Genomic DNA, 72,089 nt, shown 5'->3' on the forward strand with positions numbered 1-72,089 from the left:
TTTCCTCTAAACCTCTGCTGCAGTCTCTCCCTGTGAATCCCAGACTCTCCTTCCACTGCATTGGATCCTCTGTCCCCTCAGCCGCTGCTTCAGTTGATCCGCTTTCCCAAACCATATGCTCCTGACGCTTCTGTCCCGTAATCTCCCCGGTCCTCGCTCATTTTCTCTTCCTTTTGGAGCCCAAATCTGCATTTAACCCGTGGGATTCCAGCTCGGTAAAACACCTTCTCCGTTCCCCACCGGAACTGTGCCTTCACTCGGCCCTTCCAGTGGATCTTGTGCTCACTTTATTCACTTTCTCTATCAGTTTCCCAATTCATTATTGATAATTGTGCTTAAAAACATTGCTCTGCCTGAAAGCATTGTCCATGTCAGTAAATCACTTTCCACCGTTTGATGCAGCAACAAAGCTGGAAATTTCACCCCAGATCCTGTCAAACTGCTGCTTTGGCTCCAGGTCTGATCAGTAATTTCTCTGCTTCCGTTTCTCTCTCTTACAGTTAACTTGGTGGCGATTGTGATCCTGTCCCGAGGAAAGTGCGGACTCTCCAAATGTATCACTCTTTACCTGGTGGGAATGGCAGCGGCCGATCTCCTGGTCGTTATCACTGATGTCATAATGTGGCGCATTGTCAATATTTATTTCCCAGTTTCATTCTTGACCATTACCCCCGTGTGCCGTCTCATTGACATCCTGAAATTAGCCACCACAGAGGCCTCTGTCTGGTTCACAGTGGTTTTCACCTTTGATCGATATGTGGCCATTTGTTGTCAGAAGCTGAAAACAAAATATTGCACCGAGAAAACGGCGGCTGCTGTTATCGGGGTGGTGAGTGCGCTGAGCTGTTTACTAAACATTCCCTGGTACTTTGTATTTGACCCGGAATATATAATGGACAATGTACCCCGGGGTTGTGTCTTGAAACCGACCTTTTTAACGTCACCCGAATGGGCAGCTTTTGACTTGTTTTATATTGTGTTAATGCCTTGTCTCCCATGCATTCTGATTTTGCTGTTCAATGTTCTCACGGCCAGGCATATTTTAGCGGTTAGTAGAGTCCGCAGGGGTCTCCGGGGTGGCGGCAATGGAGAGAATCACAAGGATCCAGAGTTGGAGAACCGAAGAAAATCCATTATTTTACTCTTCAGTATATCAGGATGTTTTATATTATTATGGAGTACACTCATTTTCTTTATTATCTCTCTGCAAACAAACGCCCACTCCTATACGGCCAGTGACATTGAGACAGCCGGATTCATGCTTCAGCTTCTCAGTTCCTGCACCAACACGTGTATTTATGCTGTGACCCAGACTAAATTCAGAGAGGAGCTGAAGAACGGGGTGAAATACCCACTGAAGATATTTGTTGCATTATTTAAATCATAGAAACGTCTGAAGACTTTTCATTCAAAATTAAATAAAAAGCCAATTCGAGTAGATTTACACCACGCCTGATTTTACTATCCATTGACATCAATGAGTTCACTAAAGTAACTGATATCAATACAATACTTCGAATAAATTTGTAAACACCAAACGGGAATTATACTTCACCCGACAAATGCGGTGTTGTGAAATTATACAAGATATGATTCTAACATGAGATGGGTTGCTTTTATTAGTCTGGAAATAATATGATTTAAATATTCAATGTTTAATACTGAAATGAATAAAATCGAATGCTCCTTTTCGGTTGATGATTATTTCCCATCACACACACTGCCCGGTGGGATGGACTGAGGGTGAGCTGTCAGGGTCAGACAGCGTCCTGTTCATTGGGACATTTGTTTTGGCCAGAACAGAATAATAATGGACCAGCATCCGGTCCGTTACCAACTGGTAAAATATTAATTTAATTTCAAATTCCAGTGGGGAGTTCCGGAGATCGTTTCCTCTCTGAGCTGCCGTGCAGCAATGTTTACTCACTGCAGGGAGTTTAGTGGGACATGAGGCTGGGCCTGGTTACACAGATCAAGAAGAAAACTGCCTGATACATTTCTGAGACGATCAGGGAGCGGTGATTTCTCAAGGCCGCAGCAGGCCAAGGGAAAGCTCTCCTGCTCCTCTTCCACCAACAAAATATAACTTAAAACGAAACTTCGCAGTGTTCCGGACCACTCACTGCCCATCGAAAGTGCGGCTTCTCCACCTATTTGTAACCTACATTTATTGGTGTCCCGCAAATATCATAATACTCCGATTTACATATTACACGTGTCCTGACAGGAAACAGGTCGGTGTTGCTCCGGCAGTTTTTATCAGTACCCTACCCACGATGGTGGCGGCAGGAATGCCTGTGTTAAAGGGGCGGTAAGTGAACTGACACCATGCACTAGCCTCATCCACCCCATTTCCGCCAGTCGTGGATAATTAAAATCGGCCACACCTTTCCTGACCTATGCCCTAGTATCAATCTTCGATGCCCACAAGCGGGTCCATTGTCTCAAATTGCATAAGTGGAGGGAAGTTTTCACCATCGCTGCGGGCTGAACTGGTAGAGCGAATCACCCGCCCCTTAAAGAACCTGCCCGATTTTAATTTCTGCTCCATCAGTTCACCGCCCAAGCAGTGAAGTTGAAATTACGCACTACGTCTCTGACGTCAAGGTTCGACAGGTGTGTGAAAGACATAAGACACTGTTTCCTAAACACTAACATGAATGTGGGTTAATGGATTCATGTATTTGGGTAAAAGGTGATAACCCCCCTCCACAGAGCCAGGACTCCTGTACCGTTGAATCGAAGAGGGGTTCAACCCCAACAATTCGGTAACACAGGAGGCTGTGCTCTGCTGGCAGTTCCCCGGGATGCACACCGCGAGACAGATATCAGCTGCAGCTGGAAGACCATCTACTCGGTGAAGGAGGCCCATTGGTCCGCCCGAAACCTTCTGGTCTTCCAGCTGAAGGAGCTGTCCACGACCGACTGTTGGCGTTTGTCACACTCCAAGGTCCAGGATTACTTGCAGTGGGACGCACTGAAGCAATGTGAGGTCAACGCAAAGGCCCTGTGGGGAAAGGCCACTGTGTAAGGGGATCCCACCTTCTATTGCACAACAGGTATTAGAAGATATGTACGGTGTTTTGAATTATAATAATGGAATCGTAGTGTGGAGAAAGGATATTATTAAACTCGAAAAAGTGCAGAAAAGATTTACTAGGATGCTACCGGGACTTGTTGGTTTGACTTATAGGGAGAGGTTGGATAGACTGAGACTTTTTTCCCTGGAGAGTAGGAGGTTAAGGGGTGATCTTATAGAAGTCTATAAAATAATGAGGGCCATAGATCAGGTAGATAGTCAAAATCTTTTCCCAAAGGTATGGGAGTCTTTAACGAGGGGGCATAGATTTAAGGTGAGAGGGGAGAGATACAAAAGGGTCCAGAGGGGCAATTTTTTCACTCAGAGGGTGGTGAGTGTCTGGAACGAGCTGCCAGAGGCAGTAGTAGAGGCGGGTACAATTTTGTCTTTTAAAAAGCATTTGGACAGTTACATGGGTAAGATGGGTATGGACGGATATGGGCCAAGTGCAGGCAACTGGGACTAGCTTAGTGGTATAAACTGGGCGACATGGACATGTTGGGCCGAAGGGCCTGTTTCCATGTTGTAAACTTCTATGATTCTATGATTCTATGTACGATCTGTATTGTATTGTTTTGAATTGTAACTGTGATATTTGCATTGAAATGTGTGTTTGAATAAATTTTATGAAATACAGCATATTTTGAAGTGTGAAAAAAAGTTCCAGCCTCCCGTGTCTGTTATTGTTGGATAGTGAACTGTGGACACAGAACCGGACAGTAAAGATGTGGGGAATTATCCAAGGAGCATCTATTGCAGACACCAGGTGAGAAATCGGGTGTGTTTTCTTTATGGTGAGAAACAAGGGACGGTAGAGGAGAAAACGGGTTTTTCTGTCCAGGTACACCAATCACTAAAAGCTGGTGAACATCTACCAAAAATAATTTTAAAGATCTCAATTTCTAGGCTGTCATATCCCAAGTACCGCTATCAGTTACTTAGCCAACTCTGTGGAATTTGGTGACACAATCAGGCCCCACTGCCTCCCTTGCTGGTCCATTCCATACATCCAACGCCCTCTGCATTTAAAAAATATATTCAATCATTCTGCTCATCCTATGCCCCAGGTAAGGAAGACTAATACTGGCGGGAGGACCCAGACCATCATCCTGATGTGAGATTGGACATTTCTGTTTTAAATTCAGCTTATTGTATTTGCAATGTTTTCCTTTTTTTTGTACATTTATATTTTGATTTCATTCTTGCAGATTTTGCATTTTTAAACCAATTCTTCAAAACCTGTGCGCAGTGAGCGCTGCCTCCAGGCCCTTTATTTGACAGCTCTCACCTCCACCACCGCCCCCTCCTCCTGGGCTGACACTTCCCATCACTTGACACGCGGCAGCATCAATCAACTTTGCGAGCTGACGTCACGGCGCGTACGTACCGCTACGTGCGGTGGGACGCCGTGCATGCGCCGCGCGGTCCTAGCGCCGCGTTCCCTTAGCAACAGGTCCGCGCCGGAAGGATAATGATGGCGGCCTCCGGCCGGCGGGCGCTGCTGTGGGCGGGGGCGAGGCCGACAGAGGGAGGGCCCGTACCGCGGAGTGGCCTGGGCTCCGGCCTTGGGAATGGCGCGGTGAGGGTGGTCCGCGCTGCAGCTCCTCCGAATCCAGGACAGAGCGGCGTTGATGGGACCTTGACACCGGGACGGAGGGACCGCGACCCCGGTACGGAGGGAACCAATCTCCAGCCGATGTAATAGCAAAAAACGCCATTTGGAACATCAAGGCAGGTAACGGGAGGGGGAGACTCTGATGGCGGAGAGTTGGGGAGACTGGAGAAGGGACTGATGGGAAGGTGGAGGGTCTGAGGGTGGGGAGATGGGGGCTTTTGAGGGAGGAGAGGTTGGGAGACGGGTGTGGAACGAATGAGCGTGAGACCGACGGTGGGACTGATGTTGGATAGGAGGGTCTGACCGGTGAGAGATGGGGAAACAGCGAGGGGAGGGTCTGAGTGCAGAGACGGGTGGAGGTACTGAGGGGGGAGATGGGGGATGGAATGATGGGGATGGGGAGGGGCTGAGGGTGGAGAGGTGGGGAAATGGGGAGGGTAGGGACTGAGGAAAAGGGGAGGACGTCTGGGGGTGACGGGGAGGTGAAGGTGTGAGGGGGAGAGGTGGGGAGTCAGGAATGGGAGGGACAGAGGGAGAGGGGTAACCGGGGGTGGGACTGATGGAGAGGAGGAGGATCCAAGTGGGGAGAAGTGGGAGACGGATTGAGTTACTTGGGGCCTCCTGCGGTCCCTGTGAATATCGACTCTGGCAGCGCCCTGTGTCCAGCTGGTGTTACAACTGAAGGATAGAATATTAAAGCCTGGTCTTCACTTGCTTCCAAGTCTTTATTCACAGAGACCAACACAACCCACCCACTGGATAAGCTCTCGTAAAATGGATACAAGCGAGTCCCCAATTGATACGCACCAGCTGAATACAATTAACACCCATTGATATAAATCACATACAATTAACAGCTGGGCTCGGGGGGAGGGGACGGTCATTCTGCCGCCTCCCAGTCAAATGGGCCGTGGGTCGGATCCCAAAAGTGACCGAAAATCAAACAGAACAGAAAGAGGCCATTCTGACCAACGCGCCTGTGCTGGCCCTGTCAAAGGGCGAGCCAATTAGTCCCACACCCTGCTCTTTCCCCACAGTCCTGCAAATTTCCCCTCTTCAAGGATTGATCCAATTCCCTTTTGAAAATTATTATTGAATCTGCTTCCATCATTCACGTCTCCTCATCTACCCACCTGGCTCTTTTCCCGATTATTTTTAATCTGTTTCCTCTGATTACCGAACCTTCTGCCACTGGGAGCAATCCCAGCATCTCCAGTCTATCCGCAAACTGATGTGCCTCATCCCTGGTACCATTCTGGTAATCCTGCTCTGCGTCCGCTCAAAGGCCATGACATCCTTCACAAAGTGCAGTGCCCAGAATTGGACTTAATACTCCAGCTGGGGCTTAACCAGTGATTTATAATGATTTAGCATAACTTCCTTGCTTTTGTACTCTGTGCCTGTATTTATAAAGCCAAGGATCCCGTGTGCTTAATTAACATCCTTAACACCGCCCTGTCATCATAAAGTCTCTCTGTTCCTGCACCCCATTGAAAATTGTACAACAAAAAAACCATAATTATTATTTTTTATTAAGTGTGTTGTGCTGGTATCTGGAAGCTGTAATTCGGTGAGTAGAAATCAGTGGGAGGATAAGTCTGCAGATTGATTTTGGGAGATGGAGAAGACGGCGATCGTGGATTCAGTCAAGGGAGGGAGGTGGTCTTTGAGACCGTCCGTGCTCTGTTGTAAGATCACTCTGAGTGCGTCTTGCTCCAGCAGTTCCCATTTGCACCTGTGAACTGACGGCGGAGTCTGCGAACTCGACTGCTGCTGTGACCCTGACTGTTCCCCCGCGGACATCAATGTCTTCTCCACCTGTCTGCCGGGCAGTGAACCGTAAGTTTCAGTTCGTCTTTTACTAAATTGGCTCCTGGTCCGGCAATGCCTCGATTTTAAAATCCTCATCTTCGTGTTCAAATCCCTGCCTGTCCTCGCCCCCTCCAAAATTCTATAACCTCCTCCAGCCCAACGACCCTCCGAGATCCCTGCGCTGCTCCAATTCTGGTCTTCGGCGCATCCCTAGTTTTGATTGCTGCACCATTGGTGACCGTGCCTTCAATTGCTTTGGCCCTAAACTCTGGAATTCCATCCCGAAACAGCCTCTCTATCCTCCTTTAAGATGCTCCTTACAACACATCTCTTTGCTCAGTTAGCTGATCTCAACCGGTGTGGAAGTGAGCCCCAGAATGTTTATTGAAAGAATAACTGAAACCTGTGAGTCAGTTACAGACTGTAATGTAATTGAGGGGCTCGGGTCGTTTATATATCGAATAGCAGATATCCAGGTGTGAGTTACAGGCTGGAATCTAATCGAGGGGTTCAGATGGTTTATATATAGAATAACGGATAACCGGGATAGAGTTACAGGCTGGAATCTAATCGAGCTGTTTGGGCGGGGGGGAGGGTGGTTTAAATAGTATAACGGATACCCGGAAGTGAGTTGCAGGATGGAATCGAATTGGACGAAGCGCAGGGCAGTTCTCTCCGGACAACTGGGTTCGAGAAGGCTCTGAACACTATCCCCTATCATGAACTCTACCCCTCTACCCACCCATTATAATCTCCTCCCACAGCCCATGAACAGTCTCCGCCTACATGGATTTAACAACCCATTTCAGCTCCTCACAGACCCCATGTACACACTCCCCTATTAGTGATTACACCCACGCATTTAATCTCCTCCCACAGCCCATGTACACTATCCTCTATCTTGGACTCTACCCACCCATTTAATCTGATTCCACACCCCATGTGCACTCTCCGCTATCATTGATTTTACCAACCCAATTAATCTCCTCCCACAGCCCGTGTACAATCTCCCCTATCATGGACTCTACCCACTCATTTAATCTCATTCCACACCCCATGTACACTCTCCGCTATCATTGATTTTACCCACCCATTTAATCTCATTCCACAGCCAATGTGCACTCGACAGTTCCTGTCTCCATATTATGAAAAATAAAGAGAGGCACTGGACAAGGTGAAAAAAAAGATTGACGGGGATTACACCAAAACTGAGAGGTGATAAGTATCAGGAAAGATTGCGCAAGCTGGGGCACTTTTTTTCTCGATAAGAGAAGACAGAGGGGAAACTTGATAGAGGTCTTTAAGATTAGGAAAGCGTTTATTAGGGTAGAATTAGAAAAAAAATGTTCCCACTTGCATGGAGACCAGAACTAGGGGCCACAAATAAAAGATAGTCACTAATAATTCCAAAAAGAAATTCAGGAGAAACTTCTTTACCCAGAGAGTGTTTAGAATGTGGAACTCACTACCATGAGGAGTTGTTGAGGTGACGAGCATAGATGGATTTAATGGGAATTTAGATAAACACATGAGGGAGAAAGAAATAGAAGGATGTGCTGATAAGGTTAGATGAAATCGGGCGGGAGGAGGCTTGTTTGGATCATAAATACCGGAATGGACCTGTTGGGCCGAATGGCCTGTTTTTGTGCTGTACTTTCGATGCAATACCCAATCATCAACGCTCCCCACCCATTTAATCTCCTCCCACATCCCATGTGCACTCTCCCTTATCATGGACTCTACCCACCATTCAATTGCCTCCCACAGACCCTGTTCACTCTACCCTATCATGGACACAACCCACCCTTTTAATCTCCTCCCTCACCCGATGTACACTGCACCCAATCAGGAACACTACCCACATTTAAATTTGTCGCACAGCCCATGTACACTCTACCTATCATGTTGTCCACCCACCCATTTAATCTCCTCCCACAGCCCATATACACTCTAACTATCTTGGATTCTACCCATCCATTTAATCCCCTCCCACAGCCCACGTACAATCCAGCTTATCATGGAATCTGCTGCACCCATTTAATCACCTCCCACAGCCCTTCTGCACTCTCCACTATGATGGACTCTACCGACCCATTTAGTATCCTCCCATGGCCACTGTACACTCCCAACTATTATGGACTCTGTCCAACCTTGTAATCTCCTTCCATAGCCCATGTAGACGCTCCCCTATCATGGCATCCACCCACCCATTTAATCTCCTCCCACACCCCACGAACACTGCTCACTGTTTTGGACTCCACCCGCCATTTATTCTTCTCCCACAGCACATGTACACACTCCCTTGTCATGGACTCTACCCACCCATTTAATCTCCTCCCACACCCCATGTGCATTCTATAGTTCTGGTCTCCATATTATCATAAGTATAGAGAGGGAATGGACAAGGTGAGGTAATGGACAAGGTGGAAAAAAGATTGACTCGGATGATATCAAAAATTAAAAAGCAGGTAAGGTAGTAATCTCAGGAATACTCCCAGTGTCACATGCCACATGGTTGTTTTCCTTGGAGCGGAAGAGGCTGAGGGGAGACTTGATAGAGGTATTATGAGGGGCCCAGATAGAGGAGACAGGAAATAGCCGTTTCCGCTAGCGGAGAGTTCAAGAACTAGAGGACATAGATTTCAGCTGATTGGCATAAGGATTAGCGGGGACATGACGAAAAACTTTATTACCAAGAGGGTGGTGGGTGTATGGAATTCGCTGCCCGAATCGGTGGTAGAGGCAAGGACCCTCAACTCTTTCAAAAAGAACATGGACCTGCACCTAAAATGCTGTAAGCTGCAGGGCTACAGACCGGGTGCTGGAAGGTGGTGTGAGAATGGGCACCTGGTTGTTCTTCGAGCCGGTGCGGACACGATTGGCTGAATGGCCCTCTTGTGTGCTGTATCTTTTCTATGGTTCTAACTGAGAGATAATACATATCAGGAAAGATTGAGCAGGCTGGGGCTCTTTTCTATGGAAAAGAGAAGACTGAGGGGTGACCTGACAGAGGTCTTCAAGATTAGGAAAGGATTTGTTGGTGTAGACGTAGAGAAGATGTTTCTGCTTGAGGGGAGACCAGAACGAGCGGACAAAATATATAGTCACCATTAAATCCAATAGCGAATTCAGGAGAAACTTCTTTACCCAGAGGTTGCTTAGAATGTGGAACTCGCTACCACAAGGAGTAATTGAGGTGACTAGTGTAAAGGCGTTGAAGGAGATAACCACATGAGAGAGGAAGGAAAAGAATGGTACGCTGATAGGGTTAGATGAAATATGGAGGGAGGAGGCTCGTGAGGAGCATAAACACCGGCATGGAACTGTTGGGCTGAATGGCCTGTTTCTGTGCTATACATTCTATTTAGTACCCTATCATGGACTCTTCCCACCCATTTAATCACCTCCCACAGCCCAGGCACACTCTCCCATACCATGGACTCTACCTACCCATTTAAACTTTTCTCACACCCCATGAACACGACACCAATCATGAAATCTACCCACATTTAACTCGTCGCACAGCCCATGTACACTCTACCATATCATGGATTCTACTGGGCATTTGCTCATCTCCCACATCCCATGTACACTCCAGCATATCACGGACACCACCCACCCATTTAATCTCCTCCCACAGCCCATGTACACTGTACACTATCATGGACTCTACCCACCCATTTAATCTCCACCGACAGCCCATGTGCACTCTCCCGTATCATGGAGCGCACCCACCCATTTAATCTCCTCCCACAACCCATGTACATACTCCCTTAACACAGAATCTATCCACGCGTTTAATCTCCTCCCACAGCCCATGTACACTCTCCCCGATCATGAACTCTACCCATAGTGTCTGTCAATTCTTTGTTATAGCAGAAGTAATTTCCAGAAATAATCTTCAGTTGCAACAAGGTCTGGTTAGTTCCCATCTGGAGAAATGCGTTCAATCTGAAACCCTCTCCCCAAACAAGCTGTTGAAGCTGGGGGTCAATTGAAAATTTCAAAATTGAAATTGATAGGATTTGCTAGTAAAGGTCATTAGGGGATATGGATCCAAGGCAGGTAAATGGAGTTAAGATAGAGATCAGCCATAATCTTATTAAATGAGGGAGCACGCCCGAGGGGCTGAATGCCCTCCTCCTTTGCTGTAAATGTTTACAACGACTTAACATCATTGGTAGTAGGTAAACAATCCCATCACTGCCCATCACCCGCGCACCCTGTTCTCTGGGACATCACCACGTGGAAACATGTTATTGCATTCTTGCGCAGCAATTCAATGGATCTAAATGAAGCCGAATGGGTATTGGTCAAACTCAATTTCATCAAGATGAGGCCCCTTTAACTGGACGGGTCACACCGTGAGATCAGAGGGTGAGGCCCCTTTAACTGGACGGGTCACATCGTGAGATCACAGGGTGAGACCCATTTAACTGGACGGGTCACCCCGTGAGATCACAGCGTGTGACCCATTTAACTGGACGGGTCACCCCGTGAGATCACAGGCCATGCCTCAAGCCCACCCTCACACTGCGCATCGCAGTGAGATCAGACATCACAAGAGGTTTGTAAACTGGGTCAATTTGAGGCAGGAGGCTGCACACCCACTTTAAGTGAAGGAAAGGGAGCCGCACTGACTGTGACTAACCGAGTGATGTATCTAGGAGTGAATACGGTCGGGTAGAAGATCTGAAGAGGTTCACTTTGTGAAGAGAGCGTGAACAATGGAAATGTCACCAGTCAGCTGACAGTCCGAAGGTTTGTTTACACCTGGAGTTCCAGCTTGTATCGTTCCCTGTGAAAGTCAGAGTGAGTAACAGTAAAATCCGCTGTAGTGAACGTGCAGATTTAAAGTCTCAAATCCTGGAAACTGAAACCAGGTCAGTACACGATGGTTGTTCTGATCAGCCTGTCCCGGACCCTCGGATTGTCTGTGGGACAGCTCAGCTGAAATGGACAATTTGAACAGTGGAGGGAGTCAGCCCGAACCGACCATTTAAACAGTGGAGGGAATCGGCCCGAACCGACCATTTCAACAGTGGAGGGTGTCAGCCCGAACCGCCCATTTAAACGGTGGAGGGAGTCAGCCCGAACCGCCCATTTAAACGGTGGAGGGAGTCAGCCCGAACCGACCATTTAAACAGAGGGAGTCAGCGCGAACCGACCATTTAAACAGGGGAGGGAGTCAGCCCGAACAGACCGGTTAAACGGAGGGAGTCAGCCTGAACCGACCATTGAAACAGGGGAGGGAGTCAGCACGAAAAGGCCGGTTAATCGGTAAAGGGAGTCAGCCCGAACCGACCGTTTAAACAGTGGAGGGAGTCAGGCCGAACCGACCGTTTAAACAGTGGAGGGAGTCAGGCCGAACCGACCGTTTAAACAGTGGAGGGAGTCAGCCTGATCCGATCATTTAAACAGTGGAGGGAGTCAGCTCGAACCGATCATTTAAACAGTGGAGGGAGTCAGCCCGAACCCACCATTTAAACAGTGGAGGGAGACAGCCCGAACCGACCATTTAAACAGTGGAGGGAGTCAGCCCGAACTGACCATTTAAACAATGGAGGGAGTCAGCCCGAATCGACCATTTAAACAGTTGCGAGTCTATCTATTTAAACAGCTGGTCGGTGTTGACCAGTGTCCCATTCAGAATGCAGTTTTGGGACTGAATGAATGGGCTGAAATAAAGGGAGAGGCTGAGGGTGGAGAGAAGAACTGAATAATCAGCTCCTCAAAGTGTCCCCCAGCCCTGAGACCAACGACATAGAAAGAAAAGGGGTGCGGTCCTGCAGTTAGAATTTCAGGAACTAGTTGGGGAGTTTAAAAAAAGAGGACATCAAAGGTAGTAATCTCTGGATTTCCCCAAGTGCTACGCACAAGTGAGTGCAGAAATAGGAAAATAAGGCATGTTTATGCGTGGCTGGAGACATGATGCATGAGGGAGGGCTTCAGATTCTTGGGGCATTGGCACTAATTCTGGAGTTCATTTTCAAGACGGATGGGTTGGACCTCAACAGAGCTGGGACCAATGTCCTCGCTGGGATGTTCACGAGTGTGGGGGAGCGTTCAAACTAATTTGGCATGGGAATGGTCACTCGGAGGCAGCACCAGAAAGGAGATGCAAGGTGCAAATAGGACTGAGAGAGACAGGTAATAATGGAATAAGAAATAGTACAGTGTTAAGTGGGATCAGACTAGGAGAGAATACAAGAAGGTCGAAGATAGGTTTAGTGCGCATGTGTGTAAACGCACGACCTGTGGTAAATAAGGTTGCTGAGGTGTCGGCAAAAATCGCCACATGGGAATTTGATGCAGTGCCGATGATGGAGAGCTGGCTCAAAAAGAGGCAGGATTGGGTACTAAATATTCCTGGATATAAGGGTGTTCAGGAAAGATAGGGAAGGGTAAAAGGAGGGCGGGGCTGAAAGTGTTGATTAAGGAGAATAGTACAGTGCTGGAGAGAGAGGGTGTCCTTGAGGGGTCAAGGACAGTATCTATTTGGTTAGAGTTGAGAAACAATAGAGGTGCCATTACACTACTGGGTACTTAAAATGGGACGGATATACAGGAGCAATATTGCAGGGAGCTGCAAGAACTATAGAGTAGTGATAAGGTGGGACTTCAACTGTTCTGATATAGACTGGGAGAGTAAAGGTGTAAAGGACAAAGAGGGAGAGTAATTTCTGAAGTGTGTTTAGGAGAACTTTCTTAATTAGTATGTTTCGTCCCAAAGAGGAATGATGCTTTGCTGGATCCGTTTCTGGGGAATGAGCTGGTCAAGTGGAGAATGTATCAGTTCGGGAACATTTGGGGATGATAGAAACATAGCAACATAGAAAATAGGAGCAAGATTAGGCCATTCGGCCCTTCGGGCCTGCTCCGCCATTCAAAATGATCATGGCTGATCGTCGAAATCCCCTGTTCCCGCTTTCTCTCCATATCTCTTGATCACTTTAGCATTAAGAAATATATCGATCTCCTTCTTGAATACATCGAATGACTTGGCCTCCATTGCTTTCTGTGGTAGAGAATTCTACAGGTTCACCACGCTCTGAGTGAAGAAATTTCTCCTCATCTCGGTTGTAAATGGCATATCCGGTATCCTGAGACTGTGACCCTTGGTTCTGGACTCCACGGCCATCGGGAACATCGTCCCTGCATCTAGCCTGTCTAGTGCTGTTAGAATTTTATATGTTTCGATGAGGTCGCCTCTCATTCTTCGAAACTCTCGTGAATATAGGCCTAGTCGACAAATCTCCCCTCATACGTCAGTCCTGCCATCCCAGGAATCAATCTGGTGAACCTTCGTTGCACTCCCTCCATGGCAAGGACATCCTTCCTCAGATAAGGAGACCAAAACTGCACACAATACTCCAGATGTGGTCTCACCAAGGCCCTGTATAACTGCAATAAGACATCCCTGTTCATGTACTCAAATCCACTTGCAATGAAGGCCAACGTACCATTCGCCTTCCTAACTGCTTGCTGCACCTGAATGCACTCTTTCAGCGACTGCTGTACAAGGACGCTTAGGTCTGGTTGCACCTTCCCTTTTCCCAATCTGTCACCATTCAGATCATAATCTGCCTTTCTGCTTTTGCAACCAAAGTGGATAACCTCACATTTATCCACGTTATACTTCATCTGCCATGTTCTTGCCCACTCGCCCAACTTGTCCAAAGCATCTTGGAGTCTCTTTGCATCCTCCCACAGCTCACACTCCATCCCAGCTTTGTTTCGCCTGCAAACTTGGAAATGTTACATTTAGTTCCCTCATCCAAATCATTGATATATATTGTGAATAGCTGGGGCCCAAGCATTGATACCTGCGGTACCCCACTAGTCACTGACTGCCACCCGGAAGAAGACCCGTTTATTCCTACTCTCTGTTTCCTGTCCGTCAACCAATTCTCAATCCATGCCAGTATATTCCCGCCAATCCCATGTGCTTTAATGTTGCACACTAACCTCTTGTGTGGGAGCTTATCAAAATCCTTCTGAAAATCCAAATACACCACATACACTGTTCTCCCCTATCTATTCTACTAGTTACATCCTAAAAAAACTCCAGTAGATCTATTAAACATGATTTCCCGTTCATAAACTCATGCTGACTTTGTCCAACCCCGTTAATGACCTCCAAGTGTTCTGTTATCATGGCTTTTGTAACAGACTCCACCATTTTACCCACTACTGACGTTAGGCTAACTGGCCTGTAATTCCCTGTTTTTTCTCTACCGCCTTTTTTAAATAGTGTGATTATATTCGCCACACTCCAATCTGTAGGAACTGTTCCAGATTCGATAGAATTTTGGAAGATGATCACCAATGCATCCACAATTTTCAGTGCCACTTCCTATAGTACTCTGGGATGTAAATTACCATGCCCAGGGCATTTGTTAGCCTTTGGCCCCGTTAATTTCCAGAGCACTATTTGTTTACTAATATTGGCTTCCTTCAGTTCCTCCCTCTCACTGGACACTTGGTTCCCTAACATTTCTGGCAGGTTATTTGTGTCCCCCTTTCTGAAGACAGAACCAAAGTATGTGTTTAATTGTTCTGTCATTTCTGTGATCCCAATTATAATTTCCCCCATTTCTGATTTCAAGGGACCCACATTTGTCTTCACTAGTCTTTTTCTCTTGACATGTTTATAGAAGCTTTTACAGTCAGTTTTTATGTTCCCTGCTAGTTTACTCTCATACTCTATTTTCCCCCTCTTAATCAATCTCTTTGTCCTCCTTTGCTGAATTCTGAACTGCTCCCAATCCTCAGGCTTGCCGCTTTTTCTGGCAAGTTTATATGTCTCCTCTTTGGATCTAATTTTTTTTGGAAGCCACGGTTGAGCCACCTTTCTTTTTTCATTTTTGCGCCAGACATGGATGAATAATTGTTGTAATTCCTGCACACGTTCTTTAAATATTGTCCACTATCATCCCTTTTAGTAAAGCTCCCCAATCTAAGATAGCCAACTCGCACCTCATACTTTCGTAATTTCCTCTATTTACATTCAGGACCCTAGTTTCGGTTGCAACTACTTCACTCTCCATCTTAATGAGGAATTCTGTAATGTTATGGTCGCTCTTCCCTAAGGGACCCCGCACAACATGATTGTTAGTTAATCCTTTCTCATTCAACAATACACAGTCGAGGATCGCCTGTTCTCCATGTAGTTCCTCAACGTATTGGTCTAGAAAACCATCACGTACACACTCCAGGAATTCCTCCCCCACAGTATTAATGCTAATTTGGTTTGACCAATCTATATGTAGATTAATGTCACCCATGATTATAGTTGTATCCTTCTTGCATGTGTCTCTAATTTCCTGTTTAATGTCCTCCTCTACATCTCCACTACTGTTTGGGGGCCTATAGACAACCCCCACCAAAGTTTTTTGCCCCTTGGTGTTTTTTCGCTCCACCCATACAGATTCGACATCGTGATTTTCCAAGCCAATATCCTTCCTCCATATTGCATTGATTTCCTCCTTTACTAACAACGCAACCCCACCCCCTTTCCCTTTTTGCCTGTCCTTCCGAAATATTGAATACCCCTGGATGTTCAGTTCCCATCCTTGGTCACCCTGCAGCAATGTCTCTGTAATCACAACTATGTCATAACCGTTAATTTCTATCTGAGCTTTTAATTCATCTCCCTTATTGTGAATGCTCCGCGCAGTAACACACAATGCCTTTCGACTTGTCTTTTTAAGATTACTAGTCATTTTAGTTTTATTTTGCACTATGGCCCCATTTGTTTATCGCCCTTGTTTTCTCTGCCTTCCACTATTGTTTCTTCCCTTTCTGCCTTTTGTTTCTATCCTTGTTTCCCACTCCTCTGTCTCCCTGCTCAGGTTCCCATCCCCTGGCCATTCTACTTTAAACCTTCCCCAACAACACGAGCAAACAACCCCGCGAGGACATCGGTCCCGGTACAGTTCGGGTGTAAACCGTCCCACTTTTACAAGTCCCACCTTCCGCAGAACCGGTCCCAATGTCCCAGGAATCTAAGTCCCTCCCTCCTACACCATCACTGCAGCCACACATTGATCTGGTCTATTCTCCTGTTCTTATACTCACTAGCACGTGGCACTGGTAGTAATCCTGAGATCACTAACTTTGAGGTCCTGCTTTTTAATTCATCTCCTAACTCCTTAAATTCACCTTGCAGGATTTCATCCTTTTTTTTGCCTATGTCGTTGGTACCGATATGGACCACGACTACTGGCTGTTCACCCTCCCCCTCCAGAATGCCCTGCCGCTGCTCCGTGACATCCTTGACCTTAGCAGCAGGGAGGCAACATACCATACTGGAGTCACGTTTGCGGCCGCAGAAACGCCTATTTGTTCCCCTTACACTTGAACCCCTATCACTATTATCCTATCGCTTTTCTTCCTCCCCTCCCGTGCAGCAGAGCCACCCGTGGTGCCAAGAACTTGGCTCTTTCTGCTTTCACCTGAGAAGCCATCTCCCCCAGCAGTATCCAAAGCGATATATCTGTTTGAGAGGGAGACGGCCCAAGGGGACTCCTGCACTACCTGCCTAGTCCTTGTACTCTTCCTGGCGGTCACCCATTTATTTTCTTCCTGCATATTCTTTACCTGCGGTGTGACCACCTCACTGAACGTGCTATCCACGATAATCTCAGCATCGCGGATGCTCCAAAGTGAATCCACCTGCAGCTCCAGCTCAAAAATACGGTTAGTCAGAACCACCCTCTCTCACTGTCTCTCATTCTCTCCGTCTCTCTCTATCATCCTTTCTCAGTCTCTCTCATTCTATTTACTTATGACGAGGTATATCGAAGCAAAATTGTGAAGCTCTGGAGAAAAACTGAATTGAATTTGATATTTTAATTCCATATTCATTTGTGGCGCAGTTCAGCTCAATTCAACATCATTGTTTGTACAAGGGACACGTATCACATGACTGTGTGTTTTTGTGTGTGTCTCAGTTTCACTGGTCCCATAATGTAACCAATCCCCCTCGAAGCCAGTCTTCCCCTTCCTCTGTGCCTCATGTGTCTCAGTGTCTCCTGGTCCAATAACATAACCCAGTCACCCCCTTCACAGCCTGTCTCCCCTTCCACCTCTGCCTTATGTGTCTCATGCTCTCCTCGTCCAATAAGGTAACCCAGGGACCACACTCCACTGACAGTCTTAATCACCCTCCCCCTTTGCCAGTGTGTCTTCGGCTATCCTGGTCCAATATCATAACCCAGGGACCACCCGCACAGTCTGTCTCACCCTCCCCTCTTGCCACGTGCGTCTCAGGCTCTCCTGGTCCAATAACGTAATCCAGGGACCACCCTCGCAATCTGTCTCCCCAGTCCCCCCCCCCCTCTTTGCCCGGTGTGTCTCCTGGACCCATGATTAAAACCCTGTCAGCTCTCACTCTGCCTGTATATCTCAGACCTTCTGTCTCTCCATTTATATAGAGTTCACCCATTCTGATCCGTTACTGTGATTGCCAGTTTTGTCCATTTCCTATCGGTGCAGGGCGGCCATTTAGTTGAAGTCCAGCGGAGCTCTTTAGTGCCGCCTTTTTGAGTAAAAATTCATGCGTCACATGCAGAGCGAGCCCTGCCTCAATAGGTCAGATTATCAATATAATATATCAGAATCAGATTTAAGATAATTTCCGGGCTCGGTGCTGCTAATATAAAATTTACTTACCGTCCAATGTAAAGTGTAGGGGATAGAAAATGAAATGGGGTTTAGCTCTAGTGCTTGAAACCCTTCAGCTCTTTCTATAATTTAACTAATTTAACAATTAGAATCAGTGGGTATTTCACCGCGTTCTTCAGCTCCACTCTGAATTTAGTCTGGGTCAAGACATAAATACACGTGTTTGTGCAGGAACTGAGAAGTTGCAGCATTCCTGATGTGCGTTCTGTGATATAAAGAGGGTCAGTGGGGGAGAAGCAATAATCATTACTGTTTTTAATTCGCTGATAAATGTAAAATACAACCTGTGTCACCCATAACAATATAAAACTGCCCGATATACTGAAGAGTAAAATGATGGACATTTTTCGCTTCTCCATCTCTGGATCCTTGTGATTCTCTCCATTGCTTCTGCCCCGAAGTCCCCTGCGGACTCGGCTGGAAACTAAAATATGTCTGACCGTCAAACCATTGAACAGCAAAATCAGACAGAACGGGACACAAGGGGTTAAAATGCGGTGAAACAACTCAAATGCGACCCATGCGGGAGAAGTATTGAAGCTCGGTTTATACACAGAAAACCAGGGAACATTATCAATTATAAATAGAGGTTCAATTGCAAAGCACCAGGGGAGACTCTCTAAACAGCCCAGCACACTTACTGTTCGCAGAACCACAGCCGCCGTTTTCTCGGTGCAATATTTTGTTTTCAGCTTCTCACAACAAATGGTCAAAAAACGATCAAAGCTGAAAGCGACGGTGAACCAGACAGAGGCCGTTGTGGTTGCAAAAATCAGGAATACAACGAGACAACACACGGGAGTAATTTTGAGGAATGAAAGTGGGAAATAAATCCCATGAATCTGCCTCAATATCACATCAGTGATAACGACCAGGAGATCGGCCACTGCCATTCCCACCAGGTAGCGAGTGATACATTTGGAGAGACCGCACTTTCCTCGGGACAGGATCACAATCGCCACCAAGTTAACTATAGGAGAGAGAAAAAGAAGCAGAGAAATTACTGATCAGACCTGGAGTCAAAGCAACAGTTTGAGAGGATCTCGGGTGTAATTTCCAGCCTAGATGCTGCATCGAAGGGTGGAAAGTGATTCACTGACCTGGGCAGTGCTTTCGGACAGAGAGATGTTTTTAAACACAATCATAAATAATTAATTGGGAAATTGATACACGTGAATAAAGTGAGCACCGGATCCTTTGGAAGATCTAAGTGAGGGCGCGGTGCCGGTGAGGAGGGAGAAGGGGTTTTACCCAGCGGGAATCCAGCGGATTAAAGCCGGATTTGGGCTCCAGGTGGACGTGGAAAGAGAGCGAACGGTGGGAAGGTGAGGGGATAGCGGGATGTGCAGCTGGTTTGTTGCTCTGGTTTAGGAGAGCAGACAGGGGCTGGCACTACACGGGGAAGGGCAGCTGGAGACGGAGCAAGTGAGTGAGATTGGGAGGGAGACAAGGAAAAGGACATGTAGGAGCTGGAGGGGAGTAAGGAGCACCTGGTTTGGGAAAGCCGATATACTGAAGCAACGGGTGAGGAGGAAGCTGATTCAATGCAGCAGGAGGAGGGGTCTGGATCCATCGGGAGAGAGTGCAGCAGAGTGTTAGAGGAAATCTAATCTATCGGTCCCACTAACACAATACAATCAATAAATTCAAGCAATGATTTCTATGGTAATTGTTGTCAGAGAACAGCTCATTGGTATCAAATATTTTCAATTTATTTACTTTATCATTCAATTAAAATTAAATTAAAATGCATTAATTAAATCAGCCTTGTTCTTTATTGATTTAAGCTGACACACAGCTTTAAGAATACAATATCCTAATAATTCATAACGGTCAAGAAATGACTGAGTCTATACTATAAATACTTTTAAATCATGTTTATTTATTCAGTCAGTAAATAAGTAAAATCAACATTTAATAAACAGACTGAGGACCTGATAGCGATAAACATACCCGGCGAGAAAACTCTCACAATCTGACAACATCCTAATATCAACTTCAAGTCACATTTCCTCTGAATATTTGCACTGGAAGTTTCAGCAGTTGATTCCGATGAATTGTTCATCCCAGTGCTGCTTTCTCTCTGTGTCTCCCTCTTTGTGTCCGTATCTCTCTCTATCTCTGTCTCTCTCTCCCAGTGTCTCTCTCTCTCCAGCTCTCTCTGTCTCTCTGTGTGTCTCTCTGTCATTCTCCCTTCCATTCTTGCATTCCTTTTCTCCCTCCCTCTCGTTTTCCTATTCAGTCTCTTTCTCTTTCGTTCATCTCTGTCTCTCTGCACTCCCTACTCTCTTTCACAGTGCCCCTTTTCACATCCGATTCAATCCTAACATCCTGCGCCTGCTTTCACTTCTCCTGCCCCATGTTCCAACGATCATATTCTTAGTGTCAGTTTGTTAAATGGTGAAGCCTCTCTGAACAGTTTAATGTTTCTACAGATCATCCTAGTCTCCACCTGTTCACCTGCACTGTTCACTTCATCTACAATGCATGGAATAAACAGAATCGAATGCCTCTTCCAGACACCTCACAATAATTGAAATTCCTTCTCCTGTAATTATAAAGCACAGCATTAGATGGCGGCATAGTTCAATTAACAAAACGCCAACATCACCGCTGCTGCTGAAAATCTACAGATAAATAGGAGGGCTCATGATTCCAACAGATAAAGTGCAAACTGATACAACATAACCTCAAAACATTGCATTTTACAGTGAATTCACCCACAGTGAAGCAGAGAAAGAGATGTGGAGTAATCAGCAGCAAACACAGTTCAGGAGACAGACATCTGATTCGGCGTCAGATGCACAAATAATGGCATAATATTTCGTAACAGTGACAACCAATAAATACATTGAAATCCCAGTTAAACTAAACCATGTTATCAGCCAGGGAGGACATTGCGCTCCCTCCTTGTAACACTGAGACCGTGAGCTGCCTCATTGTCAATCACTGGAAACACATTGATGAAAAAAAATATTCCAGGACAGGTTCGTTCCACAACATGAAACTTTTAACAACTCCTGATGGTCTGATACCAGCTCTTAGCCCAGATCCCTGATTCCCATACGTTCAGTACAGAGAATAATCCAGTAACAATACCAGGGTTGGATATAAAAAGGACATTACAGATATAATGCAATTGCTGCAAGACCGAACGTATAGAAGTTAAGGCTATGCCATAATTCAACAGTACATTCAGTACACAGAATAACCCAGCAGCACTGCCAGGGTTGCATCACAAAGATGATAGCGGATATCATGCAGCTGCTACAAGACTGAAAGAGCCGAGACAGGACATTCAATCAACTGATAGAACAGAACAGGCAGCTGTGTAAAACCTGATGGGCGAAATAAAATACCAACAACAGTAGCACAGCTACCATCGATTTACACCATTAACAGCTGAGATAATGGATTACCAGAAATTCCAACGGCTGCAAGAACAGGATAATAAATTTCTTCTATCTGGTAGATTACTGGATATTCCATTTCTGTGAGAAGCGCTGACTGCTGTTGGCCTGGAAACCACAGCTCCAGCAGGCACTGAGAGCTCATTCATTTCAACGAGCCCTAATTTATACAGGGGCTGAGTCTCCACTGACACGGTTATATCCCTGATCATTGCTATTGGTTACAATCATTGAACAAACACATTACATCAGCAGCTTTGACTCCTTTGTAAAGAATGACGTGGATATATCAGAAACATCTCAAAGTCCAGGACATTATCTTAATTAGACTTCTCTCAGGAATAAAGTTATAAACTTTGCTCATACAGGACTGATCAAACAATAATAAGCGTCTTCATTTACAGTTTTCATCTAATTGTATTAACCATGTTCACTCCTGCTGATTCCTTTATAATTTATAGCGATTTCTCCGCAGTGCACACTGAATGCACGGACACAAACAAATCCTCGTCTCGCTTTCTGCAGTATTCCAGTTAAAATATGAATTTTGAGTCTCTTACAGAAGGACAGTTAAAGGGCAGGTTCAGGATTGTTGCTGAGAAATGGGGTGATATCAGGGGTCGGACACTGAATGAGCTTCATTGCCATTCCTCTCTCCGTTATTTTACTGCAGATGGTTCCCGTTTATTTTACATTTGATTCATGGCTCCAGTAAAATTAGCCCTGTGTAACTGAGCTGAGCTCGTGATCCGACTTGACCTCCGTCATAAAGATCCCGTGCTTCCCTCACCCGCCTTCATTCCTTCCTCAGCCTATTGGCATTGAAACCCTCGTCTATGCCTCTGTCCCCTCCAGCCACAATTGCTGCAGTTCACTCCATCCTCCACCTTTCGACCCGCACCAGGTCCTGCTCGGCCTCACTGACCCTCAGTGACTCCCACTTCCCCATCATCTTACATTTAAAATTCTCAATCTTGGGTTTAATTCCCACCAAGGCCCACCCCTTCCCCCCATCCCGCCGCCACGCACATAAAATTATAGAATCATATTAAACAGAAGGAGACCATTCCACCCATCGTGCCTGTACTGGCTCTTTAAAATAACTATCCAATTAGCCTCAATACCCAGCTCTTGCCCGATTGCCCTGCAGATTTAACATACAACGACTGCAAACCCACCGATGACCTCCTCATTCATCTGACCTTTTGGTGGGACTACCCTCAATATGTCCCACACTCTTATCTGATCATAGCCCGGATAAACGTCTCTTCCCACCCTATCACCGTTATCTCTGATGTCTCAAAAAGTTCAATCCTTGGCTCCCTTCTCTTCCTCATCTACATGTTGTGCTTTGGTGATGTTGTCCACAGACATGGACCAGCGTTAGATGTACGCTGACAAAACCACGGCCTCTCTTGACCCTTGCAATGTCTTTGTGTTGTCAGACTCATAACCTAGAAACATAGAAAATAGGAACGGAGTAGATCATTCGGCCCTTCGAGCCTGCTACGCCGTTCAATATAATCATGGCTGATCCTCTAACTCAATACCATATTCCCGGTCACTCCCCATACCCCTCGATGCCTTTCGTATCTAGAAATCTATCTAGCTCATATATTCAGTGATTTCGCCTCCACAGACTTCCATAGTAGAGAATTCCACAGGTTCACCACTCTCTGAGTGCAGAAATTTCTCCCCATCTCAGTCCTAAATATCTACCCCGTAGCCGGAGATTGTGAATCCTCGTTCGGGACCTTCCAGCCAGGGGAAACTTCCTCCCTGCATCCAGTCTGTCTCGCCCTGTCAGAATGTTATATGTTTCAATGAGATCCCCTCTCACTCTTCTAAACTCGAGTGAATACAGGCCGAGTCGACCCAATCTCTCCTTCCTTCCCAGGGATCAGTCTGGTGAACCTTTGCTGCACTCCCTCCATGGCAACTATATCCTTTCCGAGGTAAGGAGACCAAAAATGCACACAATGCTCCAGGTGTGGTCTCACCGAGGCCCTGTATAACTGCACTAAGACATCCTTGCTCCTGTACTCACATCCTCTTGCAATGAAGGCCAACATACCATTTGCCCTCCGAACTGCATGCCACACCTGTATGTTTGCTTGCAGTTACTGGTGTACAAGGTCACCCAGGTCCCTTTGTACATCATCATTCCCCAATCTATCACCATTTAATTAATACTCCGCCTTTCTGTTTTTCCTTCCGAAGTGGATAACTTCAAATTTATCCACATTATACTGCATCTGCATGCATTTGCCCACTCACTCAACTTGTCTAAATCGCCTTGAAGCCTCTTTGCATTCTCCTCACAACCACGATCCCACCTAGCTTTGAGTCTTCAGCAACCCTGGAAATATTACATTTGCTTCCCTCATCCAAATCATTAATATATATTGTGAATAGCTGCTGCCCAAGCACCGATCCCTGCGGTACCCCCCTATTCACTGCCTGCCACCCCCAATGAGATCCACTTATTAGTACTCTCTGTTTCCTGTCTGTTAAACAATATTCAATCCATGCCAGTATATTACCACCAATCCCATGTGCTTTAATTTTGCACACTAACCGCTCATGTGGGGCTTCAACCAAAGGCTTTCTGAAAATCCAAATAAACCATTTCCATTGTTTCTCCCTTATCTATTCCACCAGTTACAGCCACGAACAAACTCCAGTCGGTTTGTCAGACATGATTTCCATTTCATAAATCTATGTTTACTTTGTCTAATCCCTTTGATATTTACTTAACGTCCTGTTATCACATGTTTTATAATAGACTCCAGCACTTTCCCTGCTACTGATGTGAGGTTAACTGGTCTGTAGTTCCCTGTTTACTCTCTCCCTTCTTTTTTTAAATAGTGGGGTTACATTTGCCGCACTCAAATCTGCAGGAACTGGTCCACATTCTTTGAATTTTGGAAGATGGCAACGAATGCATCCACGCTTTCCATGGCTAACTCTTCTGGTAGTCTGGGATGCAGATTATCAGATCCTGGGGATTTATCGGCTTTCAGTCCCATTAATTTCTCCAGCACTATTTTTTTAAGATTACTAATTTCCTTTAATTTCTCCTTCTCACTGGACCATTGGTTCCCTAGCATTTCTGGGAAGTTATTTGTGTCCTCTTCCATCAAGACAGAACCAAAGTATTTGTTTAATTGCTCTGCCATTTCCCTGTTCCCCATTATAAATTCTCCCGTTCCTGACTGTAAAGTACCGACATTTGTCTTCACTAATCTTTTTCTTTTTACATACTTTTAAATTTCACTTTTATGTTCCTTGCAAGTTTACTCTCATATTCTATTTCCCCCCATTAATCAATCTCTTTGTCCTTTTTTGCTAAATTCTAAACTGCTCCCAATCCTCAGGCTTGCCACTTTTTCTGGCAACTTTATATGACTCCTGTTTGGATTTAATACTGTCCTTAATTTCTTTTGCTAGCTATGGTTGGGCCGCATTTAGAGTGTTTTTGTGTCAGAAAGGAACGTATAATTGTTGCAATTCATGCATTCGTTCCTTAAGTGTTAGTCATTGCCAATCCGCCATCATGCCTTTAAATAAAGCTTCCCAATCTATCATAGCAACTCACAAGTCATACATTCGTAGTTTCCTTTGTTCAGATTTAGGACCCTAGTTTCGGAATGGACGACTTCACTTTCCATCTTAATGATGAATTCTATCATGTTATGGTCACTCTTCCCTAAAGGACCCCGCACAACAAGATTATTAATTAACCCCTTCTTATTGCATAATACCAAATCTAGTACAGCCTATTCCCTGGATAACCTGTCTTAGATTAGCCACAATTTCTTGCAATTAAAAATTGGGAAGTCATGATCTTTGGTCCCACAATCTCTACACCCTTGCCGCTGATTGCTTCCTGGGCTTTTATCTGAGGCTAATCCAGGCTGTTCGTAACTTCGACATCATATTCAACAACGAGCTGAGCTTCTGACTCCCTATCCTCTCCATTGCTAAGACCGTCTACTCCCGTGTCCGTAATAATAGCCGTCCCATCCTTCCGTTCCTCCTTGCCCTGCCATCTGCTAATGACACCCTCAGACATGCCTTTGTAACAGCTCTGGTAAACACACACGGGCCGTACAGTACCAGACTGGAGTCAGTCGTTCCCTTTTACCTAATGTATACCGTACATGTACAGGAGTTGACACTGAGACACACATGGACTATACATTTTCAGACGCGAGAATCATTCTCATTTACTTTCTGTGTACTGTACGTCTACAGGAGCTGACAGTGAGATACACGAGGCGGACAGTACCAGACGGGAGTGAATCATTCCCTTTCACCCATTGTATACTGTACATGTGCAGGAGCAGCCACCGAGGCACACAGGGGCCGTACAGTACCAGACAGGAGTGAATCGTTCCCTTTTACAAGCTTTGTGCTGTACATGTAGAGGAGCTGACACTGGGGCACGCATGAGTCCTACCGTAAAGGAAGAACTGAATCGTTCTCATTTACTTTTACATAGAATCACATAAAATATACAGCACAGAAACAGGCCATTCCGCCCAACAGGTCCATACCGGTGTTTATGCTCCACATGAAATACCTCCCTCCTCACTTCATCTATCCCGATCAACATATCCTTCCATCCCTTTCTCCCTGATGTGTTTATCCAGCTTCCCATTGAATGCATCTATGCTAGTCGACTCAATTGTTCCTTGTGGTAGTGAATTCCACATTCTAACCACTTTCTGGTTAAAAAAGTTTTTCTTGAATTCCATATTGGATTTATAAGTGATTATCTTATATTTATGGCCCCGAGCGCTGATCTCCCCGGCAAGTGGAAATATTTTATCGAAGTCTACCCGATCAAAACCTTTCATCATCTTAAAGACCTATATTAGTTCACCCCTCAGTTTTCTCTTCTCGAGAGAAAAGAGCCTCAGCCAGCTCAATCCTTCCAGATAAATGTACATGGCCATACAGTACCAGGCGGGAGTGAATCGTTCCTTTTGCACGCTGTGTAAACTATATGTGCACTGGAAATAACATTGGGACACACATGAGCGGTTCAGTACCAGACGGGAGTGAATTTTTCCCTTTTACAAGTTTCATACTGTACATGTACAGGAGCTGATACTGAGACACACTGGCCAGACGGGAGTGAATTGCTCCCATTTTACCCACCCTGTGCTGTGCATATACAGGAGCTGGCAGTGAAACACACACGGGCCGCACATCACCAGACAGGAGTGAATCGTTCCCTTGTATCCGCTGTGTGCTGGACATATATAAGAGCCGACACTCAGTCATCGTTTGTCTCCCTCGCTCTCACTCTCTCTCTCTTTCTCCCAGTCCCTATCGCTGGCTCCTGTCGCTGCTCCCATATCTCAACTTGTCTCTCTCCCTCTCTCAATTGTTTTTTCGTTCTCTCTGTTAAATCTCCTAATAATTCTTGATTGAACGTACCCTGAACTATTTCAGTCTCATTATTTAAAATAAAAACAAAACATTCCAGCATTTTGGAACTCCCTGTTAACTATACAGAGACAGGAGATAGGTATGTTCAATGGAGATTGAAGATTTGTTCAATTCAATAGGGTGAGAATTAGATCGTGTCCCTCGCATCTAAACATTCCAGCATTTTGGAACTCCCTGTTAACTATACAGAGACAGGAGATAGGATTGTTCAATGGAGATTGAAGATTTGTTCAATTCAATAGGGTGAGAATTAGATCGTGTCCCTCACATCTACACAGGATTGAAGCTGTTTACAGTAAACATCCTGAGATGATGAAATGGTTAAACAATGTCAGAGAAACTTCAAACTGACAAAATACATAAAAGAACAGGAGTGGAAGGAAGGTGTCAGCACTATTCCAGTTCTACATCTATTGTGCCTTTGGAGCAGATTCTGTTTAACTTTAGTTATTTAAATGTCGTCGCCGGGCAATGTGGGATGCGCCGGGGTCCCTGGGATGCTTGGGCCACAGGAGGAGGCGAGATGGGCTGCGAGGGGAACCCGTATGCTTGGGCTCCATGGGGGAGTGAGCGACATGCTGCGAGGGAACCACGGGTGCTTGGGCATCAAGGGGAGGAGAGATAGGCTTTGAGGGTTCCCTGGGGTGCTTGTGCCACAGTGGGAGGTGGAGACAGGCTCTGAGAGGCCTCTTGGGTGCTTGGGCCAGAGGGGGAGGGAGAAATAGGCTGAGAGAGGACCCCGGGGTGTTTGGGGCCACACGGGGTGGGGAAACAGGCTGCGAGGGGACAACGGGCGCTTGGGCCACAAGGGGAGAGGAGACAGGCTGCGACGGTTCCCTGGGGTGTTTGGGCCAGATGGGGAAAGGAAGACAGGCTGTGAGGTGAGCCAGGTTTGATGGGCCACAGTGAAAATGGGAGACAGGCTGAGAAATGACCCCGGGGTGCTTTGGCCACAAGGGGAGGGGAGACAATCTGTGAGAGGACACCGGGTGCTTGGGCCACAGGGGGAGGGGAGACAGGCTGCGAGAGGCCCTTGGGTTACATTATGCGCTCAGTGACACTGAGACACACACACACGTTGATAATCAGCCACACATGCCCCTTGTACGTGCTGACCCATTTGTGACACTTTTATTCTATCAAATCAAACATTCCTAAATATGACAGCGAGTCACTGCGTATCATTCTCTTTTAATGCACGGTGTACTGTACATGTATAGGAGCTGACACTGAGACACACACGGGTCTTACAGTATCAGACAGGAGTGAATCGTTCCCTTCTATCAACGGTGCACTGTAGATATACAGGAGCTTACACTGACACACTCAGGCCGTACAGCACCAGATAGGAGTGAATCGTTTCCTTTTATCCACTGTGTACTGGACATGTGCAGGAGCTGAAACTGACACACACGGGCCGTACAGTATCAGACAGGAGTGATTTGTTTTTATTTTGCTGTGCGATTACTGGGTCACTGTGGGGTTATTGGGTCCCTCTGGAGTTATTGGGCCACTACGGGGTTACTGGGTCACTGTAGGGTTACTGTATCACTGTGGGGTTACTGAATCACTGCGGGGTTATTGCGTCACTGTGGGGTTATTGGGTCACTGTGGGGTTACTGAATCACTGTGGGGTTACTGAATCACTGCGGGGTTATTAGTTCACTGTAGGGTTACTGTATCACTGCAGGGTTATTGGTTCACTGTGGGATTACTGAATCACTGCAGGGTTATTGGGTCACTGTGGGGTTATTGAGCCACGTAGAAGTTGCTCGGTCACGTTGAGGTTACTGTGTTACTGCAGGGTTATTGGCTCATTGTGGGGTAATTGGGTCACTGTGTGGTTACTGGGTCACTCTGGGGTGACTGTGTAACTGTGGGGTTATTGGGTCACTTTGATGTTGCTGTATCATTGTGGGGTTATTGGGTCACTTTGAAGTTACTTTGTCACTGTGGTGTTATTGGATCACGGTGGAGTTACTGAGTCACTGTGGTGTTATTGGGTCACTCTGGGGTTACTGAGTCACTGTGGTGTTATTGGATCACGGTGGAGTTACTGAGTCACTGTGGTGTTATTGGGTCACTGTGGGATTACTGAGTCACTGTGGAGTTATTTGGTGACTTTGAGGATACTGTGTCACTGCAGGGTTTTTGGGTCATTGTGGGGTAATTGGGTCACTGTGTGGTTACTGGGTCACTCTGGGGTGACTGTGTCACTGTGGGGTCCATCTCTCTCTCTCTACATTTCCATTTCTTCTAGTCTCTACCTCTTCTTGCATCTGTCTACCTTTCCATCTCTCCCGCTGCATCTTTATATTGAATTCTGCATCTATCTCTATTCATATCTCCGTATTTCTACAATTCTTTATATCTCTTTATCTCCCTATTTCTTCATATCTCTGTATCTATCCTGTCTCTCTGCATCGCTGTACCACTCTCTTTATGTGTATCTCTCTCTTTATGTCTCTGTACCTCTCTCTATAAATGCAGCTCTCTTTTTATGTTTCTCTCTTTCTAATAATGTCCATCTCTCTTTATATCTCTGTACCTCTGTCTTAATGTGTAGCTCTCTCTTTATATTTATCTCTCTGTATCTTCTCTATATTACTTTATAAATCTCTTTACATCAATTTGAATTTTTACTCTCTGCATTTTTATCTCGCTTTGTATTTCTTTCTGCCCTTTTTAAATCTCTATCTGTCTGCACATCTCTCTCTCTCTCTCTCTCTCTCTGTTTCTGAAAATCTCTGTGGTGATCTCCCTTGCTGTTATTCTCTCTCTATCTCTGCCTTTCTGTTCCTCTATTTTCTGATTCTCAGTCCCTCTCACTGTGGGCAGATGTTGACTGTGTGCGACAGTGTAAAATGGGTGACAGCAAATCAGGAGCCTCATATACATCTCTCCTGAGATTTTTCCCATTAATGTAAAAATGGGGAGAGATGTAAACCCTCGCTATCACCCAGTTTACACTATCGCATGAAATCACAATATAACCCAGTGTTTATTCCTATCACTACAAATCTGCTCCCCTCACTGTCTCTGCCTCTCTCTCTGTACCTCCACCTCTTCTGGATGAGTTGAGGTACAGATCAACTGTGATGTAACTGATTGACGGAACAGGCTCGAGAGACTGAATGGCCTCCTCCTGTTACAATGTCAGCCACATTTCTGTCTCTCTGCCCTTCTCTCTGTTCATGGAATCATTGAAATTTAAGTCGCAGAAGTAGGCCATTCAGTCCATCGTGTCCTTGCCGGTCGAAAATGTGTTATCCAACCAAATCGCACTTTCCAGCTCTTGGTCCGTAGCCCGGTAGGTTATGGCACATCAAGTTCACATCCAAGTCACCTTTCAATCCCATCAGGGTTTTTCAACTACCACCCTTTCAGGCAGTGAGTTCCAGACACCCACCACACTCTGGGTGAAAACAATTCTCCTCAACTCCCCTCTAATCATTCTACCCATCACTTTAAATCGATGGCCCCTGGTATTGACCTCTCTGCTAAGGGAAATAGGTCCTTCCTATCAACTATATCTAGACCCCACATAAACTTATACACATCAATCAAATCTCTCCTCAGCCTCCTCTATTCCAAAGAAAACAACCCCAGCTTATCCAATCTTTCCTCAATGCTAATATTCTTCTGACATTGCAACATCCTCATAAATCTCCTCTGTACACTCTCCATTGCAAACATATATTTCCTGTAATGTGGTGACCAGAACTGTAGGCAGTACTGTAACTGTGACCGGACTAGTGTTTTATACAAATTTACAATAACCTCCCTGATCTTATATTCTATGCCTCGGCTAATAAAGGAAAGTTTCCTGTATGACATCTTAACCACCTTATCTACCTGTCCTGCTACCTTAAGGATCTGTGGACATGCACTCCAAGTTCCTTCTGTTCCTCTACAACTCTCAGCATCCCATCATGTATTGTTTATTCCATTGCCTTGTTTGCCCTCCCCAAATGCATTATCTCACATTTCTCCAGATTGAATTCCATTTGCCACTTTTCTGCCCACCCGACCAGTCCATGGATATCTTTCTGCAAACTACAGCTTCCTTCCTCGCTATCAACCACACGGCCAATTTTTGTATTATCCGCAAATTTCTTAATCATGCTGCCTACATTTAAGTTTAAATCATTTGATATATGCCACCAAAAGCAAGGGAACTATTACTGAGCGCTGCGGAACCCCACTGGAACCAGCCTTCCATTGACAAAAACACCTTTCGCTTCCTGCCATTGAGCCGATTTTGGATCCAACTTGCCACTTTCCCTTGAATCCCATGGGCTTTTACTTTTCTAACCAATCTGCGATGTGGGACCTTGTAAATAGCATTGCTAAATTCCATGTAAACTCCATCCAGCGCGCTAACCTCATCGACCCTCCTTGTTACCTCCTCAAAAGAAAGATCAGTCACGTTAGTGAGACACGACCTTCCCTTAATAAATCCATGCTAACTCTCCCCGATTAATCCGTGCCTTTCTAAATGACGATTAACACTGCCTCTCAGAACTTTTTTCAGTAATTTACCCACCACCGACATCAGACTGACGTGCCTGTAATTACTTGGTCCAACCCTTTCTCCCTTCTTAAAGAATGGAACAACGTTAGCAGTCCTCCAGTCATCCGGCACCACGTCTGTAGCTAGAGAGGATTGGAATATGATGGTCAGAGTCTCCACTATTTCGTCCCTTGTTTCCCTTAACAGCCGAGGATACATTTCAACCTGACCTGCGGTTTATCTACTTGCAAAGATGCTAACCCCCTTAATATTTAATCTCTCACTATGTTTATCCCATCCAATGATTCGCACTCCTCCTCCTAAACTACAATGTCTGAATCGCCTCCTTCTTTTGTGGAGACAGACGCAAAGTATTCATTAAGAACCATGTCCACATCTCCCGCCTCCAAACACAGGTCGCCTTTTTGTTCTAATAGGCCATACTCTTTCCTTTGTTATCTTCTTGCTCTTTACATATTTGGAAAACATCGTTGGATTTTCCTTGATTTTACTTGCCAATATTTTTTTCAGCTTGGCTTCTAAATGCTCAGCAATAGAACATATTCGCCTGGACATTGTATTATCACTGAGAGGAATGCTTCTCAATTTCTCAGCAGATTTCTCGTCAGAGATTGTTCGCACTATATTCAGAGATGCTGGAAGAATAAGTTTTTCGGCAACTGTATGGGCCATTTTTTTTCTTTTGCCACACGGTATGAGACCAAATATGACGTCAGTTGTGCCTTATCATTCAGAGCAGTTGACCGATTAAGAACTTGTGCTGATAAATTTAATCCCCGTTGCTTCCTTTGAAAATATTCAAGCGGGTGATCAACGAGTTCCCCATGTTTTGTTTCTAACTGTCTTTTTGATTTTGACGAGTTTTAAACTCTTGTTTACAAACACCTCCCTAAAATTAACACACTGCGGCTTTGGATCTTGGTTTGCGTTTGCACAATTGATCAAAACACATTTCAAAAAAGCCTCACTATACTGCATCGTCCTTGATCTGATGGATGTTTCGTAGCAGAAGAACTTCTTTCTCTTATTAGAAAACGATCCATTTTTGGGAATTAAAGTTTGATGATTAAGCGGCCCACCGACTCCTTTCCCCTTGATATTGAGCCTAGACCAGCACCACACACTGTGGCTTTGGTGGCGAGGAAGAGCGAGTCTTGGTTGATGCTCGGAAACACTAAACAAAACAGGAATACTTCTCTACTGGAACAAGGCCATCGATCCACAGAATGAAATGACCGCCTGTCATCTGCCCAACAGAAATTACCTGTCAAATGATTGCCTGACATCTGCCCAACGGAAATTACCTGTCAAATGACTGCCTCTCATCTGCCCAACGGAAATTACATGTGAAATGATTGCCTGTCATCTGCCCAACAGAAATTACATGTGAAATGACTGCCTGCCATCTGCACAACGGAAAGCACCTAATAAAGACGTGAATGTAAACTTCAGTCCAACATTCAACCAATCAATGTCAAGCAATCACAAGTTCTGAGTACAAATCTCCCTGTGACATATCGTGTCTTTATGAAATAAAAGTTTGCCCTTTTCTTATTTGATGTCCAGTTATGCTTCATTTGATTTTCCTGGGTTTGTATTGTGGCTTTACCCATTTAATGGCAGTGAGCTGATATTGCCATCGGGCTCAGCATTCTCTCGCGAACAAGTACATCCCCTGTAAGCTCCGCTGTTAACGTGATAGCTGAAGAATTTCGTTTTCATGTTCCATTACATTTATTCTTTTCTTTTTCGGTTCAAACGAGGGTGTACAAAGTTAAACACAAAGCAATTTGGCAACGCACAGGTTTCACGAGTAAACGCAAGAGCACGCAGAAGGAATCCCAATGGATCAAACCCCTTCTCATTCACGCCCACTGGAAAAAAATCCGAAAAGACCAAACCCTTTCCTATTCCATTGCATGGAATCCCAAAGAGAAAAAAAAAAACCCTTCTCATTCCAAGCTATGATAGAGAGTGCGGTGCCCAGAACTGAACACAGTACACTAAATGAGGTCCAACCAGAGCTCTGTATAACTGTGAAATAACTTCCACTCTTTCTTATTCCAGTTCCCTTGAGATAAAGAACAAAATTTCATCTCCATTTTAATTTTTATATGATTTAGTGATTTCTGTTCTTGGACCCCTAAATCTCTCTCCTCACCCACAGTTCCTAGATCCTTGCTGTTTAGAAAATACTCTGATCTATCTTTTTAAGGTCCAAAGTGGATGACCGTTCACTTCCCCACGTTAAACCCCATCTGCCATAGTTTTGCCCACTCACTTAATCTATCAATGTCCCTTTTCAAATTTCAGCTCCCATCTATAATGTTTACAGTCCCACCGAACAGTGTCGTCAGCACACACTCCACATAAGAACATAAGACATAGGAGCAGGAGTAGGCCATACGGCCACTCGAGCACTCCCTGCCACTCAATCAGATCATGCCTGATCTTCGACCTCAACTTCACTTTCCCGCCCGATCCCCATATCACTTGATTCCCCAGAGAGTCCAAAAATCTATCGACCTTAGCCATGAATATACTCAACGACTGAGCATCCACAGCCCTCTGGGGCCGAGAATTCCAAAGATTCGCAACCCTTTGATTGAAGACATTTTTCCTCATGTCGTTCCTAAATGGCCGACCCCTTATCTTGATGCGATGCCCTCTAGTTCTTGACTCTCCAGCCAGGGGAATCAACCTCTCAGCATCTACCCTGTCAAGGCGTTCACGAATTTTATACGTTTCAATGCAATCACCTCTTATTCTTCTAAACTCCAGTGAATATAGGCCAATTTTACACCGTATCTCCTCATAGTAGAATTGCAGCAAGACCTCCTCATTCTTATATTCCAACACACTTGCAATAAAGACTAACATATCATTTGCCTTCCTCACTCTCATGACACCCTTGATAGCTCATTATTTCCAGTATGTTTTTCCTCTATTCCTTCTATCTGGAAAATAAATGAACGTTGAAAACATTTTACTATAATTATACTAGTTTATGTTTTGGAAACAATATCCAGCTGAACTGCAAGGAATCCGATTGCAAACTAAGTTTTTCTCAATGCAATAAATTAATCAGAACACTAAATTGCGATAGCGGGGAAGCGAAGCTGGCTCAACTGCTTGGAAGGCAGCTATGCTCACCACAATACCACCATCACTGGCAAGCAGTCACACCAAAATAGTTCCCAAACATCAGACCCTGAACAGACACTGCAGGCTGTTGGATTTTGTTCTTTATTTGAACTGGGTTCTGACAGAACCTTTCTCGCTCTGTTGCAGTTCCCGTTTCCAGCCAGTAGATGTCGCCAACTCCCAATCAGTGGAAATTACACAACAGTCAGTAATTATTCACCTTTTATCGGACTGAAGAGACAGTCGATACCTGAAACACTTGACCAGCTGCAAATACGTTTTGCCGCAGTTCACATCAGGCATTGAGTAAAGTTAAATAATTGCATTAAATGATTACGGAGACCTGACTACCAGCTGGGCACTAATGGCAGCTTAATATTCAAGTCGACAAGACCTTTAGAAAGGACAGAGAAGTAGGGAAAGGAGGGAGAGAAGCAATATTACTAAAGGACAATATTGCAGCAGTTGAAAGAAATTATATCAGTGAAGGTGAGCGGGCAGTGTAAACACTCTGAGAGAGACCCATCACAACTGCCCCCACTGTACTCCTGCAGAAGGTATAGGAAGGGCGAGTGCGGGTGGATTTCTTCATTCTTTGTGAAACTGCTTGTGAGATTGTGGAAATGTCTGGAAGGAGAAAAACCGGCGGTAATGCTCGAGCCAAAGCCAAGTCTCGCTCATCCCGGGCCGAACTGCAGTTCCCTGTCAGCAGTTTTCACAGGCTCCTGCGAAAGCGGAACTCTGCTGAACGTGTGGGTGCCGGAGCCCCGGTCTATCTGACGGCTGTGCTCGAGTATCTGACGGCTGAAATCCTCGAGCTGGCCGACAACGCGGCCCGCGACAACAAGAAGACCCGCATCATCCTCAGACACCTGCAGCTGGCCATCCGCAACGACGAGGAGCTCAATAAGCTGCTGGGAGGGGTGACCATCGCTCCGGGCGGGATGCTGTCTAATATCCAGGCCGTGCTGCTCCCGAAGAAAAGCCCTGGGAGCATCAAGAACAAGTGAAGCGGCCCAGATTTAATCTAATAACAGGACAAGGACAGGACCAAACTTAATAAATCATTTGGAGAAGGAACAGAAAGATAGACAAGGTTCATTTAGTAGATGTGATATATTTAGATTTTCCGAAGGCCCTCGATAATGTACCGCATTCTAGACTCATGGGTAAGTTCAGAGTACATGGAGTCTGGGGACAGGTGGCAGAATGGATAGCAAGTTGGCTCCAAAACAGAAAACCGAGAATAGAGGTTAAGGGCAGCTACTCAGGCTGGCAAAAGGTGGAAAGTGTTGTTCCATAGGGATCGGTGCTGGGACCACTGTTGTTCACAATTTACAATAATGATTTGGATTCTGGAATCGGAAGTAAAATTTCAAAATTTGCCGATGACATCAAATTGGGGGATGTAGTTAATACAAAGGAAGAATGTGTCAAAATGCAAGAGGACATTAATAAACTTGCAGAATGAAGAATAAAGAGATCACACACTGATTGGATAATAAGAGTCTACACGGCATAGAAGAGAAAATGGATCTCGTGGTACAGATATACAAATTACAAAAAGTAGCGACGCTGGTGAATAAGATCATAAAAAGGCAAATCAAACGTTAGGATTCATTTCTAGAGGGGTAGAATTGAAAAGCAAAGAAGTTATGTTAAACTTGTATGGAATCTTGGTTAAACCACATTTGGAATACTGCGAACAGTTCTGGTCTCCATATTATAGACATAGGTTCATTGGAGAAGATGCAAACAAGATTCACAAAGATGATACCAGAAACCAGAGGATTTTCTTATCAGGAAAGGCCGAACAGACTGGGTCTCGTTTCACTGGAAAAGAGAAGACTGAGGGTTAACCTGATAGAGGTCTTTAAGATAATGATTGGGTTTGTTAGGACAGACGCAGAGAAAATGTTTTCACTTGTGGGGAGTTCAAAACTTCAGGTAATAAATATAAAATAGTCGCTAATAAATCAAATAGGGAATTCAGGAGAAACTGCTTTACCCAGAGAGTGGTTAGAATGTGAAACTCGCAACTACAAGGAGTAGATGAGGCAAATAACATAGGGGCATTTAAGGGGAAGATAGATCAGCACAAGAGGGAGAAAGGAATCGAAGGATATGCCGATAGGGTCATGTGAAGTAAGGAAGGAGGAGGTTCGTGAGCAGCATAAACGCTGGTATGGACCAGTTGGGCCGAATGGCCTGTTTCTCTGCTGCAGTTTCAATGTAACTCGATGTAAAGGCTTTTTTCAGAGCCACGCATTGAATCTGTGAAAGGGCTGGTTACTGACTGAAGGAAGACGTTGATATCATGCTACCAGTGTTGCGTTGAGCTGTTTTTGTCTCATTGTAGACGAGATGGGGTATTAATGGGACTGGAGTCGGGGCACCGACCACAGTCCGGTACTTTAAACGGTGACCTTTGGACCCAGTCCACACATCACCAGATTTCTTGCATTTATTCAAACTATTTGCCATGCTGGGCTCGTAAAGCATCACCAGAACGGATCGACTAACCTTTCTACATTTGTGGGATTCAACGCTTTGCTCCGTTTCTGTTCGATTTTGTTGGATGATTTAAATAACGCATTAAACAAACTGGGGAATCATTGAAATTTAACTTTGTTAATAAAAACAATTAACAGTGAATTGCCTGGTGCCCAGGAGATTAGAAATATTACTCGCTTTTCGTCCTGTTAACAAGTAAACCGTGTTTACAGTCCACCTACCCGCTTTGGTTCCAAATGGGGGATTAAACAGAGAAAGCGGGAGAGGAGGAGTCAGAGTGAGCGACAAAGCAGAGAGCGGCCTCTGATCTTCCAGCTCCACCTCCAGCTTTCTCCACCCGCCAATTTCAAATCGTTTATCGACAATTGAAACAAAACACAGCGGCCGGCACAAACGCTTACAGACTCGGGCTTCATATTCAAGGATTCCCAGAAATCCGGAGCTTTTAAATAAGCCCCGTTACAATTAACAGTCAGTGATATTCCTGCATAAATAGAGTCCCTTCGATAATAAGTCAACCCGCCTCCTTCCATTTCAGTCCCAGGCCCGATTCTATCTCCCCACACATCCCCTCCCAGACGAGTTCAGCAGTTTACAAACACTTCATTCCAGCTGATTTGGAGAATCTCACGTGTTGGGGTTTCAGTTGCGACGCGGATTTTCTCCGCCAGTTTTACCGTCTCACAGAGACTCTCGCCCTGAATCTGTGAAAAGAAAATGACCGTGAACTGGGAATGGGGCCGAACACATCCCCAGTTACAGTGAGGCCCGGACACTCCGTTCTCTCTGTTTTATATCAGGCAATCTCCCACCTTCATGTTCAGCACTCGAGAAAGAGCGAGACACACACTGTCAGTCTTACACTTCCTATCAGTGTGTTTATGTCACGCTCAATAGCAGTATCCCACCTTCATATGCAGCACCAGAGAGTTAGAGAGAAAGGGAAACAGATACGGTGACAGGGCGAGCGGAGATGCACAGTGCCACAGTATCAGTTGCAGACTGACCTGTGAAGTTCCGCTTCATCCAGAAAATCCCGTTGGAGAGACAGAAGATGCAATCTCATCTCTCACTGTTATACCAGAGACGGACACATTATTAATCCCAAACTCAGGGACAGTGCAGAGAGCGACAAAAACAATGTGGGCCGAATTCAACCCCCTCTTGCCTGTTGTACTATATTCGGTATTGCAGATCACGGCCGTTCGATCTTACTCGCAGTGACTGAGAGTTTCACTCTGATTATATTAATCTGGGACTATAGCTGTCAGATATTAATGCAAATACACGGACATCGACATTCCACCCATATTTCTCCAGGATTGGTTTGAGAAATCCTGCCTCAAGTTTCGGAGTCACAAGAATGAACAGAACCAATTGGCTCATTTCAAAATGTCACACTGTATCTATCAATCCCCCACAGTCAACATCCTGGGGGTCACCATTGACCAGAAACTTTACTGGACCAGCCACATATATACTGTGGCTACAAGAGCAGGTAAGAGGCTGGGTATTTTGCTGCGAGTGACTCACCTCCTGACTCCCCAAAGACTTCCCACCATCTACAAGGCACAATTCAGGAGTGTGATGGAATACTCTCCACTTGACTGGATGAGTGCAGCTCCAACAACACTCAAGGAGCTCGATAAAAACGAGGACAAAGCAGCCCGCTTGATTGGCATCCCATTCATCACCGTAAACATTCACTCCCTTCACCACCGGTGTACCATCCACAGATTGCACTGCAGCAACTCGCCAAGGCTTCTTCGACAGCACCTCCCAAACCCGCGACCTCTACCACCTAGAAGGACAAGGGCAGCAGGCGCATAGGAACAACACCACCTGCACGTTCCCCTTCAATTCACACACCATCCCGACTTGGAAATATCTCGCCGTTCCTTCATCGTAGCTGGGTCAAAATCCTGGAACTCCCTTCCTAACTGCACTGTGGGAGAACCTTCACCACACGGACTGCAGCGGTTCAAGAAGGCGGCTCACCACCGCCTTTTCAAGGGCAATTAGGGATGGGCAATAAATACTGGCCTCGCCAGCGACGCTCACATCCCACGAACGAATCAAATAAAATCCTGATTTCCTTCCATCAACGTGGGGAAATATCCACTCAAATTAGAACCTTAAAAACTTTACGAAGTTCACATTCAGCAATATAAAAGTTGTCGCTTATTGAATATTGAAGCAAAATTAATGTTATACTGGAAAAAAATAAATTTCAGCTGCCTGAGGAAGGGGTTAACCTATCGGCAGTGCAAATAAGGCGGACCCGGATATCGTCAGACTCACGATGCTTGCGTCACGCAGCTTTCATATCAACTTAAAAAATGTTGCGGAATGAAAATTAACCAAACTCAACTAAAACTCCTCCCCCCAAACTCTTTGTGCTGTGAAGCAATAATAACTTGCACAAAAATCTTAAGACAATTAAACGCTGGAAAATAAATTTCAGCTTCTTTTCGAATTCCAATTTCCAAAACACGAGCCGTGAAAGCACAGAATTTGTTTTTTTTAACAAACTTTTGTTTCTTTAGGATTTGAAAATCTGTTAAAACATTCCTTGAACCCGTATCAGAACTGCTGATGGTCTGAGCGGACCTAAGCCGCCTATATCTCGACATGCCCATTGTCCACATATTCGCAACACATTCTCTACATATTCTCAACACATTCTCTACATATTCTCAACACATTCTCTGCATATTCTCAACACATTCTCAACACATTCTCTTCATATTCTCAACACATTCGCAACATATTCTCTACATATTCTCTGCACATTCTCAACACATTCTCTTCATATTCTCAACACATTCTCAACATATTCTCTACATATTCTCTGCACATTCTCAACATATTCTCAACACTTTCTTTACATATTCTCTGCACATTCTCAACACTTTCTTTACATATTCTCTGCACATTCTCAACACTTTCTTTACATATTCTCTGCACATTCTCAACATATTCTCAACATATTCTCTATATATTCTCTACATATTATCAATACATTCTGAACATATTCTCTACATATTCTCAACATTTTCTCAACACATTCTCAACACATTCTGAACATATTCTCAACACATTCTCAACACATTCTCGATATATTCTATCCATATTCTCAACACATTCTCTACATATGATCAAAACATTCTCAACATATCATCTACGTATTCTCAACACATTCACAATTTCGCCTCTTATCTTCTGCAAAATGTTTAAACCCTGCAATTTAAGCAGCTTCCAGCATCATCTCGCTCAGTCTGACTTTTTGGGGAAGTTTTAACTCGGCCATTTCATGATCCTCAGCAACTATCCTCCGATTTCGAGCGATCTGATGTTTATAAGCGGGTGCTGTTTATGCATTAAGATGCCTAATGTAAACGTGAGTGGTTTCTATGGTTTATATGTTGAAAACTCCGAATCCAAATGTAAGCTTTATGTGTTAAAAATGCCTAATCTTATACCAAGGAGTCTCTTGCCCATTTCCCAGCCGTTTCCCACGGAAAGGTGAATCTTCTGGGGCTTCACAGGCATTAGATTGTCCCGGAGCAGGACTTAATCTCACGGTCCCCTCAACAACTCAGCTCATAGCAGCAGCCGTCTGACGGAATGTGTGACGGTCCAATGTCGAGCGAACATTCGCAGCTCTTGTTCCTGTTTGACGCTGTGTCATTCATACAACTCACTTTATGATTCAGAGGCTGGAATTCAGCGGACAGGCCTTTAGACTAAACAGAGGCAAGAGTAGGCTGGATGTTCGTCAGATCTTATTTTCCCATAGAGTAGTGAGCATCTGGAATGCATTGCCGGTCGGTGTGGTTGGTGCTGACTCTTTGCCTTCTGGAGGGTTCTGGACCGGTTCTTGACTGGGACAGAGATCGCATCATATAGAAGGTGAGTGGTTTTGCAGTTAATCTACACATGGTCGAAGTCATGGACTGGACTGGATTCGATCGCCTGAGGGGGTCGGGGGAATTTTCCTGAAATTCCCCTCCTTATCGCCCTTTAATTGTTTTTATGCTTTATCAACGCTCCCACGAGATTACACTTCCGATGGGTATGTGTGTGTGTGTTGGGGGATGGGGGGTGATTTTATTCGTTCCTGGGATGAGATTGTCGCTGGCAAGTCCAGGATTTATTGCCCATTCCTAATTGGCCTTGAGAAGGTGGTGCAGAGCCGCCTTTTTGAACCGCTTCAGTCCGTGTGGTAAAGGTTCTCCCACATTAAATGGTGGTGTTGGTTGTAACTGTCCAGTCACGATTCTCCAGTCATGTGGGGCAGGAGTGATTAACCTGCTGGTGTTTTCCTGCCCGTCATGTCCGTCTGCAACCCCAGCTCGTCAAAGTGTTTTTAGTGAAGCGATCTTTACACACAAAACCGCACGTGGGGAAGGGCTTGCGTCCGTCTGTAGTGAAATGAGACTCAATTCTCTTTGTGCCTCACCTTGCCCTTCTCTGAAGCTCAGGGACTCGAAATATTCTTGCCGGCCTCTGCTACAATGCGCCTGCGCATTTCTAGTCCCGTCCAACCGAAAGCAAAGTGACTGAATACGGAAGCGATCGAAAAATGCTCCCTGAAATCGGAAGGTTTGTTACAGCACAGCCCAAGGAGTCTCACCCCTTCTCCGAGTCTTTCTTCTCAACGCGCCCTTTCTCATTGCTCAGAGTGCGGAGGCCTGGTTTCTTCCGTTCACCCACAGTTGCATCAGGTCCGCACACTCCATGTTTAATTGTCTGGTTGGAGCAGAAAAGGAGATGATTTTAAGCCCAGTATACAGAGAGTCAGCACCAACCACACCAGCCGGCAATGCATTCCAGAGACTCACTACTCTCTGAGAAATGAAGAACCGCCTAACCTTCCAGACAATTTTTACTTCTGTGCAGACTAAACGCCTGTTCCCTGCTCCTCCCCAATCTTTGAAACTGGAAATAATCTGAAACTGTGCGCGCCCACCATCGGTGGCCTAGTAAAATGAGAACAATTAGTTCTTCTTTACTCGGTTAGCGGTCACTGTAATCAAGGGATGCAACTCAATGTGGTACAGCGAGTGCTTTGCATGTATGAGATCCTTAGTTTAATCCCCAGCATGTCCATTTTTTTTCCACCAGAATTAAGCAGGGAAAGGTGCATGACGCTTTCTGAGCGCAGCGAATTCCAACTTCTGAGGCTCCACAAGCATTAAATTTTCCCGGAGCAGGACTTCATCTCAAGGTCCCCTCAGCAACTCAGCTCATAGCAGCCGCCGACTGACCGGAATGTGTAACGGTGCAATGTCGAGCGAGCAGTCCCAGCTCTTGTTCCTGTCTGACGCTCTGTCATTCTTCCATCTCACTTTCTGATTCAGAGGTTGGATTTCAGCCTCGTCACTGACCATTAGCAAATATATTTTTTTATTTCCGCAGACATTTTTTTTTGGAAAGTTCAAAGCAAAGAGGAGCTGATACCCCGTGAACTGAAGCAGAGGTTGAACATTGTGAGCACGTGGGACCGCTGGGCATCTCGGTGTCCTGGAGAGACGGAGCAGAAAGCTCACTTCTTTACTTCGAAAGTGCCTGCTTGTTTAATTCTGAAGTGCCTCTTGCTCCGTGGGGATGTCGCTCAGTGTAAGATCGCATGAAATCCCGGGTTCAATCCTTGGTATCTCCAAACATGTTGGATTTCACACTTTTGATTCAATTGTGAAAATATCCTATGAGGCTCGCCTCACCTTTAAAGACAAGGACAGGAATATAGGAACAGGAGTCGGCCGTTCAGCCCCTCGAGCCTGCTCCGCCATTTGATAAGATCAGGCAAGAGTTTCTTTACCTCGCGAAAAACTTAACGCCCCGCACAGAATATAATTTAATGGTAGCGCGCCCACAAACGTTTAAATGTCTCCCATCTCAGGGTTGGACAGCGTGCCCATTGATAGATTATTTCCAGTTTCACAGATTGTGGAGGAGCAGTGGACTAGCGTTCAGACCAGACGCAGGAAAGAATAGTCTGGATGTTGTGAGCTTCTTCTTCTCTCAGAGAGTACTGAGTCTCTGTAATGATTCCCGGCTGGTGTGGTGGGTGTTGACTCTCTCTCTGCCTTCTCGAGGAATCTGGACCGGTTCTTGACTGGGGCTGAGATCTCATCACATGGAAGGTGAGTGGTTTTACAGTTAACCTGTACATGACCAATGACATATCCTGGACTGGTTTCAATCGCCTGAGGGGGTATTGGAGGAACTTTCCAGAATTTTCCTTCCTTATTGGCCCTGGATTTTTTTCTGGTTTGTAACCGCTCCCAGGAGATTACATGTTTCCGGTGGGTGGGGCGGGTGGTGTCGGTAGGAGGTGTCCAGTCACGATGCACGAGGCATGTGGGGCAGGATTGATGAACCAACTTGTCTTTTCCTGCCCGTCATGTCCGTCTGTAACTCCAGATCGTCAAGGTGTTTTTAGTGAAGTGATCTTTAAACACAAAATCACACCTGGGCCAAGTCCTGCGTTCGTCTATCGTGAAATGAGACGCAATGCTGTCAGTGTCTCACCTTATCCTCCTCTGAAGTTCAAGAACCCGAAATATTCCGCCCGGCCTCTGCTACCATGTGCCTGAGCGTTTCTAGTCCCGTCCACCCGTCAGCCTCGTGACTGATAACGGGAGCTTTCGAAGAACGGCGAACTGAAGCAGAAATAATGGTGCACATAGCCGGAGGAGACTCTCCCCCTCGCCCTGACTGTCTTCTCATTTCTCTGAGTGGCGAGACCTGGATTCTCCTGTTCGCGCACAGTTGTATCAGGTCCGCTTACCTCAGGTATAGTTGTCTGCTTGGAGTACAAAAGGAGATGCTTTTCTGTCCATTAAACCCTTGGGGTGGCCTTAGGAAAGTGAGACACTCAGTCTTTTTATACTTGGTTAGAGGTCTTCATTGTCTGGTGATGTAGCTCAGTGATAGACCGCATACTCCGCGTGTATGAGGTCCCGGGTTCTATCTTCAACCAATTTATCTCTCGAATTTTGAATTCCAATCAGTCGGCGGCTGCTATGAGCTGAGCTGCTGAGGGGACCGTGAGATGAAGTCCTGCTCCAGGATAATTGAATGTTTGTCTTAGAAGTTGGATCTCGCTTCCCTCTGAAAGGACGATTCGTCTTTCTGTGGGACATTCTGGTTAAAAAGAAGTGTTGGCAGCGTTAGATATTGAACCACGCAAAGCAGGCGCTATACACGCAAAGCAGGCGCTATACCACTGAGCTGCAACACGGAATGCAATAAACATCTTCCCAAGGGTAGAAGATTATCCTCGCTGGCAAAAAAAAGCTGCTGGAACTTTTCATTCTCTCTCAATTTGAAGCACTAATGAAAGCTTTCGAACCTGCTCAATCTTCCCAGAATGCAGTCTTCAACAATCAAGTTCTGTGTTGAACCAAACTCTGCAAGTGAAAGATCCATATTGAAAATTCCAAAATCCTTCAAGGGGTAATCATATATTTAATCGAATGTTTAATACTGAGCCTGAACTCGTATCAGGCCTTCATGTGGGGGAACACCTGGGCAACAGTGATCACAATATTATAAGTTTTCGATTGGCTGGTAGAAACAAAGGTACTGAAAGTTTACAACTTATTCCAGATTTCATTATAGCAAACTTCACTAAAATGGCAGAAGATTTAGAACAGGTTAATTGGCTAAAACTACTGGGTGGTGATGAAACCGATGTGGAATATAAATGGGAAGTTTTTTTAAAACAAGATAAAAAATGTGGAAGACAAATATGTGCACAAAGTCCAAAAATGGAGTGTGGTAAGAAAAGGCAAGGTGGCTGACTGGTCACGGACAAAGAGAAATAAGATGTAATCAAAAGGATTTCTACAAACTAAAGGCGTCTAAGACTCAACTAAACAGAGTTAGTTACCGGGAACAGATAAAGAAAACGGAGGCTGCTGTTAGATCAGCTAAAGGGATAATGGAAAATAGGAACCTAGAGAATTGTGGATGTTTTGGGAAAAGCGCTTTCAGTTATGTGAAGAGTCAGAGAACTGTCGAAGACTGTATTGGGCCATTGAGGGATGATCAAGGACAGGTTACGAAGGACTCACGGGATATGGTCGCAATGTTCAATGGGAACTTTGCGTCGGTCTTCACTCTTGAAGACGATGCTCGACTGTAAGAATTTCATGATGTTGTTGAAAATATTAACATCGATGAACATATTGTTTTAGAAATAATTACGAAGCTTAAAAGAGCTAAGATAGCCAGTCCGGATAATATGCACCCAAGGAGTCTTTAGGGATATTGGGCAGATGCTGTGATAGTCCCTTGTCCTTGTCTTCAATAGCTCGCTGCAATCTGGGACGGTTTCCGTAGACTGGAAGGAGGCTAAAAAGTCCCCATCTTTAAAAAAAATAGTTAAGACGGACCCGGGTAAGGGTTTGACCACAGTACGAGGGAATATGCTTCAGGGGCTCATTAGGGACTCAGATAGAGAAGGACATATTAGAGGCACCCAACATGGCTTCAAATAAAAGCGATCATGTCTTACAAAGCTGATCGTATTTTTTCAAGAAGTCACCAAGATGGTGGATGTGGCAAGCCCAGTAAACGCTCTTTACTTCGACTTCCAAAGAGTTTTTGACAAGGACCGCGCAAGATGTTTCTCTGCAAGATAGAAACCTCTGATATTAGTGGTAATATATTGAGCTGGATTGAGAACTGGCTGGAAGGTCGTAGGCAGAAAGTATTTATGGATGGATTTGGATCTGTTTGGAGACCGCTCACCAGTGGTGTCCCGCAGGGATCGGTTTTAGGACCATTGATCTTTACTATTATTATTAATAATCTAGACGTAGGTTTTGGGGGTACGATTTTTAGATGATATTAGGATTTGTGCGAGTGTGAGGTCTGTCGACAATTCTCGATTGCTTCAGGCAGATCTTGATGCGTTGGGGGATTGAGCTCGTGACTGGCTCCAAATAGAGCATAGAGCTCTAAAGGTTCATGAGGAATATCGCGATGTGATAGTTAAAGAAAATAAGGAGCTGGTGTCCATTTATAGGAACAAATAAACACAGGAACCAGAGTAGACCACTCAGCCTCAGGAGCCTCTTCCTCCATTCAATTAGATCATGTCTAATTTGTACCTTAACCCCATCTACCAACATTGGTTCCATAACCATTAATACCCTTGCCTAACAAAATTCTATCAAACTTAGTTTTGAAATTTTCAGTTGACCCCCAGCCTCCACAGCTTTTTTTGGGAGAGTGTTCCAGATTCCCACTACCCTTCTTGTGAAGAAGTGTTTCCTCACATCACCCCTGAATGGCCTAGCTCTAATTTATATGCCACCTTGTTCTGGACTCCCCCACCTGAGGAAATAGTTCATGCCTATCTGCCCTAACACATCCTTTTATCATCTTAAACACCTCGATTACTTCTCCCTTAATTTACGATATTCAATGGAATACAAGCCTGGTCTTTGCAACCTGTCCTCATAATTTAACCCCTTTATCCACAGTATCATTCCAATGAATTTGCGCTGAACCCCCTCCAGGATCAATATATCCTTCCTGAGTTGCGGTGCCCAGAACTGAATGTGGTACTCCAGATGGGGTCTCACCAGAGTTCTGTACAGCTGTAAAATAACTTCCATCCCCTTTTATCCCAGTTACTTTGAGATGAAGGCCAACATTCCATTAGCCTTTTTTAATTAGTTTTTGTACCTGTCCGCTAGATTTTATTGATTCCTGTGCTTGAACCCTTAAATCTCACTGCTTCACCACAGTTCCGAGCTTCTCGCCATTTAGAAAATATCTGATCAATCTTTCTTCGATCCGAAGTGAATGACATCACACTTTCCCGCATTGAACTCCAATTGATTACAAAACAACACCAACTATTTTGTCCTTGTACAAGACCGTCGTTCGGCCTCAGTTTGAATAATTCGTCCAGTTTTGGATTACGCATACTGAGTAATACTGAGGATTTGGAAAGGGTGCAGAAGAGGGCAACCAGATTAATTCCCTGTTTGAAACATCCTAGTTGTCAAGATAGGCTAAAAGAGCTGGGACTCTACACTTCAGAGAAGCGTAGGTTTAGGGGTGATTTGATCGAGGTGCATAAGAAAATGATGGGAATAGATTGTGCTCGGGGAGACAGTTTATGGCAACTAAATAGGTTAGGAAGGACCATGGGTCACAATTTTAAGCTGTACAAAGTCAGATCTCGGTTAAATGTCAGGAAATGATTCTTTTCCCAGAGAATAGTGAACCTCTGGAATAGAGTGCCGGTTCGTGCAGTGGACGCCGATTCGCTGAATTCCTTCAAGCGAGAGCTGGACCTGCTTCTGACTGCGGTGGAGATCAGCTCGTCCAAAAGGTAGGGACTCCATAGAATTATCAGGGTCAGTATGATCTCCGGGGAGGACAAACTTCACAGACTCAGAAGGTTAGAGAACAGGAGGACAGAGAATATATTTTGTTTCGGCCAATCGACCTGCTGATGTGGGGAAATGTTGCATATACTTTATTTTATATTAACAGGTGCAGTTATGTCGTAAAGATTGAATTTGTGAAGCCAATAATTCCGATTGGTTTGTGAGTTTACTTGGCGTGAAATGAAGCAGTTTATCGATTGGGATCAGCTTCATCTTAACAAGTGTTTCCTGTCTGGGAATATTGAACGATTGATGAGGCGTGTGACACATGTTCAGAAACACGAATATCCAGTTCAGATTAAAAGGGCGAACTGTTCATGTATCCCTGGGTTACAGTATCATAATGTTAGATATTGGACAGTGAATTAAGAAGAATATCCAATTCAGATTATAAGGGGCACTATTGATGCATCCCGGGGTTACAATGTCATATTGTTAGATAAAAGGCAATGCAGAAACACAAATATACAGTTCATATTATGAAGAGGAACTACTGCTACATCCCTGGTTATGCTGTCGTATTGTCCGATAGGGGGCAGTGCAGAAACACGAATATCGAATTAATTAGAAGGAGGAACTATTGTCATATTCCAATGTTACTGTTTGGTATTATTAGAAATTGGAGGGTACAGAAAAATGAATATCCAGGACAGATTATAAAGGAAACTGTGGATGTATCCTTGCTTTACGCTGTCACATTATTATATATTGAGCAGTGCAGAAACACGACTATAGAGTTAAGATTTAAAAAGTGGAACTGTTGTTACATCCCTGGGTTACACTATCGTATTGCCAGATATGGAGCAGTGCATCAACACGAATATCCTGTTCAGTTCAAAGCCGAATGATTGATGCATCTCTGGGTTACACGATCGTATTGTTAAATGTTGGACAATGCAGAAACACGATTATTTAGTTAAGATTATAAAGGGGAACTATTGTTTCATCCCTCGTTTACACTGTCGCATTGTTAGATATTGGAAGTGCCAAAACATGATTAACTTATGCAGATTATACGGGGGAACGACTGCCAAATCCCTGGATTACACTTTCGTATTGTGGGATATTGAACAGTGCAGAAATATGAATATCCATTCCAGGTTATAAGGGGGAACTATTGTTACATCCCCGGGTTACACTGTCGTATTATTAGATATTGGGCAGCGCGGACACGTTAATATCCAGTTCAAATAATAAAGGGGGAACTATTGTTACACCTTTGGTTTACACTATCGTATTGTTAGATTATGGGGCAGTGCAGAAACAGGAATATCCAATACAGATTATAAAATGGAACTACTGTTATATCCCTGGGTTACACTATCGTACTGTTAGATATTGGACAATGCAGAAACACGAATATTCAGTTCAATTTATAATGGGGAATTACTGTTCCATCCCTGTGTTACAAAACCTTATTATTAGATATTGGACAGTGCAGAAACATGAATATCCAGTTCAGATTAGAAGCAGGAACTATTGATACATCCATGGTTTAAGTTACCATATTGTTAGATACGGGACAGCATACTCGCCTCCGGGATCATTCAAGCACATCACAAATCTCAACCTAAGAGAAGCATGAAGCTTAGTGCTTTACAGAACGGGATGAGGCCAGTCGGCCCAATATATCAGTGCGAGTTCATGGTTGATGCAATTCAAAACGTAAGACATGGTAAACTTTCTTCCAGATGCCCTATATCTTCAACAACTTCAAATATTAAATTCAATTTTCCCTGAAATGATGCATTGGTAAAAGTTGCAATTGTCTCTATTCCGGTTTTTCCATTCCCTGTGGTAAAACATCCAAAGCTGCAACAAAACTCTGCGTGAAGAATTTACACCTAATCTCGTTCATGATGAGCTGGAATTGATGACACCTTGTCACATATCCTCGCAATCAGAGGATACATTAATTCTCCATTACTGTATGACTGATCATCGCAACCAAAGGATACAGTCATTCACTTTTGCTCTATCACTGATCCTCACAACCAAAGGATACAGTAATTCTCTATTAAATTTCAAACCATGACTGTGTTTGTTACAGTAATTCTTTATTACTGTATCAAACACTTTCATGGTTTGAAATTTAAGTCTCCTCTTCTCCATTTCCATATCAAAATATCCCGGCGTTTTACATCTTTCCTCATACAGTATCCTTTCGCTAGCCTCATTCGAGAGAATGTACATTGTGCTCTCTATGGGTTTAATGTTGTTTCTATAATGGTCTTCCAAACTGCACACTGTACTGTGAGACTACAGGCTTTAACCAAAGAGAATAAATAATAAAGCTTCATCCAAGTTATCAGCCCGAGAGAGCAGTAAATCGGGTTATAACCCAAGAGAAAAAAGACATATAATTAATACATCTTGATCCTGGTAGTTGGCCTCATTTTCGTGCACCCTCAAGGCTGCCTCCTCAGTCTATTTGCCCCACTTTTGCCAGCCGTACCTTCAGCCATATCCACACTCCAGAATGCCCTCTGTTTCAGTGTGATGTCTGTTGATAAACCGAGTTATGTTGTTCGAACAAAACAGTGTCCACAAGTACTAGCTAATGTTAATTTATATCAACAAGTCCGTCTATTATATAAATCTATTTCCGGTACAAAATTATAAGCCCAGAAATTACTTTTGCTCATACAGTTGACAACTAGTGAACACATTCCAATTAAAGTCAACAACAACTCGCATTCACAGACCGCCTTTAATGTAATAAACATTCCCAGGGGCTTCACGGAGGAGTGGGTAAAAACGGGCACTAAAGGAATAAGAAGATATCAGGAAGACTGGCGAAAATCTGGGTCCACGAGTGAGTTTAAGGAGGGTGTAAAAAGAGGAGAAGCAAATGAAGAGACGGAGGGGATAAGGTTGGTTTTCGAGAGTCGAATTTAGATGTTTGAAGGGTGGGATTAAGAGAGTGGACGCTTGCAAAATAAAACAATAACTATTTGTAATTATATAGCGAATTTAACATAGATAAATATCCTCGGCCGCTTTACTGAGATGTGATCAGATAAAAATGGACCTCCGGCCAAAGAAGGAGATATTAGGAGTGATGATACAATTGTGAAGCAAGAGATGGCTTTCATGGAAGGTCGGAAAGAAGGAATTAACTTGCCTTTACACAGCGCCTTTCAAGGCCCCAGGACGTCCCAAAACGCTTTGCATTCAATGAAGAACATTTGAAATGTAGGAAAATGGCTGCAGCCAGTCAGCTCCCACAAACTTCAATGAGTTAAAAGACCAGAAATTCGGTTTTATTAATTTTAGTTGAGGGATAAACACTGTTCTGGACAGTTTGGAGAATTGTCCTGCCCTTTTTTTGGATATTGCAGTGGGATCTTTTTTATCTACTTGAGAAAACAGATGGACCCTCGGTTCCCAATGTACCCTAGAGGATGTCAGCACATCTGACAGTACAGTACTTCCTGCGTATTGCATTTTAATATCAGGCTGGGTTGTTTCATGGAGTGGGATTTGAACTCACGACCTTTTAATATCAGAATCGAGACTGCTACCACTGAGCCACCATTGATACGTGAAAGGGCGAGATGGAGATGGAGAGGCATCGATATGAAGACACGACCATGAAAAGTAGGACAAATGGACTGAGGATGCAGACACGGCCAGAGATGGAGGAGTGGAGTGTTTGGAAGAGGATGCAGGGCTGTAGGATGTTACAGAAACAGAGCGGGTTGAGGCCCTGGTGGATTTAAGTGTAAGAAAGAAAAAAATAAAGTAGAGGCTTCAGAGCCTGGAAGTCAATGCAGGTCAGTAAGGACTGGGGTGATTCGTGAGGGACTCATGAATCAAAAAGAAAGGGGATGGAATGAGTGGCCAGGATGTGCAGATTGTGGGGTCAAAAATCATGACTTCCCAATTTTTAACTGTATGAAATTGTGGCTCATCTAAAACAGAATATCGCTCTGATCGCATAAAAGACATTGGAAGGGCCATGAGAGGGCTTGGTTTTGTCAGCGTACATCTGAAATCTGGTCCATGTCTGCGGACAATGTCACGAAACTGTGGATGTATCCTTGCTTTACGCTGTCACATTATTATATATTGAGCAGTGCAGAAACACGAATTTCGAGTTAAGATTTAAAAAGTGGAACTGTTGTTACATCCCTGGGTTACACTATCGTATTGCCAGATATGGAGCAGTGCATCAACACGAATATCCTGTTCAGTTCAAAGCGGAATGATTGATGCATCTCTGGGTTACACGATCGTATTGTTAAATGTTGGACAATGCAGAAACACGATTATTTAGTTAAGATTATAAAGGGGAACTATTGTTTCATCCCTCGTTTACACTGTCGCATTGTTAGATATTGGAAGTGCCAAAACATGATTATCTTATGCAGATTATACGGTGGAACGACTGCCAGATCCCTGGATTACACTGTCGCATTGTGGGATATTGAACAGTGCAGAAATATGAATATCCATTCCAGGTTATAAGGGGGAACTATTGTTACATCCCCGGGTTACACTGTCGTATTATTAGATATTGGGCAGTGCGGACACGTTAATATCCAGTTCAAATAATAAAGGGGGAACTATTGTTACACCTTTGGTTTACACTATCGTATTGTTAGATTATGGGGCAGTGCAGAAACAGGAATATCCAGTTCAGATTATAAAATGGAACTACTGTTATATCCCTGCGTTACACTATCGTACTGTTAGATATTGGACAATGCAGAAACACGAATATTCAGTTCAATTTATAATGGGGAATTACTGTTCCATCCCTGTGTTACAAAACCTTATTATTAGATATTGGACAGTGCAGAAACATGAATATCCAGTTCAGATTAGAAGCAGGAACTATTGATACATCCATGGTTTAAGTTACCATATTGTTAGATACGGGACAGCATACTCGCCTCCGGGATCATTCAAGCACATCACAAATCTCAACCTAAGAGAACCATGAAGCTTAGTGCTTTACAGAACGGGATGAGGCCAGTCGGCCCAACATGTCAGTGCGAGTTCATGGTTGAAGCAATTCGAAACGTAATACATGGTAAACTTTCTTCCAGATGCCCTATATCTTCAACAACTTCAAATATTAAATTCAATTTTCCCTGAAATGATGCATTGGTAAAAGTTGCAATTGTCTCTATTCCGGTTTTTCCAATCCCTGTGGTAAAACATCCAAAGCTGCAACAAAACTCTGCGTGAAGAATTTACACCTAATCTCGTTCATGATGAGCTGGAATTGATGACACCTTGTCACATATCCTCGCAATCAGAGGATACATTAATTCTCCATTACTGTATGACTGATCATCGCAACCAAAGGATACAGTCATTCACTTTTACTCTATCACTGATCCTCACAACCAAAGGATACAGTAATTCTCTATTAAATTTCAAACCACGACTGTGTTTGATACAGTAATTCTTTATTACTGTATCAAACACCTTCATGGTTTGAAATTTAAGTCTCCTCTTCTCCATTTCCATATCAAAATATCCCGGCGTTTTACATCTTTCCTCATACAGTATCCTTTCGCTAGCCTCATTCGAGAGAATGTACATTGTGGTCTCTATGGGTTTAATGTTGTTTCTATAATGGTCTTCCAAACTGCACACTGTACTGTGAGACTACAGGCTTTAACCAAAGAGAATAAACAATAAAACTTCATCCAAGTTATCAGCCCGAGAGAGCAGTAAAGCGAGTTATAACCCAAGAGAAAAAAGACATATAATTAATACATCTTGATCCTGGTAGTTGGCCTCATTTTCGGGCACCCTCAAGGCTGCCTCCTCAGTCTATTTGCCCCACTTTTGCCAGCCGTACCTTCAGCCATATCCACACTCCAGAATGCCCTCTGTTTCAGTGTGATGTCTGTTGATAAACCGAGTTATGTTGTTCGAACAAAACAGTGTCCACAAGTACTAGCTAATGTTAATTTATATCAACAAGTCCGTCTATTATATAAATCTCTTTCCGGTTCAAAAGTATAAGCCCAGAAATTACTTTTGCTCATACAGTTGACAACTAGTGAACACATTCCAATTAAAGTCAACAACAACTCGCATTCACAGACCGCCTTTAATGTAATAAACATTCCCAGGGGCTTCACGGAGGAGTGGGTAAAAACGGGCACTAAAGGAATAAGAAGATATCAGGAAGACTGGCGAAAATCTGGGTCCACGAGTGAGTTTAAGGAGGGTGTAAAAAGAGGAGAAGCAAATGAAGAGACGGAGGGGATAAGGTTGGTTTTCGAGAGTCGAATTTAGATGTTTGAAGGGTGGGATTAAGAGAGTGGACGCTTGCAAAATAAAACAATAACTATTTGTAATTATATAGCGAATTTAACATAGATAAATATCCTCGGCCGCTTTACTGAGATGTGATCAGATAAAAATGGACCTCCGGCCAAAGAAGGAGATATTAGGAGTGATGATACAATTGTGAAGCAAGAGATGGCTTTCATGGAAGGTCGGAAAGAAGGAATTAACTTGCCTTTACACAGCGCCTTTCAAGGCCCCAGGACGTCCCAAAACGCTTTGCATTCAATGAAGAACATTTGAAATGTAGGAAAATGGCTGCAGCCAGTCAGCTCCCACAAACTTCAATGAGTTAAAAGACCCGAAATTCGGTTTTAATAATTTTAGTTGAGGGATAAACACTGTACTGGACAGTTTGGAGAATTGTCCTGCCCTTTTTTGGATATTGCAGTGGGATCTTTTTTATCTACTTGAGAAAACAGATGGACCCTCGGTTCCCAATGTACCCTAGAGGAAGTCAGCACATCTGACAGTACAGTACTTCCTTCGTATTGCATTTTAATATCAGGCTGGGTTGTTTCATGGAGTGGGATTTGAACTCACGACCTTTTAATATCAGAATCGAGACTGCTACCACTGAGCCACCATTGATACATGAAAGGGCGAGCTGGAGATGGAGAGGCATCGATATGAAGACACGACCATTAAAAGTAGGACAAATGGACTGAGGATGGAGACACGGCCAGAGATGGAGGAGTGGAGTGTTTGGAAGAGGATGCAGGGCTGTAGGATGTTGCAGAAACAGAGCGGGTTGAGGCCCTGGTGGATTTAAGTGTAAGAAAGAAAAAAATAAAGTAGAGGCTTCAGAGCCTGGAAGTCAATGCAGGTCAGTAAGGACTGGGGTGATTCGTGAGGGACTCATTAATCAAAAATAGAGAGGTGGGGATGGAATGAGTGGCCAGGATGTGCAGATTGTGGGGTCAAAAATCATGACTTCCCAATTTTTAACTGTATGAAATTGTGGCTCATCTAAAACAGAATATCGCTCTGAACGCATAAAGACATTGGAAGGGCCATGAGAGGGCTTGGTTTTGTCAGCGTACATCTGAAATCTGGTCTATGTCTGCTGACAATGTCACCAAAGGGCAGCATGTAGATGAGGAAGAGGAGGGGGCCAAGGATTGAACCTTTAGAGACATCAGAGATAACGGCGATAGGGTGGGAAGAGAAGCTTCTCCTGGCCATGATCAGATAGGTGACTTGAACCAAGCGAGGGGAGGGCCACCGAAAGTGGCCAATGATCGATGAATGAGGAGGTCACGGGTGGGTTTCCTGTAGGTGTGGAGGAGAGGGTGTAGATGGGGAGCGGAGGGCCATGGAGGGATTTATCCCCAGGATGAACATTTAAAATGTTAGGCGATCGGGATCTGGGAGTCAGTTAGGTATTGTGAGGCTGAACAGGACCTGGTGCTGTTTGGAAAGTGGAGGTTGGGTGACCGGCCAGGAGGGCATTAGAGGAAAGCAGGCTGGAGGGGTCAGAGGCATTGATGAATGTTTCAATGGCAATGGGCTGAGGAAAGAATGGAGGCTCGTGCGGGAAGCAGGATTTACATGGGACCAATTTTACTGGAGCCGTCAACAAATGTAAAATAAATGGATAAACATCTGCAGTAAAATAACGGAGAGAGGAATGGCAATGAAGCTCGTTCAGTGTCCGACCCCCAGTATCACCAACAGACATTTTTCGACTGCAATCCTCAACGTGGCCTTTAACATTCCCCGTGTCAGAGACTCAATATTCAAATTTTAATTGGGAAACTGCAGGAAGAGAGTGAAACGGGTCTGCTTGTGCCCGTGGATTCAGAGTACACGCGGAGAAATTGGTAAAATCTATGAAAGAATCGGCAGGAGTGAACATGGTCAATACAATTCGAACCGCTCAATGCTTTTGGACCAGTCCTTTCTGAGCACAGCTTTTAACTTTATTCCTGAGAGAGATCTCATTAAGATAATGTCCTTGACTTTGAGATGTTTGTGTTATATCCACGTCATTATTTACATTGGAGACAAAGCTGCTGATGTAATGTGTTTGTTCAAGGGACTATAATTAATTGCAATGATCAGGGGTATAACCGTGTCAGTGAAGATTTATCCCCTGTATTAATCAGGCTCGTTGCAATATATCAGCTCAGAGTGCCGGCCGGAGCTGCGGTTTGCAGATCAAGAGAAGTCATTGCTGCTCATCGAAATGGGATATCCAGTAATGTCTCAGATAGAACGAATTTACTATCCTGTTCTTGCAGCCATTGGAGTTCCGGGTAAGCCGTTATCTCATCTGTGAATATTGTTAATCGGTGTTAACTGAGCTGCTGCACTTGGCAAATTATTTTTCTCCAACCATGTTTTACATAGCCGCCTGTTCTGTTCCATCAGTTGGATGATGGAATATTTAAAGTCGCTGCTCTTTTGGTTTTGCATTATATCTCTAATGAACTTTGTATATCCAACCCTGGCGTTGTTATTGGATAATTCTCTGCACTGAATGTTTTGTTCAAGAATGGTATGTACTTAACATCTGAACGTTCGGTCGAGTTGCAACTGCTTAGCTGCAGTGAAATGTGTTTATCCACCCCTGGCATTGTTACTGGATTATTCTCTGCAGTGAATGTATTGGAAACAGGTATCTGGGCTAAGAGCTGGTCTCAGACCATCAGGAACTGATAACAGATTCATGTTGTGGAACTAACCTCTCCTGGAATATTTTTTCATCAATGTGTTTTCAGTGATTGATAATGAGACAGCTCATTTTCTCATTATGTGGAGATGCCGGTGATGGACTGGGGTTGACAATTGTAAACAATTTTACAACACCAAGTTATAGTCCAGCAATTTTATTTTAAATTCACAAGCTTTCGGAGGCTTCCCCCTTCGTCAGGTGAACGATATCACATCGTTTTTTCACATCGTTCACGTGACGAAGAGGGAAGCCTCCGAAAGCTTGTGAATTTAAATTAAAATTGCTGGACTATAACTTGGTGTTGTAAAATTGTTTACATTTTCTAATTGTAACAGAAGGCAGCGCAATGTCCTCCCTCCACAATAATATGGTTCAATTTAAGTGTGATTTCAATGCATTTATTGATTATCACTGTTACGAAATATTATTCCATTATGTGTGCATCTGACGCAGCTCCAGACTTCTGGTTACTGAACTGAGTTTGTTGCTGATTCTTTCACCTCTCATTCTTTGCTTCACTGTGGGTGAATTCACTGCAAGATGCAATGTTTTGAGGTTATGTTGCATCAGTTTGCACTTTATCTGTTGGAATCATGAGCCCCTCTATTTATCTGTAGATTATAAGTAGCAGCGGTGATGTTGGCGTTTTGTTAATTGAACAATGCCGCACAATGCTGTACTTTGTAATTACAGGAGGAGGAATTTCAATTATTGTGACTGTGTCTGGAAGAGGCATTCGATTCTGTTTATTCCATGAATTGTAGATGAAGTGAACAGTGTGGGTGAACAGGTGGAGACTTGGATGATCTGTAGAAACATTCAACTGTTCACAGATGGTTCATCATTTGAAAAACTGACACTAAGAATAGGATCGTTGGAACACGGGGCTGGGGAAGAGAAAGCAGGCGCAGGATGTTCGGATTTACTCGGATGTAAAAAGGGGCTTTGAGAAAGAGATTAGAGAGAGTGCGGAGAGATGGAGAGGAACGATAGAGAACGCGACGAGGACTGAAAACGAGAGGGAGTGGGAGAACGAACGATAGAAAGAAAGAGAGAGAGAGACACACACACAGAGAAAATGAGAGGGAGAGAGGGAGAGAGAAAGACAGCGGCAGCTTTGTGAATAATTCATCGGAATGAACTGCTGAAAATTGCAGTACAATTATGAAGAGGAAATGTGACTTGAAGGTGTTATTAGGATGTTGTCAGATTGTGAGAGTTTTATTTTACTCGCGCCGGTTGTGTTTATTACTAACAATATCAGGTCCTCAGTCTGTTTATGTGAATGTTCATCTTACTTGTTTACTGACTGAATGCATAAAACATAATTAAAATGTAATTAAAGAATAACATCAGTCATTTCATAATCGCATTGAATTATTAGGATATTATATTCTAGAAGTTTTGTGTCAGCTTAATTCAATAAAGAATGATGCTAATTTAATTCATGCATTTTAATTTAAATTTAATTGAATGTGCAAATCAAATTTATTGAAAACATTACGTAACCAACGAGTTGTTCCCTGCCACCAATAACCACAGAAATTAAAGGTTGAATTCAGTAATTGTCTTGTGTTACTATGACGTGTAGATTAGATTTCCTCGAACACTCTGCTGCAGTCTCTCCCTGTGAATCCCAGCCCCTCCACCCACTGCATTGAATCCTTTGTCTCCTCACCCGTTGATTCATTTCATTCGCTTTCCCAAACCATCTGCTCCCGACACCCCTCCAACTCCAACATGTCCTTTTCCTTTGTCTCCCTCCCAATCTCACTCACTCGCTCGGCCACCATCTGCCTCTTCCAATCCGATCCGAAGTCTCAAACTCACCGCTGCGAATTTCGGTCTTTCCCCTTTTGTGCCAGACCCTGTCGGCTCTCTCCACCCAGAGCAACAAACCAGCAGCACTTCCCCCTGTCCCAACCTCCCGGCCTTCGCTCATTTACCCGTCCAACTGGAGCCCAAATCCAGATTTAACTCTTTGGATTGCTGGCTTTAAAACCCCTTGTCCCTTCCCCACCGGCATTGTGCCCTCACTCGGCCCCTCCAGTGGATCCGGTACTCACTTTATTCACTTTCTGTATCAATTTCCCAATTCATTATTGGTAATTGTCTTGAAAAACATTTCTCTGCCCGAAAGTGCTGCCAATATCAGTGAATCAGTTTCCAGCGTTTGATGCATCAACAAAGCTGGAAATTTAACCCCAGATCCTCTCAAACTGTTGCTTTTTCACCAGGTCTGATCAGTAATTTCTCTGCTTCCTTTTCTCTCTCTTACAGTTAACTTGGTGGCGATTGTGATCCTGTCCCGAGGAAAATGCGGACTCTCCAAATGTATCACTCGCTACCTGGTGGGAATGGCGGCGGCCGATCTACTGGTCGTTGTTACTGATCCGATATTGAGCTGGATTGGTCTGATTTATTTCCGAACTTCATTCCTGAGAATTACTCCCGTGTGTTCTCTCATTAACTTCCTGGCTCTTGCAACCACCGAGATTTCTGTCTGGTTCACAGTCGCTTTCACCTTTGATCGATTTGTGGCCATTTGTTGTCAGAAGCTGAAAAGAAAATATTGCACCGAGAAAACGGCGGCTGCTGTTGTCGGGGTGGTGAGTGTACTGAGCTGTTTACGAAACATTCCCTGGTACTTTGTAATTGGCCCGGAATATAAAATGGACAATATAACCTGGGGTTGTGTCTTGAAACCTACATTTTTCACTTCACCCGCATGGGCAGCGTTTGACTTGTTTATTCTTGTGTTAATGCCTTGTCTCCCATTCATTCTGATTTTGCTGTTCAATGTTCTCACCGCCAGGCACATTTTAGCGGCCAGTAGAGTCCGCAGTGGACTCCGGGGCCGCAGCAATGGAGAGAATCACAAGGATCCAGAGATGGAGAACCGAAGGAAATCCATAATTTTACTCTTCAGTATATCAGGCAGTTTTATATTGTTATCGAGCACATTAGTTTTTTTTGTTATCTCTGTGCGTATAACAAACGCCCAGTTCTATACGGTCAGTTACATTGAGTCAGCCGGATTCATGCTTCAACTTCTCAGTTCCTGCACCAACACGTGTATTTATGCTGTGACCCAGACTAAATTTAGAGAGGAGCTGAAAAACGGGGTGAAATACCCACTGAATCTAATTGTTACGTTAGTTAAATCATAGAAACATCTCAAGGCTTGTCATCGAAAATTAAATAAAAAGTCAATTCGAGAAGATTTTCACGTTTGGCAGTGGTGTAAGACGGGCGGTAGCGGATCGGGCGCCCGTTATTCACCGCTCCTGATTTTACTATCCATTGACATCAATGAGTTCACTATAACTGATATCAATCCAAAACTTTCAAAACATTTGGAAATATCAGACAGGAATTGTATTTTACCCGACAAATGCGGTGTTGTGAAATGATACAAGATGTGATTCTAACGTGAAATAGTTTACTGCTATTAGTCTGGAAATAATGATTTCAATATTAAATCGTTAATCCTGAAATGAATAAAATCTAATCCTCCTTTTCGGTTGATGATTATTTCCCATCACACACACTGCCCGGTGGGATGGACTCAGGGCGAGCTGTTAGGTTCAAACAGCGTCCTGTTCATTGCGACATTTCTTTTGACCAGAACAGAATAATAATGGACCAACATCCGGACCGTTACTAACTGGTAAAATATTAATGCAATTTCAAACTCCAGTGGGGAGATCCGGAGATCGTTTCCTCTCTGAGCTGCTGTGCAGCAATGTTTACTCACTGCAGGGAGTTTAATGGGACATGAGGCTGGGCCTGGTTACACAGATCTATGAGGAAACCTCCTGATACATTTCCGAGACGATCAGGGGCCGGGATATTTCACACGGCCGCAGCAGGCCAAGGGAAAGCTCTCCTGCTCCGCCTTGCCCCACAAAATATAAGTTAAAAAGAAACTTCTCAGTATTCTGGATCACTCAATGCCCATCGAAAGGGCGGCTCCTCCACTCATTGGTGCCCAATATTAAATGATGTCCCGTGTACGTCATAATACTCTGATTTACATATTACACGTGTTCTGACCGGAAACAGGTGGATGTTGCTCCGGCCGCTCTTCTCGGGACCCGACCCACGATGGCTGAGGCAGGAATGCCAGCGTTAAAGGGGCGGTAAGTGAACTGACATAATTTACTAGCCTCATCCGCCCCATTTCCGCCAGTCGAGATACTTAAAATCGGCCACACCTTTCCTGACCTAAGCCCTGGGATCAATCATCGAAGCCCAAAAGCTGGTCCATTTCCTCAAACTACTCCCGTTCAGAGCACGTGGAGGGAAATTTTCTCCATCGCTGGGGGCTGAACTCGTCGAGAGGATCACCCGTCACTTATAGAATCGGCCCGATTTTAATTTCTGCTCAATCAATTTACCGCCCAAGTATTGAAGGTGAAATTAACCTCTACGTCTCTGTGCGCAAGGTTCGACAGTCGTGTGAAAGACAACAGACAGTATTTGCCAAACACTAACCTAACGTGAATGTGGGCGAATGGATTCGTGTATTCAGGTAAAAGGTGATAACCCCCCTCCAAATAGGAGGGATAACGCTCACCAGTGTAGGACAGAACCCCTATACTGTGGAGTCGAAGAGAGGTTCACCCCCAACAGCTCGGTAACACAGGACACTCTACTCTCCAGAAATTCCTCGGAACACACACCAAGACAGATATCAACTGTTGCTGGAAGACCATCAATTCGGTTAAGGTGGCCCTATGGTCCACCCAAAAACTGCTGGTCGTCCAGCTGAAGGAGCTGTCCATGACTGAGTGTTGCCGACTTGCGCGCCCCATGGTCCAGGAGTAAGTGGGACACATTGAAGCGAGGTGAGGCCCACATAAAAGCTCTATGGGGAAAGGCCACCTGTAAGGCCATTTCACCTTGTATTGCACAGCATGTATTAGAAGATATGTACTGTGTTTTGAATAATAATAATGGAATCGTAGTGTTTACAATCTGTATTGTATTGTTTTGAATTGTGACTGTGATATTTACATTGAACGGTGTGTATCCATCAATTTTATGAAATAAAGTATAATTTGAAAGATAAAAAATGTTCCAGTCTCACCGTGTCTGTTGTTATTAGACAGTGAAGACTGGAAACGTAGCCGGACAGTAAAGATATGGGGAAATAAACAAAGAGCATCTCATGCATACACCAGGTGAGAAATAGGAGTATTTTCTTTATGGTGTGAAACTAGGGACTGTAGAGGAGCAAAGGGTTTTGTGTGTCCAGGTACACCAATCACTAAAAGCTAGTGCACATGTCACAAAAATAATTTTATAGATCCCAATTTCTGGGCTGTCATATCCCAAGGTACCGCTATCAGGTACTTAGCCAACACGCAGGAATTTGCTGATACAATGAGGCCCCACTGCCTCCCTTGCTGGTCCATTCCATACATCCAGCAGCCTCTGCATTAAAAAAGTTACATTCAATCATTCTGCTCATCCTTATGTGAGTTTGGATATTTTTGTTTTTAATTCCGTTTATTGCATTGACAGTTTTTTCCCTTTTTTGTACATTTCTATTTTTATTTAATTCTTGCAGATTTTGCATTTTTAAACCAATTCTCCAAACCCTGTGCGCAGTGAGTGCTGACTCCGGGTCCTTTGATTGACAGCTCTCACCTCCTCCCACCGCCCCCACCTCCCCACACACTTCCCCCCCACCCCCGCTATCAACCTGGGCTGGCTCCTCCTATCACGTGACAGGCAGCAGCGTCGTTCAAATTTGTGCGCTGACGTCACGACGCAAACGTGCCGGTTCGACGCGAGTGACGCCGCGCATGCGCCACACGGTCCCTGTGCCGCGTTTCTTCAGAAACTCTGCCCACCCATTTAATCCCCTCCCACGGCCCATGTCCTCTCTCCCCAATCATGGACTCTCCCCACCCATTTAATCTCCTGCCACAGACCAAGTGCTCTCTCCCCTATTGTGGACTGTCCCCACCCATTTAATCTCCTCTCACAGCCCATGTGCACTCTCCCCGATTATGGAGTCTACCCCACACATTTAATCGCCCCCCCACCACAGCCCATGTACATTCTCCCCTATAGAAGAACATAAAAAATAGGAGCAGGTGTAGGCCATGTGGCCCCTGGAGCATGCTCCACCATTCATTCAGATCATGGCTGATTTTCCACCTCAACTCCACTTTCCCGGCCGATCCTCCTATCCGTTGATTCGGCTAGTGTCCAAAAATCTATCGATCTCAGTCTTGAATATCGACTCGGCATCCACAGCCCTCTGGGGTGGAGAAATCCAAAGATTCACAACCCTCTGAGTGAAGAAATTCCTCTTCATCCCAGTCTTAGTAGATTGGGACTCTACTCATTGGAGGCGATCTTATTGAAACATATAAGATTGTGAAGGGGCTTGATCGGGTGGATGCGGTAAGGATGTTCCCAAGGATGGGTGAAACTAGAACTAGGGGGCATAATCTTAGAATAAGGGGCTGCTCTTTCAAAACTGAGATGAGGAGAAGCGTCGTCACTCAGAGGGTAGTAGGTCTGTGGAATTTGCTGCCCCAGGAAGCTGTGGAAGCTACATCATTAAATAAATTTAAAACAGAAATAGACAGGGCTGATGGCCGGCGCGGACACGATGGGCCGAAGGGCCTCTATCCGTGCTGTATAACTCTATGACTCTATGACAGTTTCCTAGAAGTAAAGGGAATTAGGGGTTACGGGGAGCGGGCAGGAAATTGGACATGAATTTTGATTTGAGGCAAGGATCAGATCAGCCATGGTCTTATTGAATGGAGGAGCAGGCTCGAGGGCCGATTGGCCTACTCCTGCTCCTATTTTTTATGTTCTTCAGTCGCCAACCCCTCATCCTGAGAAATTGCCCTTTAGTTCTGGACTCTCCAACCAGAGGAAACTACTCTCTGAGCATCTAACCTGTCAAGCCCCCTTAGAATCTTATATGTTTCAATGAGATCAACTCTCATTCTTCTAAACTCCAGAGATTAAAGGTCCATTCTACTCAATCTCTCCTCATAGGACAACACACTGATCCCAGGAACCAATCTGGTGAATCTTCATTCAACCAGCTCGAAGGCAAGTATACCGTTCCTTATATAAAGAGACCAAAACTGTACGCAGTACTCCAGGTGAGAACTCACCAAAGCCCTGTACAATTGTACTAATACTTCCTTACTCTTGTACTCTAAACTCCTTGCAATAAAGGCCAACATGTCAATGGCTTCCCTAATTGACTGCTGTATCTGCATACTAATATTCTGTGTTTCTTGTACCAGGACAGCCAAGTCTTTCTGAATACCAACATTTTTTTTTCCCATTTAAAAAATATCCCGACCAAAGTGAATAACTTCGCATTTCCCCATATTACACTCCATCTGCCACCTTCTTGCCCACTCACATACACTGTCTATATCCCTTTGCTGATGTTTTTTGTCCTCCTCACAGCTTACTTTCCCAGCTGTCTTTCTGTCGTCAGCAAACTTGGATACATTACACTCGATCCCTTCATTTAAGTCATTAATATCGATTGTAAGCAGCTGAGGCCCAAGCACCGATCCTTGCAGCACCCCACTGTTTACAGCCTGCCAACCTGAAAATGACCCGTTTATCCCTACTCTCTGTTTTCTGTCCTTTACCGATTCCACCACCCATGCTAATATATTACCCCCAACCCCATGAGCACTTATCTTGCGTAACAACCTTTTATGTGGCACCTTATCGAATGCCTTTTGAAAATCCAAATGTACTACATCCACTGGTTCTCCTTTATCTACCCTGCTAGTTACATCCTCAAAAAACTCTAATAAATTTGTCAAACACGATTTCCATTTCGTAAAAGCTTGTTGACTCTGCTAATCATATTATGATTTTCTAAGTGCCCTGTTACCACTTCCTTACTAATGGATTCCAGCATTTTCCCGACCACTGATGTCAGGCCATCTGGCCTGTATTTACCTGTTTTCTCTCTCCCTCTCTTCTTGAATAGTGGGATAATATTTGCTGCCTTCCAGTCGACTGCGACCGTTCCAGAATCTAGAGAATTTTGGAAGATCAAAACGAATGCATCTGCTATCTCTGCAGCCACCTCTTTTAGAACCCTCAGATGTAGGCAATCAGGTCCAGGGGATTTGTAGGCTTTTAGTCCATAAGTTTGTCCAGTACTTTTTCTGTAGTGATATTAATTGTTTTAACGTCCTCACTCTCATTTACCCCTTGGTTCCCCACTATTTTTGGTATGCTTTTTGTGTCTTCAACTGCGAAGACAGATACAAAATATTTGTTTAACGCATCTGCCATTTCCTTATTCCACATTATCATTTCTCCGCTAGCATAGATTCTACCCACCCAATGATTCACCTTCGACAGCCCATGTACACTCACTCTATTCTATCATGGACTCTACCCACTTATTTAATCTCCTCCCACAGCCCATGTACAATCCCTCTATTATGAACTGTACCCACCCATCTGATCTCCTCCCACATTCCGTGTACCCTCTCCCCTATTATGGACTCTACACACCCATCTGATCTCCTCCCACAGTCCCTGTACACTCTCCCCTATTATGGACTCTACCCATCCATCTGATCTCCTCCCACATCCCCTGTACACTCTCATTATCATTCATCGACCCCACTCATTTAATCTCACCTCACAGCACCTGTGGGGAAAAATTTTATCCTGCATGCCCCACATCCTTAGATCAGTAGAGTTTGATCGTTCTCTTTATTTAGCGAGGTTAGTGACAAGATCTCCTCTGTGTGGAAAGCTGGTCCACATTGTAACAATGAAGCCGGTGTCCGGTGAGGAATCGTTGCCTCGAGGGGCCCCCTCTATCGTTTGAATCTCAGTATCACATTTGAATCGGCCTTGACTGTTCTTAAAAAGAACTTGCATTCATTCGACCTCCTTTCACGTCATCAGCACTTCCCCCACATCCCGCCCCAAGGTGCTTCACAGCTAATGGATTCATTTTGAACCAAATTGTGCACAGTAAGGCCCCACAAATAGCAATGCGTTAGTGTTCAGATAATCTGTTTTACTAGTATTAGTTGAGGGATAAATATTGGTCAGGGCACCGGCGTGAACTTACTTTGAACAGTGCGGTGGGATCTTTTATGTCCATTTGAGTAGCCACCTCTGGTGGGGGCGTGTCATTACAGCGTAACGAGTATACATTGACTGTTTCCCATATAAATGTTGACGTACGAATATATAATGGAAATATAAAAATAAGGGAAGGATGTAAGACTTTAAAATGGGGTGTGAATTACATGTGCCCTCCCTGGTCCAATTATCCCACGCCCTCTCATTCAGTTCCCAGAAAACTCCACTTGGTCTGCAATCGATGTGTTCCGCCCCACAGGAGATCGATCGGTCATCGATATAAATGATTGGAGAATTTGTATTTAACTTCATCTTTTAAGAACATATGCAATCTGAACAGAAGTAGGCCGCATGGCCCCTCGAGTCTGCTCCGCAATTCAATCAGATCATGGCTGATCTTCGAACTCAACTCCACTTTCCCTCCGGATCCCCATATTCCTTGATTCCCCTAGAGTCCAAAAATCTATCGATCTCAGCCTTGAACACATTCAACGACTCAGCATCCACAGCCCTCTGTGGTGGAGATTTGCAAAGATTCACAACCCTCTCTGTGAAGAAATTCCTCCTCATCACAGTCTTGAATTGCTGACCCCACATCCTGCAACTATGCCCCCTAGTTCTCGACTATCCACCAAGGTAAAGAATCTCGCAGCATCTACCCTGTCAAGCCCCCTCAGAATCTTACATGTTTCAATGAGATCACCTCTCATTATTTCAAACTCCATAGAGTATAGGCCCATTCTACTCAAACTCCCTTCATAGGACAACCCTCGCATCTCAGGAATTAATCTAGTGAACCTTTGTTGCACCGCCTCCAATGTAAGTATATCCACCCTTAGATACGGAGACCGAAACTGTACGTCGTACTCCAGGTGAGATCTCACTAAAGCCCTGAACAAGACTTGGAATATATCGCCGTTCCTTCATCGTTGCAGGGTCAAAATCCTGGAACTCCCTTCCTAACAGCACTGCGCAAGAACATTCACCACACCTCTGCAGCGGTTCAAGAAGACGAACTCATCGCCACTTTCTCAAGGGCAATTAGGGATGGGCAATAAATGCTGACCTTGCCAGCGACGCCCACATCTCAGGAACGAATAAAAAAAAAGTGTAGCAAGAATTCCTCACTCGTACTCCAACCGCCTTGCAATAGAGGCCAACATGCCATTTGCCTTCCTAATTGCTTGTTGTACCTGCATGTTAACTTTTTCTGTTTCTTTTAAGAGGACACCGAAGTCTCTCCGAACATCAATATTTAATAGTTCCTCACCATTTAAAAAAATATTCTGTTTTTCTATTCTTCCTTACATTTCCCCACATAATAGTCCATCTGCCATCTTCTTGTCCACTCACTTGACCTGTCTATATCCCTTTGCAGACTTTTTGTGTCCTCCTCACAGCTTGCTTTGCCACCTAGCTGTGTATCGTCAGCAAACTTAGATAATTTACACTCGGTCCCCTCATCTAAGTCATTAATATAGATTGTAAATAGCTGAGGCCCAAGCACGGATCCTTGCGGCACTGTATTTGTTATAGCCTGCCAAACTGAGGATGACCCGTTTATGACTCTCTGTTTTCTGTCGGTTAATCAATCTTCTATCCATGCTAATATATTACCCCCAACCACTTGAGCCCTTACCTTGTGTAACAACATTTTATGTGGCACCTTATCGAATGCCTTTTAAAAATCCAAATGTACTACATCCACTGGTTCTCTTTCATCTACCCTGCTCATTACATCCTCAAAAATCTCCAATAAATTTGTCAAACACGATTTCCCTTTCATAAAAGCTTGTTGACTCTGCCTAATCATATTATGATTTTCTAAGTGCCCTGTTACCATTTCCTTAATAAACGATTCCAGCATTTTCCCGACCACTGATGTCAGGCTAACTGGCCTGTATTTCCCTGTCCATCCCTTCTTGAATAGTGGGATAATATTTGCTACCTTCCAGTCCACTGGGACCGTTCCAGAATCGAGAGAATGTTGGAAGATCATAACGAATGCATCTGCTATCACTGCAGCCACCTCTTTTAGTACCCTCAGATGTAGGTAATCAGGTCCGAGGGATTTGTAGGCTTTTAGTCTCATAAGTTTGTCCAGTACTTTTTCTGTAGTGATATTAATTGTTTTAACGTCCTCGCTCTCATTTACCCCTTGGTTCCCCACTATTTTTGGTATGCTTTTTGTGTCTTCTACTGTGAAGACAGATATTTGTTTAACGCATCTGCCATTTCCTGATTCCCCGTTATAATTTCTCCTGTCTCAGCCTCTGAGGGACCAACGCTTATTTTTGCTACTCTCTTCCTTTTTACATGCTTGTAGAAGCTCTTGCAATCCGTTTTAATATTTATTGCTAGTTCACTTTCATGAATCCTTTGTGTCCTCACCCGTTGTTCAGTTTATCCGCTTTCGCAATCCATCCGCTCCTGAATCCCCTCCAGCTCCAACATATCCTTTTTCTTGTCTCCCTCACAATCACATTCACTGGCCCGATCTCCAGCGAAATTTCCCGTTTGGTGCCAGCCCCTGTCGGCTCACTTATCCCAGAGCAACAAACTAGCTACACCTCCCTCTGTCCCCTTACCTTCCCGACCCTTCGCTCTCTTTCCTCGTCCGTCTGGAGCCCAAATCTGGCTTCAATCCGCTGGATTCCCGCTAGTAAAACCCCTTCTCCTTCCCCACCGGCACTGCGCCCTCACTCGGTCCGTCCAGGTGATCCGGTGCTCACATTATTCAGTTTCTCTATCGATTTCTCAATTCATTATTGATCATTGTGTTTAAAAACATCTCTCTGCCCGAAAGCGCTGCCCAGGTCAATAAATCACTTTCCACTCTTCGATGCAGCAACAAAGCTGGAAACTTCACCCCAGATCCTCTCAAACTGCTGCTTTGTCTCCAGGTCTGATCAGTAATTTCTCTGCTTCCTTTTCTCTCTCTTACAGTTAAATTGATGGCGATTGTGATCCTGTCCCGAGGGAAGTGCGGACTCTCCAAATGTATCAGTCCCTTCCTGGTGGGAATAGCAATGGCCGATCTCCAGGTCGTTATCACTGATCCGATTTCGGGGTGGATTTGTTTGATGCATTTCACAGGTTCATTCCTGGACTTTGCTCCCGTGTGCAGTCTCCTTGAATCCCTGATTTTTGCCACCACTGGAGTTTCTGTCTGGCTCACAGTCGCTTTCACCTTTGATCGATTTGTGGCCATTTGTTGTGAGAAGCTGAAAACTAAATATTGCACCGAGAAAACGGCGGCTGTGGTTCTGGGAACAGTGAGTGTGCTGGGCTGTTTAGAGAGTCTCCCCTGGTGCTTTATATATGAACCTGAATATATAATTGGTAATGTTCCCTGGTTTTGTGTGGCGAAACCGAGCTTCAAGACTTCCCCCGCATGGTCCGCATTTGAGCTGTTTCACCTCATTTTAACCCCTTGTGTCCCGTTCTGTCTGATTTTGCTGCTCAATGTTCTGACGGTCAGACGCATTTTAGTGTCCAGTCGAGCGCGCAGGTCACTGCTGGGCCGAAGCAATGGATAGAATTACAAGGATCCAGAGATGGAGAACCGAAAGAAATCCATCATTTTACTCTTCAGTACATCGGGCAGTTTTATATTGTTATAGGTGACACAGGTTGTATTTTCCATCTATCAGCGAATTGCAAACATTTATTCTTACTCCCCCACTGACCCTCTCTATATCACACTACTCACAGCAGCAATGCTGCAACTTTTCAGTTCCAGCACAAATACGTGTATTTATGTCCTGACCCAGTCTAAATTCAGAGAGGAGCTGAAGAACGCAGTGAAATACCGACTCATTCTAATTGTTAATTTAGTTAAATTATAGAAAGAGCTGAAGGGTTTCAAACCCTCGAACTAAATCCCGTTTCATATTCTATCCCTACACTTCCCATTGGTTCGAATGTACATTTTATATTAGCAGCACCGAGACCGGAAATTATCGTGAATCTGATTCTGACATTATATTTTATTGATAACCTGACCTATTGAGACAGGAATTGTTCTGTAGACGACACATGAAATATTGCTCAAAAAGTCGGCACTAAAGAGCTCAGCTGGAGTTCAACCAAATGGCCCCCCTGCACCTACAGCAAAATGGGCAAACCTGGCAATCCCAGTCACTGCTCTGCGTCTGATCAGAATGGGTGCAATCCACATAAATGGAGAAACAGAGGGGGAGAGATAGACAGATACATAGATAGACAGAAAAAAGTTTACGTTATGGTACGAGGAGACCCTGAGACACACGGGGCACAAGGTGGGGGGAGGTGAGATAAACCGTGAGGACGGTCTCCTGATTAAGTTCGAAGACCAGGAGAGCCTGAGACACACTCGGCACACGTGGCGGGTGAGACAGACTGTGTGGGTGGTCGCTGGGTTACGTTATTGGACCAGGAGAGCCTGAGACACACGGGGCACATGGGGACGGGGAACAGGCAGTGTGGGTTGGTCCCTGCGTTACGGGGTTACGTTATTGGACCAGGAGATCGTGGGACACATGGGGCAAAGGAGGAGGTGGTGTCAGGCTGTGAGGGCCGTGCCTGGCTTATGATATTGGACCAGGAGACACAGGGGTAGACTGGTTGCGAGGGTGAACCCTTGTTTAAAATATGGGACCAGTGACACTGAGACACACAAACATGCAGTCAGTACAGTCAGGAGGCACATGTCCCTTGTACACACATTGATGTTGAATTGAGCTAAGCTGTGCCACAAATGAATATGGAATTAAGATATCAAATTCAATTCAGTTCGCTCCAAAGCTTAAAAATTTTGCTTCAATATGCCTTGTCAGAAGAGGATAGAATGGATGAGAATGAGAGAGAGAGAGGGAGAGAGAGAGAGAGAATGAGAGAGAGAGAGTGAGAGAGGGTGATAGATGGAGAGAGAGAGGATAAGAGCGAGTAAGAGAGATGATAGGGAGAAAGAGAATGAGAAAGAGTGAGAGAGGGTGATAGAGGGAGACAGAATGAGAGAGAGAGAAAAAAAACAGAGAAAGAATGACAATGAGGCAGAGAGAATGAGAGAGAGAAGGAGAATGAGACAAAGGGAGAGAGAGATAATGAAACAGAGAGAATCTAGGATAGAGAGAATGAAACAGATACAGCCAGAGAGACAGAAAGTTTGGGAGAGAGTTGTTGTTTGGGTAGATTAAAAAGGAGAATGTAAATTTTCGGGGTCATGTTTGCATTTGTTTACACCAGTAATATCAGTTCAAACCGGGCGGAATCATCCGAATCAGGTCAAAAGATTGGGGGAATTTTACACGTCAGTGAGTTGCACCAAAACCACTTAAGTTGGTATTTTCAGCCATCGTTTACGCTGACTGAAGATTCAATTGTCCGGGACCTGGTCTCGCCCACAGAACTAACCAGATCCCCAGATCGACATTGCGAGATTCCACCGATCGCGCAGGTTCAGAAAGCGACTCAAATTCTATTTCTTTTCTTAGTCACATAGACATTAGTGGGCACGGTTTAAAATGTTCGTCACATCAAAAAATATTAATTCACCACGAAATTGACCAGTATACATCAATGAAACAAGTTAATGGTTCAATGAAGTTGTTTAAATTCATTTTCATTGATTATAAACCAGGTTACTCATAGGTGGAGGACTGGAAACGCGAATTCAAAAAGCTTATTGTTGGTGAACAACCTCATTTTAGCTGTACTAATAAACCTTCACCAGGTTACCACTCTTAAATACATCAAAGAATACTTTTTAATGGAAAAAAAATGTTAAAAATGATTACGTTCTATTACGCTGCCCGAATACGTTGGTTTATTGAAGATTGTATGTTTATAGTGATGCAAATGAATTTTACTGGAAATTTGAAAGGCCCTGATCCCTGGTCTGTGCTGATTCTCTGTTAGTTTACTGGGTGAAGGCACTTATCCCTGGTCTGTCCTGATTCACTGATAGTTTACTGGGTGAAGGCACTGATCCCTGGTCTTTGCTAGTTCCCGGATCGTTTACTGGGTGAAGGCTATGATCCCTGGTTTGTAATGATTATCTGATGTTTTACTGGCGAAAGTCCCGAATCCCTGGTTTGTGCTGATTCTCCGATGGTTTACTGGTTAAATGTTAACGTGTGTGTCAATCTTCTCCATTAGCAAATACTTGTGAATAATTGTAGTAAGCAGAATTCGGTCGGCTTCTTCCAAATAGAAGAAAGTATCTCCTTTATTGAGAACAGTTCAACAAACAGGGTAAAATGACTGGTAGATATTCGTTCTTTAATTCCAGCCTGTCTGTGGATGCAGTACAGTAGAGACAGCTCCTTA

General features: G+C 44.4%; 1 protein-coding gene across 1 annotated transcript; it reads left to right on the forward strand.

The window, feature by feature from the left end:
• The first annotated feature begins 35,365 nt into the window (after positions 1-35,365).
• On the forward strand, positions 35,366-35,752 carry LOC137318012 (histone H2A-like). The gene has a single exon (XM_067980997.1). It carries the CDS (start codon positions 35,366-35,368, stop codon positions 35,750-35,752), a length of 387 nt encoding a protein of 128 aa, XP_067837098.1.
• Positions 35,753-72,089: the final 36,337 nt, after the last annotated feature.

This window comes from Heptranchias perlo, unplaced genomic scaffold (genome assembly GCF_035084215.1).
Source record: "Heptranchias perlo isolate sHepPer1 unplaced genomic scaffold, sHepPer1.hap1 HAP1_SCAFFOLD_64, whole genome shotgun sequence".
NCBI classification, from domain to species: Eukaryota; Metazoa; Chordata; class Chondrichthyes; order Hexanchiformes; family Hexanchidae; genus Heptranchias; species Heptranchias perlo.

Coding starts and splice junctions, on each gene's coding strand:
- LOC137318012 (XM_067980997.1), top strand. CDS start 35,366: ATGTCTGGAAGGAGAAAAACCGGCGGTAATGCTCGAGCCAAAGCCAAG.